The 71,815-nt window shown below is 33.8% G+C and overlaps 5 protein-coding genes and 1 pseudogene across 9 annotated transcripts; 4 read left to right on the forward strand and 2 right to left on the reverse strand.

Moving 5' to 3' along the window:
* The first annotated feature begins 1,978 nt into the window (after window positions 1-1,978).
* On the forward strand, window positions 1,979-2,908 carry LOC142632951 (putative CCR4-associated factor 1 homolog 11). The gene has a single exon (XM_075807263.1). The coding sequence runs from the start codon at window positions 1,979-1,981 to the stop codon at window positions 2,906-2,908; it is 930 nt and encodes a 309-aa protein (XP_075663378.1).
* A 598-nt stretch (window positions 2,909-3,506) lies between these two features.
* Window positions 3,507-10,765, reverse strand: LOC142631152 (uncharacterized). 3 transcript variants are annotated; one of them, XR_012843533.1, is made up of 6 exons: window positions 8,719-10,765; window positions 6,715-7,710; window positions 6,069-6,294; window positions 4,969-5,027; window positions 4,288-4,430; window positions 3,507-3,941 (listed from the first exon to the last, which is right to left on the reverse strand). XR_012843533.1 is itself a non-coding variant. In XM_075805243.1 (5 exons), exons 1-5 carry the CDS (start codon window positions 10,450-10,452, stop codon window positions 3,660-3,662), a joined length of 3,381 nt encoding a protein of 1,126 aa, XP_075661358.1. In that variant the 5' UTR covers window positions 10,453-10,763; the 3' UTR covers window positions 3,507-3,659. The 3 variants fall into 3 exon arrangements, 2 of the variants coding, with proteins under 2 accessions (XP_075661358.1, XP_075661359.1); XM_075805243.1 differs by lacking the exon at window positions 4,969-5,027 and having other exon boundaries at window positions 8,719-10,763; XM_075805244.1 differs by lacking the exons at window positions 3,507-3,941; window positions 4,288-4,430; window positions 4,969-5,027 and adding an exon at window positions 5,036-5,422.
* Window positions 10,766-14,730: 3,965 nt separating this feature from the next.
* Window positions 14,731-20,621, forward strand: LOC142631623 (M phase phosphoprotein 10). 3 transcript variants are annotated; one of them, XM_075805833.1, is made up of 13 exons: window positions 14,731-15,513; window positions 15,722-15,783; window positions 16,223-16,427; window positions 16,545-16,652; window positions 16,761-16,898; window positions 17,151-17,219; window positions 17,316-17,357; window positions 17,556-17,624; window positions 17,823-17,894; window positions 18,000-18,053; window positions 18,238-18,379; window positions 19,951-20,013; window positions 20,108-20,621. In XM_075805833.1, the coding sequence occupies exons 1-13, from the start codon at window positions 14,833-14,835 to the stop codon at window positions 20,119-20,121; spliced, it is 1,719 nt and encodes a 572-aa protein (XP_075661948.1). In that variant the 5' UTR covers window positions 14,731-14,832; the 3' UTR covers window positions 20,122-20,621. The 3 variants fall into 3 exon arrangements, with proteins under 3 accessions (XP_075661948.1, XP_075661947.1, XP_075661949.1); XM_075805832.1 differs by having other exon boundaries at window positions 14,737-15,513; window positions 16,542-16,652; XM_075805834.1 differs by having other exon boundaries at window positions 14,737-15,493; window positions 15,720-15,783; window positions 16,542-16,652.
* LOC142631357 (putative transcription factor At1g61730) lies at window positions 18,469-19,623 on the forward strand (annotated as a pseudogene).
* Window positions 20,622-21,862: 1,241 nt separating the features above from the next.
* Window positions 21,863-25,848, reverse strand: LOC142630762 (uncharacterized). Its single transcript, XM_075804804.1, has 5 exons — window positions 25,518-25,848; window positions 24,309-24,413; window positions 23,158-23,413; window positions 22,860-22,937; window positions 21,863-22,376 (listed from the first exon to the last, which is right to left on the reverse strand). The coding sequence occupies exons 1-5, from the start codon at window positions 25,554-25,556 to the stop codon at window positions 22,252-22,254; spliced, it is 603 nt and encodes a 200-aa protein (XP_075660919.1). The 5' UTR covers window positions 25,557-25,848; the 3' UTR covers window positions 21,863-22,251.
* A 15,636-nt stretch (window positions 25,849-41,484) lies between these two features.
* Window positions 41,485-42,079, forward strand: LOC142632952 (heat shock 70 kDa protein-like). Its single transcript, XM_075807264.1, has 3 exons — window positions 41,485-41,667; window positions 41,730-41,852; window positions 41,954-42,079. The coding sequence occupies exons 1-3, from the start codon at window positions 41,485-41,487 to the stop codon at window positions 42,077-42,079; spliced, it is 432 nt and encodes a 143-aa protein (XP_075663379.1).
* The last annotated feature ends 29,736 nt before the right edge of the window (window positions 42,080-71,815 follow it).

The raw sequence follows: 71,815 nt of genomic DNA on the forward strand, positions 1-71,815 counted from the left end.
GATTGGTTATATACACATATTAAAAAACATATTTCTATTTAGGAAGACTACTAAATATTGTAATGTTGCAAATTGGGCTTGGATTATGCAAAGTTTTAATGTACTATATTGCCAATGATGTTGATGACTTGGCATGCCTAAATGCACATTAGAAAAAAAAAGAGACCATCAAAGCCTACACAAACCAAGAGGCGTAAAAAAATAAAAAATAAAACAAACAAACTTACCAAGATTTCGCACAAACCATGAAGTTAATTTAAAAGATGCAAGAGTGAGATATTTTGTCAAACCCATAATGTGCATATTCTAAGAGATGGGTTAAGAAACACAAAGCATGGCGCTAAGAGAAATCATCGTTTCTATGATGAAGAAAAAAAAGTAATTACAAAATCATTTAATTAAGCAATCCAGATTTTCAAATTTCTAATTGTCCAGATTGTTATTCAACATTTCCTTTGGAATTTGGATCAATATGTAGAGCATTAAGTGAACTATATATACATGTAAAAATTTTAAGAGACAGAATTATATGCATGTAGAACAAATCACATGCGTAACGAAGAAGAGGGGTAGTATTGTTTTTTAACGTTAAAAAAAGAAACCTTACACATCCTGGTCCTGCCAGACTCTTTGACTCTCTAATCATGAACCCATCCAGAGAGCAGCCAACCAAAGCCATGGAAATTGTTTTCATACACTTAGTCCCTTTGTGAATTGCCCGGCCTTGGATTTCGCATAATTTTGGATAGGGTTCGGTTAATGTGTGCCTCAAGGGCACACATCAAATTATCTATTTTTAGAAATATTTTCTTGAAAATTAAAAAATTTGTCAATATTTTTTCAATTTTCAAAATTTTTTTTTCTAAAAATAATAATTATTGCGTGCCCATACATTGGCAAAATCCTTTTGGATATAGCGGACTATCTCAGTGGTGACATACTGCCAATGATGATTGAGTGTCGTTGTTTCTGGAAGTTATTTAAGTCAACATAGTTGGCTTCTTTTATCTCATATTTTTTTTTAGCCATTGAAGCTCTCTAAAGCTTGAACAGTGGCAAAGAAAAACAAAGGGTTTATCAGGAGAGAGATAGTGATCGGGTGGGAAGTAAAAATCTTAAGCAAAAAATTGAACTTGATTAAAAAATAACAATGATGTGTAAAATTAGATAATTTAGTTATAAAAAATTAATAATGATGTTGCAAATTCTGGAGAGGTCAATAAAAAGTCAAAGACTTCAAAGAGAGTAGAGGCAGTAGGAGAATGTTATTATATTTGGCTAGAAGTCTAATTTGCATTAAGAGTTTTTTTTTTCATTAATTCATTACGTATAATGTTTATATTTGTTGAAATTTTTGTTATAGAATTTTAGTTGAAGTAGAATTTTCAAGCTCTTGAAACATATATCTAATAAAGTTTTACTTAAACTAAACTATTGTAATACTTGATAAGATAACTACACGTTGAAGAGAAATAATAAATATTTATAAGATATAAAACTTAAAATAAAAAGAAAAAGAATATAGTGATGACGTGAAAAATTGTGGGAGTTTCAGAGGCTTCGGTTATATATATATTGATTACTCATTGAATAAGGTATAAAGTGCTACATGGTTAATGACCTAATAGTTTAGGTGTGATAAGTATGCAAGGTAAAAATTTTCCAATTTATTTTCCTTTAATAAATATAAAAGGAGTTTAATTTATAAGTTAATCCTATCTTAATATTAATTGGCTACCTTTACCAAAACCAATTCGGACTAGGAAACTCGTCCCCATATATAAAAACGGTATATATATAGATAAAGAGTTTAATTTATAAGTTAATCCTATCTTAATATTGATTGGCTGCCTTTACCAAAACCAATTCGGACTAGGAAACTCATCCCCACATATAAATACGGTACCACAGTCCATAAATTGTTTTCATCCTTTTGCGTTTTGTTCTCTCGTTCTGTTCTTTGCTACGGTATTTGATCATGGTTGTTTCTGCTCGTGACGCTCCTCCTCCGTCTCCGGCGGCAGTGGTTGTACGTGAAGTATGGCAACACAACCTGGAGGAAGAGTTCGACCTCATCAAGATTGCACTAATGACTCACACAATCGTATCCATGGACACTGAGTTCCCTGGTGTTATCTACAAACCTGTTAACGTGGAAAAGCGCGACCTCGGAAGATTACCACCCTTTTGGAACTATCAACTCATGCGACACAACGTTAACGCCACCAACATTATCCAACTGGGTCTCGGACTTTGCGACCACAAAGGTTGTTTGCCGGATTTCGGTACAGATTCTCAGTACGTGTGGCAGTTTAACTTCAAGGATTTTGACGTCCACAGTGATCTGCAAAACCCTGAATCCATTGAGTTACTTGAGCGACAAGGAATTGATTTTGAGAAGAATTTGGAAGAGGGTATTGACTCTGCTGACTTTGCTGCACTGATGGTTGAGTCGGGGTTGGTCATGAATGGCTCTGATTTCACTTGGGTTACTTTCCATGGTGGTTATGACTTTGCCCATCTGATCAAGATCGTGACTGGCCAAGAACTTCCTTGCAATCTCGTGGAGTTTATGGATTTGGTGCAACTCAACTTTGGGCGCACAGTTTTTGATGTGAAGCATATGATTAGGTTTTGTGATGGGCTTTATGGGGGTTTAGAGAGAGTGGCTAACACACTTGGGGTGCACCGTGTGGCTGGGAGGAGTCACCAGGCTGGGTCTGATACCTTGTTGACTCTGCAAACTTTCATGAAGTTCATGGAGGTGTATTTCAAAGAGAAGAAGGATAGTGCAATTAGACATAATGGGCATTTGTTGAGAAAGGTTTCGTTTGTCCTTCATGGCTTGGAGTTGATTGACTTTGATCCAACCAATGAAGGATTGAAGCTAAATCCGCTTGGTGAGTAGGCAAGCAATTACATTGTATTTGGATTCCCACAAAAGAAAAAGAAAATTATAGTGCATTTCATTTGTTATTGACTCTCTTTTATTTGTAAGGTTAACATTTATTTATTTTTTGGTTTATACCAACTAGTCTCTTATCCTCAAATAGGAGATTTGAGATTCGAATCTTGCCTACATAAAATAAAAAATCAATTCATTATGTGTGAACACAATAGATTGAAACTCTATTAGGGTTCTATCACATATAACTAGTTAAAACTCAAAACATTGCATCAAGAAAACAAGACATGCACCAAGAACCCTCCTTACAATATATGACCAACGTAAATTCCTTTCTTTTTTATTTTTTACTTTTCAAGTTTTTCTCTTTATATCGTAATTGATACATTGGAAAAGTTTTACAAAAAGAAAGAAATAAATAAAATAAACCATGGTCTTCTCCTTCTTGTGGGTTCACGCTCAACCCAAACTTTCAAATCTTGAGTAGAACGTTGATCTACAATGGGCCATTCAAGCCCACTTGAAGAAAGGGGAAAAAAATTTGGGAGAGGGACAACCAGCTTATAGATATTGCAGGTTACACCTTATAGAAAGGGAAAGAAAAAAAAAATCACATTGGCTACAAGCCTACAACAATATAATGGCTTGGCCAATTCTCATTATTGAAAATATTATAGGTACAAAGTACAACAAATGAAATTCAATATTTTCAGATCAAGAACAAACAAAAATGATACAAATGCATGTATAGGTACTATAGAGAAGTGCTTGGCAAGGAACCCATTAATATAACATTGTCCCCGTCTTTCGGCTCTGTCTTTTCCAGCTTTGCCCTTGTAAACAGCCCAGAGAGCAGTCCTACAGACAGCCCAGAACCAGATCTCCTCCCCAAAGTTCTATTAACCCCACCACCAGCCCCATTATTTACCCTCTCTTCTGGCCTAAGCTGTGCCCCACAAGGGCAGTTTATGATCTTTCTGAAGCAAGCTTTATGGAATAAGGCTTCACAAGATCTACACTTTTCAACCTCACCTTCCTGTTAATTATTTGCAGGTCAGGTTGACGTATGTTATTTAATATTCAACAAAATGACTCCCAAGTTTTGTCATGCAAAAAAGAATTGGGAAAACTCATGCACACAAACAAATACACTCATACATAAATACATAGAGACACCAATGGTGACCAGTGACCACTAACTATATTAACTGGTGCAACATAACCCAGAGCATGAGTTGGTATATAACAGAGTTACCTAGGATTATAAGAAAAATGATATAGTAAATATTTCCTTGTCAGCACATAACTAATCAAACCATATGGAGAAAGCATAATTAATTTCTGGCAAGGAACCATGGCCATTGTACAGAACAGAAGCCCACCTGAAAAGGGAAAATGAGAGCAGAAGGGTCATTACAAGCTTGTCGAGCACTGCAGGGGACTCCCACATCACAGCATATGAGGCATTGCTCTGTAATATGCTCCAGTATTTTCCTAGATACGGTTTCCACCATCACAGGTAGTGCTGCCAGTGTTGATATACATTAGAAATGTACAGTGTATTTAGAAAATAAAATATGCTGGGTCAGACATTTGCAGGTAGATTATAAGATGCATGACATTTACTATAATAACAGGAAGATGTAAACTCACATATTCACTCTGTGAACAACTATATATTCAACATAAATGCATAAAACTAAAATAAGGAGATGGAGTCTTGGCATAAAATCCTAAGAAGGCTTTTCCTTTCTATATTTTCCATGTACTAGGTTTGCGGCCCTTTAATGCCTTTTCTTTTAATGGAATTTATTACTTGTCAAAACAAAAGATTAAATCCTAAAATGGCAATGACCTCTGGGCCCAATGGCACCATCATCACCCATAAATATGGGATGATGGGTGAAAACACGAATTCTTATCCAGTTGGATGCATTTTAATTATTACAGAAACAAAAAGATTGAATCCCAACTGCATATTCAAAACATACTAGCAGAGGCTTGAACGTAATATTAATATTGTCTGAAATGCGAAGATCGTCAGCATATAAAACATTTCAGACCTTGAATTCCAAAGATGTAGCAGCTTTGATCCACAGGAGAAGATTTAAATGAAAAGGCTCTGTGACAACAAGCAGTTATCATCTTCCAAAGATACGAATCATCTGCTCTTACTAAAGGCAAATTGGTGCTGAGATGCTGACCTCTATGGTAAAAGGTAAACCAAATCACTAGAAAAGACAGTTGATAACACCTCCAATGCCCCATGGGCATGGAATTATTTAATTTTGTATCCATATCATTGAAAGAGGAAAAAGAACACCTTTTTTATTAAGTTATGCAACTACCGAGTGGGTTTGAACTTTGAACCCATAAGCACACCCTCCAGCTTGCACTTAAAAGAGGGGGAAGTGGCATTTAAAGACAAAAACTCTTCTTCTTTTTTATTAGTAAGTTACACATGCACGCAGTGGGTTTTGAACCTACAACCTCACCCCCTGCCTATGGGAGAAGGAACTGCCATTTGAACTAGAGCACATTAGCTTAAAGACAACAACTATATGATGATAAAAAGAATCAAAACTAATATTAAATAAATAAATAAAAGATAAGAAGGAATCAAAACTGTTGCAAATCCTAAAATCAGTTTATATTAATATAACTTATGGAAAGATTGCAAATTCCATACACAAACATTTCATGGAGATGGAATTCTTCAGTTAACATTTCCATACCATTTATAGGCAAAAAGAATCTACAATAATGGGGCTCCTGAAGAAAAGGAACATCATCCTATGATGATGAACTGAATCAAAAACTGTGGCAGAACATCAAATCAATGAGTTTATATCAATATAACATATGGACATATTGCACATATCATAAAAAAAATGCACTTGTATATTTATATCATACAAAAATGCAATCAAAATAGCAAATGTCAATATGATGTACAAGTGAATGCTAATCCTGTCTGCTGTTTGTATGCATATAAGTATCACTGTATGCGCGTGTGTCTTTGGATATATACAAGAATATCTCATATTAATACTACTGTATAAATTCGCAAATTGGATTGTGTAGCAATACGAGCAATCTGAATAAGCAATAATCTAGTTGTTTTTTGGAGTAATAAGCAATAATCTACTTATTTGAAGCTAACCTGCAAAAGCCCCTTTGGAAAGATCAATGAGGTCTCTAAGTGCAAAAAAATCATTGCTTTCAAGAAGATATCTTCGAGACCCAAGTCCTTTGTTGATGGTCCTACGAAATGGGCAGTGAACATATGGAAGCATGGTCCCTATTTTTTTCCTGATACCCATGACATGAAGCAGGGCTGGGACCTTTGAAAATAGGAAAGGATTAACTGCACTAACACAAAGCATGGGCTGCAAGACAATTCATTATAAACAACTATCAAGACCTCCGATAAAGTTAAGTTGAACTAAGTATTTTAACTTGAATTTTAAAATTTGTGAAGTGAAAACTGAATAAAAGAAAGAAAAAAAAAAAGCAAGTGCTGTACACCTGTGTACTTTCCCGCTTTCTTATTTAAAATATCAAAACACACAAAAATTTATACATATATAATCCATGCGCCAGTCCAAACAAACAATAAAATGCATAACAAGTCCTAGTCGAGCAAAATTGGACCATGATGCATAATTCAAGCCAAAGTCAAAAGCTGAAACGCTTTATTATGTATACTACTCAATAAATCTCAAATCATTTATTCCCATTAAGAAGCTATACTACAATACATAACAACGTAGTGAACCATTAAAAGTGAGGGTGAGTATCCAAAGTACCTGGTCATGTATAGAATCCAGATATGATTTAGCCATCTGAGAGACTACATATTGAGTAAAATCCCATTGATGCAAAACTCTTGCTGGCAAGACTGCAGTTTCATTTGTATGGCATGAAGAACAATATAATTGACCAGTGTATTCACAAAGTCGAGGCTTACCCCAACCAAATGTCTGTACAAAGTCTTGCATCATAGTCTTTCCATCATCAAAATGTTTGTGGCATCCAGCACAAGTATAATGCTGTGCTTCTAGCATCTGTTTCATAGATTTGTAAGGGTGAAGTTCAACAACAAGTGATATAGTCTTCCCTAAATTGGAGACATTTTCTGTATCTGCCACTCTAGCAAAAGAGGTTGGCTGAGGCACCGGTGTCTTTGACATAGGAGAACTAGGAAATGAATCTTGAGGGGATAAAAACCAAATCAATGGAGTTGGGGTACTGGAAAAGAATTTGGAATGGAGAATTGAACGTAAACACTCTTGAATCAAGACACTTCTCTCTGCAATAACATCAGGAGATACATTTCCAAATATCTTTCTGGATTCCTTTTCTACAGAGAACCAAGGGGTAGGTAGAATCCAGCCTTGGTCAGCAAATGTAGTTTTCAACCGACGATATAGAGTGTAAAAATCACGATATCGTCGTTCAACCTCCCATTGATCCTTGCCGCCCCACACTCTCATTTTATACACAGTGTATTCCTTCACTCCAACCAGTCTTTCACTAAAGGAGACATTCCCCTTCTTCTGTCTCGCACCAACTACTTCAACCCCATCAATTCTAAGCGGGTGTTGAATGAGAGGAAAAGCTTCATCTGTACCAGAAGTAGAAGCAGTTGACCCACCATCTCTTACAGGTAGAGACAGCTGTGACTGAAACATTCTATTATCCTGAGAGAACCTAGTCCCGGGAGTCTCACAAGATTCAAGCAAAATTTCTTCCATGTCATGAACAACCTCATCGTAGAATTCATTTATATCAAGATTCTCCGTCTGCAAAATTGGAATGAAAAATCAGAATACAACCAACTTAACTTAACCTGTAACTTTGAAGAACCTACACAAAGAATTCCTACTGGAAAAATTCAGACTGCCATAGCACAAAACCATGGAAGACAGGGGAGGGGAATGGTTACCCCTTCCCCTTCTTTCGATTTTTAAAAAAATTAAGAAGGGGAAAGGTGAATAAATATTCCTCCCTTTTGTTTGGATGTTATAAAAATTATGGAGGGGAGAGGGAGGGAAGTCATATAAATTGACAATTACGGCATTTTGCTAATTTAAAGAAATAGATATAAATTGACATGATAAGGACAATATTGACAATTTTATCTTATTCTAATATAAGCTAAACCCCTCCCCCAACAGATTCCTCCAAATTCCCCCTCCAATTTAAGTAAGATACCCCTCCAAATCCAATCAAAAACCCTTCCCCCTCCCACTTTGAACAAAAAAAGCAACAACAACAAAACAAAACATCCAATCATGGTTCATTAAGATAGATATTAGCTACATTGTGTAGATACAAGAATTGTGTTGTGGGTTAGTAAACCCTCCATCTCCTCATCTCTCTCCTCCCCCTCCATCATCACCCAAAATGATTATTTTCTAGCACATGTAGATAATATTTACAAATTTTCAAGCACACAATATAGGATTTACAAATTTTCCATCATCACCCAAAATGATTATCTTCTAACATGTAAATATTATTTTAAGACTGATATCAAAGTATTTGTCAGAGTACGAAGTATAAAATGACATGCCAATGAGCTGTAGCTAAAATGGAATTTCATCCCACAAGAATAAGCAGATTTTGAGGTTTTGGGTTCATATCTCATTGGGTGCATGTGTAAGCTACCAATCAAAAAATCAAGAATAAAATGACATGAGAATCTAGAGAAATTTAAAGTACAACATTACAGCCTAGCTATTCACTAGTGCTGGAAACTGCCAAAAAAGATGAACACTCGGTAAACATTGAAACTAATAATAACACACCTGAAGTGATACAGGATGGTCTTCAGAGAGAACTGCTGAAACAGAAGAATTGTTTGAAACTATCCTCATCTTATTTTCAAAAACTGATGAAGATGACATTGTTTTATGGTCATCAAATAATTTGAGATTTGTGGTTTCTGGAGATACAGTTGAAGGGGTGGAAGATTGATTAACTGTAACATCAAAGAGGTCAAATTTTATTTTTGATTTCCCCACGTCTTGATTTGATAAATCTCTACTTTCGGCAGTGCCAATAACTTCTTCGGTATTTACACGCTGATGCTCCTTTTCCATGCCACCATCCACAGTGTTGAAATCCATTTGCAGAGGTAGTCCTTCAGCAAGTTGTTCCAGCTCTATTTGAAAGAGATTGCTAACAGAACTTTCTGGTTTTTCAGAATCTTGAACTTGATTGTTGGTAATGGTAGTGTCTCTCACATGTTGCTGCTCTGATTCACTGAAATTCGAAAACCCAATTGGAATTATGGAAGCACTTTCAGCATGTTCTGCCAATTCATCACCACCTAGAACTTGATAACTGGCTTCAGGAATGCCTCTCACAACTTCCATTCGCTTTGGTTCAGCCAAACTTGAATTACCAGTTGGGGTCACCGAACAACCAACAATATCATCACCCAATTCATAATCCCCTTCAATTGGTTTTCCCACCAAAGACATTTCTGTCACAACTTGTCCTTGGTCAATCTGACCAGCAGAAGGAATCCCATGTGTAATCTCAGAATTTGAATTCAAAAGGTTTCCCTCAGTTTCACTACCCTTTTCTTTCTGTTCCTGGAACGGATCCAATGTCAGAGAAGCCAGCATACCACTTCCCCCCGTTTCTTGCTCAAAATCATCCCAATCATCCGAACCAAACGCCACAGACGAGTTAATAAGCAATGGATTTTCATTCTCCACTTTTTTTTCCCGGCCATAACTCACATTTCTGTGAGCATGAAATTGATCCCTACACTCACCATCCGAACCATAATTATACATCGAATCATCACCTTCCGAATGCTCATACCTTGACGAGTCCCCATCCTCTTCTCCTTCCCCTCTCTCCCTCTCCTTTCCACCACCCTCGAAATCAAACTCCACATTCATCCCATCAAATAAACCACCACCCTCTTCGCCAACAGCCCTATTCGAAGAACCTTCCCCAACTCCACCCTCTCCCACTTCCACTTCCACATCCTGACCCCTCATTACTCCAAACTCCTCATCCTCTCTCGACCCTATAGACCCTTCTTCCTTACCCGAATCACCATCAAGTCCAAGTCCAACAAGTCCCTCATTATCATACATTTCCAACCTACTAACCCCATCATCCCCAATCATTTCTCGTCGAAAATCAACGTTTCTATTTTGATTCGTATCGAATTTCCCTCCCAAACTAAAACCCTCCAATCCACCACCACTACCAACACCATCATCGCCGGAAAACCCTAAATTTCTAGTGAACAATTCAGAGTCTGTAAAGTCATAAAAATTGGTGATCGTGCTACTGGAAATGCTCGGCGTGCCCATGGCCGAGTTCGCGCTGCAGTAGCGGTCGAACTCGGACTCGCCGCCGCACGACGAGTACTGCGACGACGGCGACGCCGAAGCGGGCGAGATAGCAAGAGCTAACTCACCCGCATCGTCACCGCTACCGCCGTCCGATTTGGGACGATCGGACGGCGGCGGTTGCGGCGGCGGTGGAGGAGGAGAGGGTCCCTCCCCATTGATCATCGGGAAACACTCAGCGAATCATGAGAGAAAAATCAGAAAAACCAAACCTGAGGATTTTTTCGATGGACGGCTGTGATTGAGTTTAAGAATCGAGGGAATCCGATGGATCGCGCTGCGGTTTAAGGTTTTGGGTTTTTGGGGATTAGATTTAAGGAAATGAAGTTATGGGATTGGAAATTGAAGCAGAAATGGGTTTGAGTGAGAGAGAGAGAGAGAGAGAGACAGAGAGATAGAGTTTGGTTTTCGGAGCTGACCAGATAGATAGAGACAATTTTGGATTTTCGGAGGTTGCGGTGACAACTGAGAATTATCAGGCTTTTTTTTTTTTTTTTTTAATTTGAGTATTATATGATATTTTTGGATTTTGATGTGCACTGTGTTTGATTATTATTACATGCATGAGATAAGTTTACAAGTTATTGACCATTTAGTTGAGTTTTGAGTCCATGTTAAAGCTCAATTGACCGTTAGGTATAAAGGATATATAACAAGCATGAAGTTTACTATGATTCCAATCAAAATATGTCCACAATAAATTATGAGTAACTACACTTTGATATTGATGGGCAAAAAAGTAGGTTTTTAAGAGGAAGTTTGGAGAATAACATCTCGAGTCTTTGAGGCTCGAGTTCAGTGAAGAAATTGAGCCTCAAAGCCTCAAGATCGATTGCTGACATGGAGATATATTTGCCACATAGAACTTGAATCTTAAAAACTCGAGCTTCCTAGAAGAAGAAGATGAATATGAAGAACACGATGAAAGGAACCCAAAGAAAAAACATCATCAAATAACCCAGAGAAGAAAAAACATCATCAAACAACGAATTCATCAACAACCCCAAAAAAGGAAAACATCATCAAATAACAAACCCAGAGAAGAAAAACATCATGAAACAACAAAAATTCATCAAACCAAAGACCCAAAGACCTAAAGAAGAAAAACCTTCCCTTGGAGCTTCGCCACCGCTACCTCTGTCGCCCCTGGGTTAGGGAGATCTGGGTTCGTGTAGGTATTTCTAATTTAGGTTTTCTGATTTGTTGTTCGTGTATTTGTTTCTGATTTGTTGTTCCTTCGTGTTTCTTCTGATTTGTTGGTTATTCCTTCGTGTTTTCGTTTTGGTGTTCTTTGTGTTTCTGTTCTAGTGTTCTAATGTGTTTTGAAACCTCTCAATAGAACTCGAGTCTTTAAAACTCGAGTTTTACATAGGAAATCGAGTTTTAAATCCTCAATTTCCAAGTAGATTTTTTTCCACGTCAAATTACCATCACATACAAATCAAGTTTTAGAAACTCGAATTCCACCTTTGAACTTGAGTTTTAGAGTTTCGAGATGTTAGTTTGCTACATAGCTTGTAAACATAACAACTAACTAAAATATTTCAATAATAATGTTAAATGAAAAAAAAATCAGATTTTTAATTTTGAACCAATAATAATAACTTATTATCAGTTATAATTTGCTATAAAAGTGTTGTGAAAATGTTGTAGATGTATCACTTCTCTTGTTTAAATTGTGTAACATCAAACATTGTTAGGTTACACTTGGTGTAGTTTGGATATAGTTATGTTTTTTCTCTCACCGTATGCATAAATATATATATTATGGGTCAACTTCAAGTTGCTCCTATTGTAACTTTATTAGTTTTATATATAATAGAGTTTCAATTTATGGTGTTTGCTTCTGATAATTATTTTTTATCATTAGACTAGGACGCCAATTAGAATATTCCCCTAAACTCAAATATTTGTTTGCTTATTTTAAAGTACTTTATACTAGATGGTTTGTTTTATAGATATGGACAAAGTTTAGCTACAAACTTAATTGTAACATGAGGCAATATCTTCACTTAATATATTTTTATTATATATGAATTTTGACAAATTCATTACTGGATTACATTATTTTTCTTATATCTTTTATGTTTGCAAACTTTTCAGAAGATTAAAGATCATAGCTATGTCATCAATCAATTGTTTAAATTGTAAGTTTTTATAATCTAAAATTGTGCATAAAAAAAAGTTTATGGATCATGTACTAAATACATCTGATTGACACAAAATTTGACATCTGTATATATTAAGAGGATTCAGAAAGTTAGTCATTGCTTTTTTTACTGTAAAAAATACCCCTAAATTAATTAATCAACAACTTAAAAATGGGTTTAAAACAGTAAATTGACAAAAGAAAGTTAGTTATTGCTTTTTTTTTTTATAGTAAAAAATACCCCTACCTAAAACATAAAAATGGGGTTAAAATAGTAAATTAACAAAATAATAAATTCCTATTTCTACATTGAAATGCCTTCCTACTTCTAATAAATTTCTACTTCTACTCAATAGCTTAAAAAACTCTCCACGTATTTATCTTCTTCACATTTTTCTGAATAGAATTTCTAATAAAAAAGAAACGTGTACAATAAAACTTCCCCACTTTTTGTCTCAAAAAAAGAACTTCCCACTACTTATGTTTGAAAGAAAATAACTACCCTCCAATACAATAAGGAAAAACTATCCCACGTTAAAAAAAAAAAAAAAAAAGTGTCAGACTAAACTATCCCACATTTCTTTTTAAAACTATTATATTATCATTTTTTTTTTGGATTTATTACATTATCAATTTTTTTTTATAACTATTACATCATCAATTGGATTTGGATAAACATGCAAAAGCTTCTAATTAAAATGAGTTCTATTCTCTTTGAAAAAAAATCCTATCTATTTTTTCAAATTGTGATGAAAGAAAAATTATAATAATACTAAATCCAAAAAAAAAAAAGAACCTCATTGCACGTGCGAAGCGCGTGTGATGATGCTAGTATATATTAAGAGCATAAAAAATATGCAATCCAACGTCTAGATTTTCGCGCGTGTGATGAGGCTAGTATATATTAAGAGTATAAAAAATATGCAATCCAACGTCTAGATTTTCAAAATAAGTAGTCATATATATATATTAATAAAAATTGTAGTCTTAGGTTACAACCAAGTTTATAGTTAAACTTTGTCTTTGTAGTATTATTTATTTTTATAATAATAAGTGATATCTATGCTACTAACTTTGTCCTTGTAGTATTATTTATTTTTATAATAATAAGTGATCTCTCTCTCTCTCTCTCAAAATGTTTCCACTTCTCATGGGATACATATCATTCCTCTTGATTACTTGAAATTATTTCTCCTTAGTTACTATCATTAAAAAAAACTCCTACCAAAATACATTACTTTCTCTAAAACATATAATATACTATTTTGAATGAGTGAAACTTGTGTCCAGTGCATCTATGCATTGGATACAATTCGGACATGTATTTGAATCATATTATCTCCAATGCACAAATGCATTGGACATAACTTAATCCATTTTGAATACACTATTTTTTTAGCTAACTATTTATTTAATTCAAAGATGACCCTTATCCATATCCTTTAAAACTAGACGCTTCCACCTCTTCTTAAGTTAGTTGCGAAAATCAAACATAAATAAATGTCTCTTTTTCTCCCCTCTTGATTAATCTAAAAAAATAATAATCTATTTTTCTCTCTTAGAAGGAGTAGTCATTTTCTACAAATTAATTTTGTTAGTGTTTTTTTTAAAAAAATTGTTTTATTGCTCATATATATATATATATTATTGTAGTATATTATTTCAATTTTTTTTGTTATGGAAATTATAAGAATTTTTTTTTGGAAATAATAAATATTGTATTATAACTATTTTAAGATTATTGGAGCAATTGCATTTGTTGTATATATGGCTTTATTAGGGGAAAAGTAAGCAATTAAAGATCAAATGAAATCAAAGTCAAACAATTAAAAAAGGTTCAAGGGATGACACCGTTATTTCTTACCATGGAAATAAGAGAGATAAAGTATGATGAAATTCCCTTAAAAAACAAAACCATAAGTTAATGCCTAATATTAGTAGAAAAAAAGTGTAAACCCCAAATTGCGATGAATGAAAAATTACGATACCAACAAAAAAAAAAAAAAAATTCAGTATACTATTTTAGTATAAGTAAACCTCCATTCCTAAAATTTCAAAAATTTTAGTGTACTATTTTATTCGGTGATTATGATTAATTCAATTGGAAAAGTATATTTTAAAAGAGTTTCATAATTTCCAAAAAATTTAAAAGAGTTGTAGTATTTTTATTTTTATTTTTATAATAATAGTGATACAATATAACATTGAATTTTAATAATAAAAAAAAATTGGTCTTACACAAAAAAAAAAAAAAAAGTTTTACTACTTATTAAGCTAATTTTATTTTGACAAGTGCTCATCTAAAACCCTAACCCTCTAAAACCCAACTTCTCTTCTTCTTCTTCTTTCTCTTCTTCTTCTTCACATAGACAGAGAAGAAACCTAGCTCATCATCAATGCTGATGGTGACCTCAACCAAAGAACCCGGACTCGAAGCTCTGAAACGCCTGAAATCTTCAGAGGCACCAGTATGGCTAGCACCGAACCCATCTCTCTCTCAAACGGCTCGCGCCGCGTCAGAGCACCTCTTCGCTTCTCTGAAGCCCTTCACTCCGAAATCCCCATTCGAAAAGCTCTTGACCCAAGGGTTCGACGCCGAGCAGATATGGCAGCAAATCGACCTCCAATCCCACCCCCTCATGTCGACTCTGCGCCGCGAGGTGAAGCGGTTCGAGAAGAACCCGGATGAGATATCGAAGCTGAAGAAGGCTCAGACAGTTGAGCACAAGGGTTCTGAGGGTGTAAAGGGTGTTGTAGAGGACGAAAGTGATGGTCTTGACGAGGGATTAAATGGGTTTGATGAGGAATTGGATGAGGATGAAGAAGAAGAGGATGAGGAGGAAGAGAGAGAGAGTGAGGGTGAAGAGGAGGGAGAGGAAGGTAGAGAAGGTGGGATTGAAGATGGGTTTTTGAAGATAAAGGAATTGGAGGGGTTTTTGGAGGATGGTGAGGCTATGGAATATGGATTAAAGAAGAAAGGTGATGGGTTAGGTAAGAAAAATAAGAAGGGTAAGGGAAGTAAAGGTGAAGAAGAAGAAGAAGATGATGATGATGATGATGATGAAGAGGATGATGAGGTGAGTGTTTTTATTTTTTGCGCTTACATTTTGAATAATTTTGTAGGTTTCTTCTGGTTTTGAGAATTTTGGATTGATTGGGTTTAATTATAGAATTGTGGTTTTAGCTGGTTTGGAAGAATTTGATGGGTTTGAATTTGGTTTAGAAAGTGCATATTTGATGATGTTTGTTGGCGGTTTCTAACTCATTGGCATTTTGTTCTTTTAGCTTGGAGCTTTTGGGCTTGGTGATGATGAAGACGATGATCAAAATGCAGACAAGATGGCAAGGTGCTATAATGTTGTTCCTTTTCATTTCATTGTCGTCTGCTCTAATGAACTGCTCCTATTTGTTATATTCATATTGTCATTGGTATTCTTTAGAAAAAAAAAAAATAGAATTGCTAATAGGCTTTAGGTCAAATGACAATTCCTCCTTTGATAATAATTGGATGGATGGTGAGGTTGTGTTTCAAGACCCATTGATTGCACGAGTAACTTACCAATCAATAACTAAAAATTTCATTTTCGCTATATGGTAATATAGTTTGAATGCACAAATTCTTTGGAATAGTTCTACTTTTAAGATGATGGATGCATGAACTAATCTTCGCTTTTGAGCTATATATCTTGTATCAATGTTGTGCATGGGGGTGTATATTTATAACTCTGATGGATTTGTTTGACGTTTCCTTTTTCTGGGCTTAACCTGTGCATATGTGTATTTCAGTTATGAAGACTTTTTTGGTTCTAATAAGAAAAAGGCTTCAAAACGAAAATCAGAGGTGAATGATCGGTCAGAAGATTTAGACATGGGTGACGAACAAGAAGATTCAGACATGGGTGATGGACAAGAAGATTCAGACATGGGTGATGGACAAGAAGATTCAGACATGGGTGATGAGCAAGAAGATGATGGGGCTTTTGAAAATAAGGTTTTTTTTTTTTCCAAAATATATGTGCACTTTGTTTAGTAGTAGTAAAATTTCATTCATTGCTAGCAGGAATTTTAGTTGAAACACATCTGATCTTGATTTTCTTATTTATAGAAGCAAGAGACTCTTTCTACCCATGAAAAAGAACTTCAGAAGCTTCGATCTCAAATAGAGCTGATGGAAAAGGAAGACCTGAAGCAACAAGATTGGACCATGCAGGGAGAGGTCTAAAATTGTAGTGTTAAATCAAATTTGCTTGGATCATAATTGAAGCAGATGTTGATTTGATTCAAGTGAATGTATCTAAATGTGGATTAAATATCTTGGCAACAGGTAACTGCTGAAAAAAGGCCTGTGAACAGTGCATTAGAAGTTGATCTGGAATTTGATCACAATGTGAGACCTGCCCCTGTGATCACTGAGGAGGTTACAGTAGCACTCGAAGAAATCATAAAGGAACGGATCCTTAAGGTAGACTCCATTTGTTTAGCAGATATTAGTTGGAATGCTATCAGGTCATTGATTATTGGACTTCACTATGATGTCATAGAATTATTCTTTTATTTGTGCACTAGTTAGGAATGGTTATACGCTTACCAAGAAAAAAGAAGAAGAAAAGTATTGCCTTTTGTTTTATTTGACATTACACATGCTGCATTAGTCACTGTGACTTTGATGTCTCTCTATTACTAATCAGCAACAATATTGCTATGATGTTTGTAGGGACAGTATGATGATGTGCAAAAGGCTCCTAGGTTGCCGTCTGTGGCTCCGAGAGAAATCAAAGAGTTGGTAAACATTTTATACTGAAATACTGAAATAAATTCATTCTAAGTGTTACACTGATAGAAATTTACTTATTCAGCACTTTCCTTGTTAAATATGCAGGATGAGAATAAAAGCAAGAAGGGCCTTGCTGAAGTTTATGAGGTTTGTATTTCTGACACGATCCATTATGGGATTTACTCTTCATGTCCTGCTCTCCCCTTATTTTTTCCGGAATTTATGGTTTTGTACACTGGATCTGTATTTTTTGGGGAACCTTTAGTAATGAAGTTTATAATACAGTTTATTCTTCCTTTGTTACTTAAATAAGCAATATTTAATGACATTTTCAATTATTTGCAGGAAGAATATGTTCAGCAGACAAATCTGAATTCTGCCCCTTTGTCATTCAAGGATGAACAGAAGAAAGAGGTGCAAGTTTTCGTTGTTACTTAAATATTCATTGCATTCCTGATTATTTCATCTTTGTAATCTTCATATCTTTAATGTCCTTATGGTGCTGTATTGGACTTCAGAACTTCCCATTTGACAGTCTGTTGTTTGCTCCTTCCACCTAGACTTTTGAAGATATTATATATGCTCAACCTTTTTGTCATTATCTTTGATCAGGCTAGCATGTTGTTCAAGAAACTTTGCTTAAAGCTGGATGCTCTTTCTCATTTCCACTTTGCTCCAAAACCTGTATGCTTTTCAATCTCAATCATCTTGGTGAACATCTAATTTTAGGCAATACGTGGTGAACATTTTGTGTCCTTGTCTTTATTGGTTGTGTGTTGATTTGGACAGGTTATAGAGGACATGTCTATACAGGCAAATGTCCCAGCTCTAGCAATGGAAGAGGTAAAGAGTTTGTATATATTCATTTCAAAATTTTACCTATAAAAAATATATATATATATATATATATATTCATTTCAAAATTTTATCTTCTCCATATTTAGCAAATTATGTGGTCTGCCTTCCATGGACAAATTTCCCTTTTTTTAATGAATTGATTATAAATGAAAATGTCTTCCATGTGCAGATTGCACCTGTGGCTGTCTCAGATGCAGCTATGCTGGCTCCTGAGGAAGTTTTTACTGGCAAAGGTGACATTAAGGAAGAAACTGAGCTTACACAGGCAGAAAGGAAGAGGAGGAGAGCTAATAAGAAGAGGAAATTCAAAGGTAAGCTTGGGTACATAGGTTCTTTCATTGCGTTGAAGTCTATAAAGGCTGAGATTGCTCTGTAGAATAAGCTAATTGAAGGGATATTGATGACGAGGAGTGACATAATTGAACAAAGTCAGCACTTTACCTCTCAGTGGTCTTTGTACGCCTCAAGCATCAAGCTGGCCTGGTCCCTAATCAACTTGGTCAGAGTCACAAACATTTCCAACTCCACCATCTTCCACCTCTCCTCCAATTGCACCCTCTTCTCTTTATCAATCAATTCAAGTCCTCTCTTTATCAAACTCTCCTCCAACCTCACATTCTTATTAAACCTTAACATCCCATTCAAGCATCTCCCCGAAACCCCAGCAGCAGAAGTATCAGCATCAGCAGAGCCCCAAATTTTCTTTGACAATTCGTATGTCTTTCTATCGTGGGGTTTTGAAAAGGTTGGGTCTTTACCAAACCCATGGAACCCGAACTGAGTCCGGTAAAAGCCAAGATTCTCTGCCACCAAGAAGCATCCAAACAATGAAGTGGAAACGACGCCGTCGAAGCAGGTCAAGAAGAAAGACCTGGAACCGAAATCCCAAGGCGGCTGTGGTGGTGGTAGGGAAGAGAAGAAGCCTTTCCAGAGGCTGTGGAGTGACGATAATGGAATAGAATTACTGGAAGGGATGGTGAATTACAGAGCTATAAACGACGCTAATCCCGCCGAAGATGTCACCGCGTTTGTTAAGAAAAGTTTCCACGTGGAAGTTACGAAGGCCCAACTGGTGGATAAGATGCAAAGGTTAAGGAAGAAATACTTCAATATGGCTGGGTGAGGAAAGAAAGGTAAAGACCCAACCTTTTCGAAACCCCACGATAGAAAGACATACGAATTGTCGAAGAAAATTTGGGGCTCTGCTGATGCTGATGCTTCTGCTGTTGGGGTTTTGGGGAGATGTTTGAATGGGATGTTAAGGTTTAATAAGAATGTGAGGTTGGAGGAGAGTTTGATAAAGAGAGGACTTGAATTGATTGATAAAGAGAAGAGGGTGCAATTGGAGGAGAGGTGGAAGATGGTGGAGTTGGAAATGTTTGTGACTCTGACCAAGTTGATTAGGGACCAGGCCAGCTTGATGCTTGAGGCGTACAAAGACCATTGAGAGGTAAAGTGCTGGCTTTGTTCAATTATGTCACTCCTTGTCATCAATATCCCTTCAATTAGCTTGTTCTACAGAGGAATCTCAGCCTTTATACCAAAGATTTTATTCCTTGATTTTGGTGGTTTAAAGAGTACTAAAATTTGGAATATTAGAATTAGAAGTGCAATTTGAGCTAGAGCTCATTGACAATAATTTACTTAGAAATGGGCATATAAATTATGAAACATAAAGGCAAAGACTTGATAAGATTAACAGAACAGTTTGGCTGGTGAAAATGGCCAGTATAAAGGCTAGTGAGAGAGTCCAAGACAGCTTTTAAAAAAAAAAAAATTATACTTGGGGAGGGTGAGTTTGTGACTCATGAGGTGAAGACCTACTTAATGCATTTAAAACTTAAAAAGAGTAAATTATTGATTTTGAGATACATGGTTGCAGCTGAGGCAGCTAAACAGACTGCAAAGAAGCCACAAGACAGCACATCCCTAAACCGTGATCATGGTAATGTTTGTTTTTTCTTTGATTGGATTACACCTATCATTAGGGGAATTAATCGAATATTGTTCCTCATGGTAAGACTTTCTTAAAATGGCAGGCAAAGAAGAATGATGAGATTTTGCATATGATTAAGATATGCAATGGTCTCCTTACAAGCCTTCCTCTGTAAATTATGGTTTCAACTCAAGGACAAGTAAAGAGGAGTGAGAGGCAGAGAAAAGAGGAGAGGTGGTGCCTTTACCCCAAAGATCTCATTTGTTCAGCCTTATGCTTCTGACTTCTGGTGAGTGTGTAAAGAAATCCATACGGAAGAGGATGAAAAGGATTGAAGCATCATATCCATCAATGGAATGTCAGTTCATTGTTATTTATTAGAATTCTGATATGATAGAAATTTTTTGTTATGTAATTAGTCTCTAGTGATTTTGTTATCCTGGGTTTCACAGATCCTATTGAACAGTATACTAGTTTGTACTGGTCACATTCTTTTGCTCAGCTTATTGTTTTGCATAAGGGATTCCATTTTGCTCAAGGGATTCCATTTGTTTTTAGCATCAGTTGGGCACGACTGGATGAATAGAGATTGCTTTGATGCTTACTACTTACCCTTATAATTAGTTTCAAATTTGTCAAATCCAACAAAAAGCTGTTTCAATTTGAGAATTAGCTGTTCATAATGTTTCTTAGTAACATGCAAGTCATGGCAATTTAAGAGTTGGGACTGCAAGTATATATGCCCCTCCTAAAGAACCCAGGGAATAGTAACTGTAATTTTTATATTGAAAAATGGAACCGATGGATGATAAATCAAGTTGGGTTTGAATCCATCAAATCTGACTGTTCTCTCTAAAAAAACAGTTAAAAGAGTCTTAAGTTGTTCAAGGGGAACCTGAGAAAAATGTTTACCTATGACCAATTGACTAGATTTTCAAAGTTTCTGGATCAGATAGAAAATAATCAAATATTTGATGGACCATTAGATTAGAAATTTATCACAATATTCCCAAATTGAAGAAATAGAGCATTTCCTCCAAAATCAGCACAAGAAACCGTTTGAAAGCTCCACCAATAGAATGTGTTGTCAATGTGCGTCCTTTAAAGCTGAGCGATAAACCATGAATAGTGGCTTCATACTAGTACATCTTCGCATGGAAAATTGGAGTTTCAGTTTCGGTCATCAATGTTTCATTAGCCATCTCTGTTTTTTAACTGCGTATGAATCTCTGTGTTTTAGTTAATATGGACTAGAATTGTCCTCTCCGTATGAATGTTACAAGCGCAGCATATACAATATACCAATCTCATAATCAGCTAATGAAATAAGAGAAGAGTATTATATATACATAATCAGCTTCCAAGAGAATAACATACACAAGAATTAACCATGTCCTTCGTGTCTTCATTTTAAAGTTATGAAGAGGAAGTGCCTATGATCCTTCATGCAGGTTCTCAGGTATTAGTTTCTCAGCAGATATGGATTACCATAATCGCGTCAAAGAGGAACTTTACAACTGACCACCCTCCTCTGTTTTCTCATTAGGAAAATCGAAAAAAGGGTTATAAGCTCAACATCAACTCTGCCCGACAAATCCCACCATTTCAGGCGCTTTCATGCATTGATGGGAGCTATTAGTAGTGGTTCTTCTCTTAAATATGCGTAGGCGGCCCTCGCAGGTCACTTAAAGGCTGAAGGCCCCAGCAAACCACTTCATTGAAGATTTCCTTTCAGATATTGCTAATTTATACTAAGAAAATCTAGACAAAAATGAAAAAAAGTAATTAAAAAGACACGAGAAGAAGGGCTTATTAATGCCACCCAAGAGGCATTTAAACCTTGTTAGTCTTTGTCTAACCCAAACACCTTTTTGGTCTCCACAAGTTACATTTCTTGCAAGCACTAAGATATATAAATGAATAGCTAATAAGAAAACGGAGAAACTAAAATGTTGATTTGCCTATTATTTGGGTATATGACATAAAGAACATCATCACCAACAAAAATGGCATATGATCTCAAAGATCAACCTAAGGGAAATTCTATTCAGCCAAAAATATACTCTCACGTAACCAAGCTTTTGAGTGATATTCTCAGTCTCACAATTGAAGGGAAGCACTGAAAAAGAAAATTAGATACAAGAGAACAACATTAGATCTCTTTTGGGGGCTAGCCCATATGTCTTACTTTTGATCCCTCCACCTTCCATGGAAAATTCTAGATTGGCCCATCCAAATTATTTTGTTTTATTTATTCAAATTTCCCTCGAGCCTCTCTATTGCTGCACCAACACCACCACTTGCTTCTGAAACAGGATTAGCAGCCACATTTCCTTCATTGGCTTTCTCTATAAGCTTCAGCTGAAGCCAACCTGTCACAAAACACTTTCTTTTTACTCGCAAGTTCTACACTTTCTGTTGAACTCATGCTATCAATTTTTCATCATTGTAATTTAGAGCTTCAAGTTATTCTGTCCAACTTAAAAAATGTAATTTTAACACTTGCACTCACATGACTGGGCATGTTGCTAAAGTGGGGTTAGGTGACTAAGATCCCTTTTAAGAGATAACAATTATTGTTATTAAAATGACTCCAATATACTTTAACTGTTATGCTTATTTTTATTTAGCTACCAGCATTTCACTAAATAACTTTAAGGTTGTCTTGGTCATTGTGAATGAAGACTGGGGTACTCTACCAGCTTGAGTTCAAAAATTATGTGAAAGACAGTGTAGTGATTGTACTGATTTGATATCCATCAGATAACCAAACAGCCACAACATTTTCATTTACTGTTATATTAGTAGTTTTAATTGAAGGATCAGTAATTACATATAAGGATCGAATATATTACCAAGAGGGAAACATATTGCTGCTCCCAAAACTGAACCCAGCGCAACATTCCTTGCACGCCATTGGAGTGATCCTGGCACTAATATATGAAATAGAAGGAGAAGTTAATTACAAAGTAGACAACAATTCATCAACCTCTTTAAGATATTTAAGGAATTAAACTTCAAAATAACAAAATAATAGACAGCAAAACTTGGAAAATATTTGAGGAACTATAAAGTGACTGTATAAATATTCTAAACCAAAATGACAGGATCAGTTGGTGAGAACATCAGATGCAAGAGTTTCTGAATTCTTACTAATTAGACCAAATGTCGAAGCAGTGGCTGAACCAGCAGCAACAACATTGAAAACATCATGCACACCTCGTTTCTCTGCAAGCAGATTCTGTAAACTGTAAAATGCGGCAGTGAACATTCCAAGGCGTACTCCACCAATTATGGAGCCACGAGCGACTCGTACAAATCTTTTTTCCATTGCATCTCTCATTAGTCGATGCTGCTCACGTTTATCTGCTGTGCTCCCTAGCTTCAACATTACCTCTGCATCCTTGCTCTGCCAAAACGATGCAAAGTCCTCACAAGTGTCATCAAATATGATTGAAATATGTCTTAGAAAAAATGAAAACCATTTGGATGAAAAGTAAAGTTCATTGTCTCAAAACATACAATATCCGAAAAGTACTAGCAAATTATAGGGAAGTTTAAACTGTTAAACCCAGAAACCAGTACCATTTTCCATGAATTTGTGTATTTCTTTTCTTTCTCTTGTCTTTTGGTTGGATTTCTCCTTCTTTCTTCTTCCTTTTTATTTTTATTTTTATTTGTGGGGGATGGGGGGGTGTTGAAGAGAGGTGGAATTAAAGGAAGTTATTCATAAGTGAATGACTTCAACAAAAGATGATGCAGAGTAGAAAATGCATACAGAGTACTAATTGCAAAATAAACACCCCCCCCCCCCCCCCCAAAATGCTATAAATAAACCACATATATACTATTTATTAAGAAGATTAGGTCCAGCCTCTTGCATTTTTAAGGTTATACATAAATGAAAGCCATTACTTTCCACCTTGCCTACAACTGATCCACCATAATACCAACCATGTTTTTCCAATTCCAATTATGAGAGTATAATCCACAGGCATAACATGCACCATTGGCCAGTATGGTTGTAGCAGAGGGTACAAAGATGCCACACACATCTGTACCAATTTATAGATTACAATAAGGTACAAATTGTTAATCTCTCATAATTTTTAGCAGTTTACATAGTTATCTCGATAAGGAAATATCAAAATCTGTCTACTTTTCCTACCAACTCTTGTCTTCATACTTGGTAAATTAATCATGTCTGAGCAGGATAGAGAAAGACTTTTAGACGGTTCAGTTGATCAAACATGCTCAGTTATTACAAAAATGCACTCTTAGCAGTTTTTTTAGTACAAACTTACAACAGAAGCAGATGCCTCCCTACTGCCTCCATATAACAAGCCTGCAAACACTCCAATGACAGTTGCTGTGCCCCAATTGACAGTTCCAGCCATCCTTGGAGTATACTGATCAGGGAGAAGATGAGATTAGCCTTTCAATATTTGAAATATTCAATGATTCCATAAATAGCGTTGTTTATGTATCATGGAGGCATACATGTAAAATCAAAGAACACAGAAAGATAGAGAATCCCCACATAGTTTTTACTCCCCTAGCTATGACTGATGTAGAACAATCAATTCTAACCAAACAAATTAACAATTTTTTTTTTTTGATAAATAATAAAAGATATATATCAGAAAAAGGAATCACCCAAGTATACAGGAAACAGATTTTGGGGTGAAACAATCAGTTACAAAAGTTGCATAAATCTAATAAATCAACAATAGAAAATAAAGAAAGATTCCTCAAGGCAGTTAGCCAGTCCAATAAAGTTTGGAAAAAGAATAACTTGAGATCAGGCATAGAGTGCTTGGTATCTTCAAACCAAACAAATTAACAAGTAAACCAGTATGCTAGCGAATTTACATTTAAAGAGACTTTGAAAACCTCTATGATTGGAATGGTATGAAACTCACAACAAATTCAGTTGAAAAATGACCTCAACAACAAATATCAAACGATCAAAATCTCCTGACCACCTTAGGCTATATGAAAAGGACAGCATCTTAATTCAAGTCTTGTTCAATAACAAAAATGTGATCTTTAGAGAATTTAAATTTGTTTTCTGCCTTCAACTAATTCCTGGGCATTTTGTTAAAGCACAATTTTCCTCCATTCAATTCTAGTCCAAAATTACATGCACACACCAGCTGATGGAGGATAGTGATTGACCCAGATCACAAATCGATACAGAAAACTTTCCAAAACTATAAAGTTACAAAATTTATGAGATATCCGAAACAAAAGTAACCAAAGTTGAGCTAAAGAGATTAGCACAAATTATCAAACTTGATCTACAAATTGAACACCAAGAAGAAAACAACAACAACAGCACCGAAAAGAAGCGAGTTTGCAAACAAAACAACAGAGAGCTGAGGTATTTAAGTTCAAAACTTGGGTGAGAAATCAAGATTTTCACAGATAGCAGGGTTTAATCGAGGGTTTAAGCACTGACTATTCAGAATTTCAAGTTTAGCAGAAAAAAATGAGAGAAATGAGATTCTTACATTTGAGACAGTTTCTTCAGAATTTTCAGGAGCTTCCATGATCAAAAAGATGCTTTCCACACAAATTCTACAAGTGGGGTTCTTATTTAAGGACCCAACGAAACTGTTTGGTAGCCGAGAAATAATAGGAAAATAAAATAGACCCAAGAATGGAAAAATGGAAATGATCAAAGTTTTGAGTTTTCCCTCATTTTCTTTGTAACCAAACAGGAAGCTATTGATGGACGATGACTGTGAGAGAGGGTGGTACACGGTGTTCAATACTGTACCGCCATTGCGGTTCTCTCAGTGAGGTGGCACGGTGGAACTTGGAGGCTGAAATGACTGAATTGCTCTTCCCTTCTACTTGAATGACTCTTATGTCCTCTACTGGGAGGAGTTTTATTTTTATTTTTATTATATATATACACTAGCTTCTGAGAACGCGCTTACGCATGTACTCAAAGGCTCTTCTATTTTTTGGATAAAGGTTAATCTAGAATATTTATTATAATTTGGAATTATTATATTTTCCAATCACAAAAAAAAAACATAGGGGTGTGATGAGTATTATGTGCAGTAAAATAATTTTTCATCACACCTCTAGGTTTTTTTTTTTTTTTTGTGATTGAAAAATGTAATAATCTCAAATTATAATAAATGCTCTAGATTAACTTTTACTCAAAAAATAGAAGAGCCTTTGAGCACGCGCGTGAGCGCGTGCTCAGAGGCTAGTATATTACTATTTAAATGACTTTCCTTGTTTGCACTTATACATTTAGATGTCTAAAGTAACCACAACTTCACATCTTTAAAAGGTTTAAATAACATGATTAAACATATAAAATTACTAATCACAAAAAAAAACCTAGGGGTGTGATGAGTATTATGTGCGGTAAAATAATTTTTCATTACACCCCTAGGTTTTTTTTTTTTTGTGATTGAAAAATGTAATAATCTCAAATTATAATAAATGCTCTAGATTAACCCTTACTCAAAAAATAGAAGAGCCTCTGAGCACGCGCGTGAGCGCGTGCTTAGAGGCTAGTATATTACTATTTAAATGACTTTCCTTGTTTGCACTTATACATTTAGATGTCTAAAGTAACCACAACTTCACATCTTTAACAGGTTTAAATAACATGATTAAACATATAAAATTACTAATTTAAAAACTCCTAAATTTTAAATAAAATAAAATAAATAAAAAACAGTTTTTCCATCTAAGTTTCTCTCTCCTCTGGTTTTTAGAACCCCACTTTGGACAGTTTTTCCTCAGAGAAACTTGAGTACATCACTCTAATTTCTCTCTCCTCAGAGGCTAGTTAACTCTAATTTGAGTACATAACAACATTACTTAAATTACTCTTTTACCCATCCATCAATATCACACATGGTTTTCTTTGGACAAAAATTTGGCTTTACTTGTCATCAAGTACCTAAATCAAATACAAATCTGAGGAAATTCTGTAAAGATATAGGTTAATCAAATGTTGCTTGCTGAGAGCTGGAAAAATAATTTGACACATACAATCTTAAGCTATTGGAGGGACAGCTCAATCCCTTTAAGAGATCAGGCTTTTCCCTCATTCCAAATGCTCCGCATCAAAAACATTACGACTCTAGCCCATCAACACTACTCTTTCCTTTCCCAACAACCCTTTTTAACATTCCAAAAAGTCCAATATGGTTTTGAACGTGCAGAACAAAGCAAACTTCCACTATTTCTATAGAAAAATAATAACAAATCGTTGATTTAGAAAAATAGAAAAAATGAAAAACCTACCCATGCTTGGGTAAAGTTTCTATATGTCACACACAGCTAATAAAGCTTCAAACACGCAACGTCAAAAATATCAAACTGCAGTGTCCCCTCCTCCATATAAATAAGTGTTAAATTATGAACAACTTACACCCATGTCGATCTCAAATGTCCCCTGCTCCATATCAACATTGTTTTGCATTGGTTTAGATCTTCAAACAGATAACGTCACAAATATTAATCCTCACCAGCCAAATAAATTGCATTGGTTTAGATTGTAGATAAAATATAGAAGGGAGAATAAAAAGTGAGAAAAGAAAGTTGGTATGATGAAGATTGAAGAGACTCAAAGGATTGCTATCCAAAAAATAAAACGATTCAGTAGCTAACATTGCTCAGTTCTACTTTTTTGCGGTGAAGTCATGAAATAACTTCGATCAAAAGTCACCGCTAACATTTTGTCATTTCTTTTAATTTTTTCTAAAGAAGCATAGTCCTCTGTAATAATCACACAGCACACAAAAAGAAAAAAAAAATCAAAATTAAAAAGCTTGAGCAAAGATTAAAATCCCCACAATTTCAATCCCGCTTACACATAACAGAACAGAACAGAACACATAAGAAAAAGCCATATTTTCAAAACCCAAAAACGTAAAAAAGAAAAAAGAAGAAGAAATAACCAGAGTAATTGATAATTCGGTGAGACAAAGCACTACCTTAGCAACCATGCGTTGGAATGACAAACAGAGCTCTGGTTATTTTTCCACATTTCTCGTTAGCCAAACAGGAAACAAAGGAAATGTAATTTTAAGCGAGTGAAAGAGAGTACTGTTTCAAAGTGAGAGAAAGAAAATAAAATAAAAATTACCGGCCACATGGGATGAGAATTTTTTCCAGCGAGATTGCAAATATAAGTCTCATATCCAAGAGCAACAATTCATGAGTATCAACGTAATAATCTCAGAATAAGAGCCATACAAAAAGGGATTAGATTTTGGAAGTTATGTTTAGTTAAAATTTGAATTTGAGGATAAGAATCATATCAAAAGTGATTAGGATTGTGGGAGTTATGTTTAATTTAAAATTTGAAATTAAATTTCTATTTGATGGGGAGTTAAATTGCAAATATAAGCCTCATTGCAAGAAGTGCGTGTGATGAGGCTAGTATATATAAGATTTTTATTTTGAAATATATATATATATATATATATATCTATACTATTATTTAAGGAGCTTCCCTTATTTGGATTCAAAGAAAGTCACTTAAATAGTAATATACTAGCCTCTGAGCACGCGCTCACGCGCGTGCTCAGAGGCTCTTCTATTTTTTAGGTAAGGGTTAATTTAGAGCATTTATTATGATTTGAGATTATTACATTTTTCAATCACAAAAAAAAAAAACCTAGGGGTGTGATGAAAAATTATTTTACCGCACATAATACTCATCACACCCCTAGTTTTTTTTTTGTGATTGGAAAATATAATAATCTCAAATTATAATAAATGCTCTAGATTAACCCTTACCCAAAAAATAGAAGAGCCTCCGAGCACGCGTGGCACGCATGTGAGCGCGTGCTCAGAGGCTAGTATATATGAGGTGAGTTCAAATTACCCTGATGTATTATACATTTTTTAAATTGTTGGATTTAAATAAATCTAACGGTTAAAAAAAGACCATCATTATTACAAATATTTTTATTAAAATCTTATTAATTATTCTTATTTATTACGTTCTAAATATATTTCTAAAATAAAAAATGTTTGACATCTGGCTCTTTCTCTCTCTCTCTCCTCCACAATTGTTACATCTCTACAGGTAGAAAAAAAAAAAAAAGTTGCCATTTTCTACTCTTGCGACCTTGCTAATTCAAAGACGTCACAAATAGAAATAGAGTTACCAAGTGCCAACACGAAGGCTTTCACCTCAGCAATGACCTCAGCCTATGTCCACATAGCGTGCAACCATCAATCGTCGAACAGCCATTGCCAAGGAATAATGAGTCCTACATTATTTCTTACACTTGCCGTACACACAGTCCTACGTTATTGAAATCATGTTTTTAATCACTATGTTAAAAGATGAGTAAAATTTCAAAAGACTGGTAAAATTTTCTCTATATATTCTCATTTGGGACTAAACATATTCCTTCACTTCAGCCTAGCTATAACACACCTCTCTTTCTATTCCCTTGGATTTCCATGACAATCATCGGACAATAGGACAATCGCATTCAATCGAAGAAATTTTAATGCTGGGCGTAGAAAAAAATGGAGAACAAGACAAATAATGCTTTATTTGGATTGTGGAAACACTTACGGAAATTATGAACTGCAGCGTGCAAGTACAGCCACAAAACACATACCTACTCTATCTACCTTGCTCATTGTTCGCCTTTTTTTTTTCTGGCAACCTATAGAAGTGGAACAATGGTGGAGGAGAGAGAGAGAGAGAAAAGTAGAGAGAGAGAGAGAGAGTCAGATGTCAAACATTTTTGGGTTTAAAGATATGTTTAGAATGTAATAAATAAAGGTAATTAATGAGATTTTAATAAGAATATTTGTAATAATGATGGTATTTTTTTAACTGCTGGATTTACTTAAATTCAACAGTTTAAAAAAGATGTAACTCTTAAAGAGTTACACTAGATGTAACTTGAACCCATCTCTCTCTCTCTCTCTCTCTCTATATATATATATGCTTATTTTTGCATGTTTTCAATTTGTCCTATATTTAGGCTTTCATTTGGTTCTTTATATTTTTAAGCTTTTTGCCATTTTTGGTTTTTGTGGTCATCTAATTTATGGACTTATGAAAAACTCCTTTGTAACTAGCAAACTCTTATGTAATCGACGATGGTTAAGGACCTATATAGTAATGTTGTTCTAGTAATATTTATTTAATATTGTGAAAATACGTGTGAGTGAGAAAGTATTGTAGAAATATGTGTCGTGTTGTTTAAACAACGAAAAATGTTATTTAAATAGCATTAACAAACAAGCCTTAAGTTTTTAAGAATATATATTTTTCTTAAGTGAGATGACGACATAGACCAATATGACAGCAAATATAAAAACGTGACAACCAAATTATGCCATACTAAGGAAGACTATCATTGTGGGTGATGAGAGAGATCGTTTCTATTCAGAATTGAGAATCAAATTAGAAAAGTTTGTGGGTGATGGCAGTGGCACACAAAAAAAATCACATTTTTCATTGATGTTGGCCCTTTTCCTTGATGGTGCACTGTCGCGCAAGTTTTTGTTGAATAGGTGGATTATTATGCCAATGTGAAATTAAGGAGGGTGATCACTCATTTAGAATCTTAGATCTCAAATAATTGCATCACTTTGACATTGGGGTTTTTGTGTGGAAAAAAAAAATTATTTATTTATAATTATTAAAAATAGCTCTTTTGTAATGTTATTTTGGAGAATAGCCTCTTATTTAGGCATTAAAATTTCAAATTTCACTATGAAATCATGTTTCCAAAACACAATTTCAATGTAAAATGTGTGTATATTGAAATTGTGTTTTCAAAATATAATTTGAGTGCAAAATGTGTTGTAGCTAAAATTAGTTTTGGAAACATGATTACAATGCAAAAATTGAAATTTTAATGCTTAAAATCATGTTTTCAATACAAAATTCTCAAAGAAGTGATTTTCCCAAATTTTTTTACCACAAAGTTATTTTCAATAATTATAATTAAATATTATTATTTCCTTAAAAACCCCTTAATTGTTACTTGTTTTTTTTCTTCTCTTTTCATAGATAGTACATGAAAGGACATAAATTTGATAATATGATTTTGATGGCTCACGTTGTTCAATGTTTCTTAGGAAACAAGAAAAAGTAATTCATTTATCATTTTTTTTTGGAAGTTTGGTGCATCTGGTCCACTTTGGTCCAATTCATAGAATTTGGTTCAACTTGGTCTATTTGGTCTAGTTCGGTCCATTTGGTCAACTTGGTCCATTTGTTCCCAATTTTGACGCAAACTGCTAGTAAAAGACATGTTAAAACTATTACTAAAATTAAATTAATACAAATGATAACTCAACAAATTTAAAATAAAATAGTCATTTAACATAAACACATGATGTGGGACTCGTGCTTGATAATTTGGCAAACATATTATTTTTCATCTCCAAAGTTTATATGAAATTCGTATGACATGCATGTTAGATTCTTCATTAATTGTTAAAAATAAGTTTGACACTTCGAATAAAAATTAACTAGAAATAAATAGAAAGTTACAAAGTATAATTTTTTCAACAAACTTCTTAAAAAGTAAGGATGAAAAACTAAATTAATGTAAATTTTAGGTACCATGAAGTAAGAACGTTTCACAAATGGTCAGGCCCATGAGGAATACAGTAGAAAAGATCAATTATATATGGTGGTTTGGGATATTGCAAGATCCTAGGAGCTGATGTAGCACTTCTCTGTGTGTATTTGAGTTTAGTCATTCAGTAGTTGTTACCGTGTCCTTAGCCTTAGGAATTCTAACTTCTCAGCTCATGAATAGAAACTAAGTTTAGGATAAGTTTATGTTGTTGTTAAAGGTGCCTATAAATTGAGTTATAAGGCTCTTGTCAATTATGTTCACGTGCTTGATAAGTTTATGTTGTCCAGGAGAATCCTCTGGATCTCATGATTAGGTAATCTTCCCTTACCATTGCTAACAATGATCTTCCTTTTATATCCACTGATCTTATATCCTCCGCGGAAACATTCAGGAAACCATTGATGTCAAAAAAAAAAAAAATCTTGATATCAATTGTACCTTGAATGTTTCGACACAGGAGAAGATCATTGGACATAAGAGGAAGATCAGTATTATCAATAATTAGGGGCGACTAGCCAATGAAGAGATTGAGAGGATTGTCCAGGACTCTAATGGCCTGTTTGGGAGTTCAGAGAAGGAGGAGAGTAGAGGGGAGTAGAGGAGAGGGGAGTAGTGGGGAGGAGAGTAGAGGAGAATGATTACCCTCTACCTTGTTTGGATGTTTTTATAATTAGTAAGGGGGAAGGGAGTAATTAACCCTTCCCCTTGTTTTTAACATTGTAATTTTATAAATATAATAAGGGTAAATTAGGTAATTTACTTTATCAATAATTTTATGTGCTCTACTCTCCCTCAAAATCTCTCCAATTTGGGGGAATTAAAAATGAGGGGGTTGGAAGTAGTTGAAACCCCTCCAAACCCCTCCCCCTCCTTCCTTAAAAAACTCCCAAACAAGGTAATTGAATTACTCCCATTCCCTCTACTCTACTCCCCCTCCTTTTTTAAACATCCAAACAGGCCATAAGAGATACAAGACTGAAGATGATGATCACATGAAGAAGGTTAAGGCTATGGTAGCCTTTTTAAATTGTGACTTAATTGTTTGTTAATGCTTGTAATGCAGATACCTGATACCAAAAAGATTGGGGAGGAGTACTCAGTTGATTATGGCTATTACTGGTGGAAGAATTGGAAGAGATGCTCTTATTAATAAATTTAAAGAGGTTTATATCTGTTTTTGTTGGTTACTTCTTGTTGGTAAATTGTATTTTTTGTAGAAGTTGTCACAGAAAACTAAGGATTTTACTTTTACTGATTTCCTTTTACTCAATGTTAATGCAGATCAAGTGGAGAGATAATAACATTGTTTTGACTGTTGGTTATGTACCAGGATTGATAGTTCATTCTATCTCGCTTCAACAATCAGTAATAAGGTTGACAACTTTGGCAGTGAAACAAGAATGCTGGATTTATTTGATAGGAATTATGTTAAAATAATTGATGTATCTCAAAATTGTATAGGCAGATCATTACTCAGCCTTGTATCAGACTTTCTTTTTGAGAGAATGAAATTAATCTTTCTTTGGTATTAGAGGTAATGGATGGCTTCCTTTGTGGGTGATGAGAGAGGCTGCTTTCTATTCAGAAGCAGGAACAAAACTAGAAATATCTGTGTGGGAGTACAACATACTTATCAGATGCTATAGCTCTAATACTAGTAAGGGATAGAGATAAGTCTAGTAGTATTTATTTATGTGCAACTCTTTGTTTTCTTGTGTGTCCTAAATGAATGAATTAATGAATAACATTTGCTACCATGCTCACCTTTGTTTTTAGATCTCTATTGCTCTTATATGCATATTGCTTGGAAATTTTTTCTTCACATAATGCAATAGAGTAGAGATTGGAGGCGGTATGTCTTTGAGCAATTCATTTTCAATGTTTATGTAAACTCAAACTTCAGTTATTAATGGCTTGTTTGGATGGAGGGGGGAAGGAGAGGGAGTGGAGGGGAGAAGAGTAAAGTTGGCTAAAAATAAGTTAATTTTGTGCTAAATTTACTCTACTCTACTCCCACTCCTTCCCCCTTAATCCAAATGGACCATAAGTCCAGAAGCATTCGATCTCCTTCACTTGCCAAGAGATTTAAGTTTGGTCTTTAACTGTTCAGTTTGCAGCATCTCTTTATAAAAAAATGTTGGGAACATCTAGGGTGCCAAACAAGTGATTTTGTCTTAAATAATACTGTTAACTCCAGGTAAAACTCCAGGTCTTAAATAACTCTATAAGCAAGCCGAATTAAGGATTAAAACTCCAGGTTTATTCATTTTATTTTATTTCGAAAAAGAGTTGAACTCAAGCTTATAACTAAATAAGATTAAATATTCAAGATTGGTTCATTTTCTTGTGGAGTGATTTACGAGTTACTTGATCTACTTACTTTTTTTCCTACATATAAAAAAAACCATGGCTAAAGTCTTTTATCCTTTCATAATTCGATGAATTTTTACTACGAATAAACTGTTTATATTATCAATAAATCACAAATAATAGTTTGATTTCATATGAACCTATTTGCAAATTTATACAATCCAATTTCAAGGTACTAGTTGAGTTTTGTAAAGTTGTAATTTACAACTATTTTGTGTTGGCTTTAATTCCGTGCCAATTTTGATTGTAATCTTATTCAATCTTTTGTAACCTGTATTTTATGTGGGATTTATTTGTCAGGGTTATGTGTGTGAGAGAGAGTGTGAAGACTTAAGGCATCTATTGAAGATAAAAGGAGTTTTCGCGGGTAGCTTGCGACTAACCATCCCGTGAAGTGATGCATGTGCCCAGCATATGATTGGAATGTGAAGAGTCATGATAGATGGTGACAGCTGGTTTTCGTAAGTGTCTCGCGGGTAAGACCTTCCAGCAAGATGCCCGTGAAATAGTCTGTTTTGCTATTTTGTCCTATCTGCTCCACTACATCCTCATACACACTATATATACCATCATTACCCACATATTGAGTAGAGAGCTTTTCAGAGAGAAAACCCTAGCCTCAATTCTCTACACCATCTATTATGGTTTTCCTCCACTCTTACCTCTCCATTTCCAAATCCTTGAGAGGTTAATAGCCGAAACACTTACCACACCCATACTGAGTGTTCAGTGAGGTTTTGGTACTATTGGGAAGCATTGGAAGAAGCTAAGCTTTGGTGGATGCAATCGGGCGCATTGCAAGATCCAAAAAGCTAGACAAGATACGGTTCAGAGAAGCCTTGTTGGAGTAGGAGCTTGGAGGGTTTAGGTGCACTGGGTAGATTAGGCTTGGAGAGTCTCTTGCTATTCGTGTATCCCAACTTATTGTCTAGTAGATCGATTTACTATTGGGAGGACAGCGGAGAGGTTTTTCACCAAGTTCTTTGGTTTCCTCTTCGATAACACATCGGAGTGTTATCTTGTGTTTACATCTTTCTTTCCTACTCTTTTAGCTTTCATTTTATTGTTGTAATTTGTTGAATATGGCTTAGAACATTTGTATTTTTTGTACGCTCGCATATACTCTATTCCGCACTTAGTTTAAGTTAGAGTAAAATCAACCAAACCGTATTTTTTAATTTGGGGTCTAAACAGTTTTTGTGTTGTTAACACAAATCTGAGCTTTTAAGTTTAATTAAGTAAATGGGTTCAAGTTACTTTAACCAATAAATTTGTCTGAATAATGGATGAGTGATTAAATCCCACCTACATAAATTTATATAAATCAATTGATATCTTAACATGATGATAATAAATAATTAGAATAAATTGGATTCATATATTTCAAATTCTAATTAATTTTCTTCTTGAAAATAAAATTCTAATTAATTTAGAATAGTTTTTTTTTTTGGAATACCTGCCAAAAGAGTCAATCTCGTAATGGAGGTTGTACCAGTTTGACTGATAGAGCGATATATTTCGGTACTGGTTAATACCAGTGTACCATTTCTAGTTTACCGTTATTTTTTATATTTATATATATATGTGTGTGTGTGTGTGTGTGTGTGTGTGTGTGTGATAATAAATATAAAAGTTTACCATAAAACATTTCCTCAATTTAGAACAAATTATTCATGGTTTTAAACTTTAGCATTAATTAAAAGAAACAAAAAACAGAATATAAAAAATAGAAAAATTAATTGTTCATTGCATACTAAAAAAAAATACTAATAAGTTAAAGCAAATAAGTTATCATTTTACCTTAATAAAAATTCAAAAATTACAAAACTAAACAAAAAAAACTTTTTTTTTGGTACCAGCCGGTATGCCCAGTACCAACCAAAATTGGCCGGTATGACCGGTATTTAAACCGGTACGAAACGTTGACATTTCGATATTGTTATATGTATCGGTACGGTACATACCGCCTAGTATCAGTATTGTATTGACTACCTTAATACCTGCACTCCAATTAACCTCACGCCTTTTTAATGAATACATGCACATATTCTGAGCATTACTCCAATTTTCTTTCTTTCTTACCTTATAAGCATAATTACTTGTTTGTTGCGTAAGCTTAATAAAGAAAAATTGGTATGCAATTTTAAAAATAATCCATGTAAGGTTATGAGTTTTAGCTAATTTAGGCAGGTGATCTTACAATATCTTGGCAAATATGGAGAATTAAAAGGAACAATAAAATTATTAGTTGTTGGCTTTGAATTTTTTAGCATATTATGTTTTAATGAATAACATTTTACAACTTAGATGCTGCATATGAAGCATATATGAAAACATACCTTCATGCCTATATAAATTTAAGTGCATCACCTATTTTAAACATTGCACTAGTGAGTTCAAGAAAAGGAGTTAAGCTAGAAAGTGAAAATCATGGAATACCCTTCTTTTTTGAAAATTTTCTTTTTCATGATGAATGCTCAACTCATTAGAGACATTTTTGGTTATAAGGAGTTTTGTATCAAAGCTGATGAAAAGCCTAAAAGAAGGTCGTTGTTTATGTTAGAATACCAAGAGAGCTTTTTCTAACTCGGATCTCTCCTGATCAACAGGTAACCAATCATGTTTTCAATTAATGTTTATTCTTATTAAAAATAATTTTGAATTCTTCTAGTAAAAATGTTAGTTCTTTTACTTTAATTTGGTTTAATGTTGTTTCTTTCAACTACTGAATATTGTCATTTGTTGAATGTGGCAGGAAGTACCATGTACTTTGAGTGCAAGCAACATGAAATAAGCTATGAATTACAGGAGTAATCCGAGTTGGTTGATGCAAATATTATCTTATTAATAAGATTTTGAAACTTTTTCTTGTAGTCACTTGCTTCTCTATTTTAATAATTACTTGTTTTATTATTATAGTGAAATATAAGTAAGTAGCATATTTCATTTGGTTTAAACTTTAAATTGTGAACGCATGATGGAAATTGACAAAAGATATGATCTATAATCAAGGTTAATTTCTTCTTTTAATAATAAATAAATAAATAAGGGCCCCTTTATTTTAGAACACCCCAAGAAAACCCATGCCCATATATTATGAAATAATTTCTCGGTTCACCTAATATGTTGAGTATGAACCAAGTTTCATATAACATAAGGTTCCCTCAAAATGAATATATAGCTAAGCCAATCTTATTTTTTAGATTTGTAGTTGTTTCCAGCCAATATGAGCAAAATGTCACTCTTCTTAAAAAATTTCTTTCCATTTTGTCAATAGGACCTAAATTGCTCGAAGATTGATAAATAGACTCAATTTAATTTCAAGATTCAACATGAAAAACTAAACTCAATTTAATTTCAAAGCACGTTAATTTTCAAACTGAGATTGAGCATTCTATGTCTTAATTTGGCTCCAGTCATATATATAGGGTTTAAATTTGGACTTAAGTACCATAAAAAAAAGGACTTAAGTGCCAAGGATTGGTCGTGTGGCATTTACACTTTTACAGATTTTATGACAGAGACCCAGTTTAGTTCTCAACAATCAACCATGGGTGTACGATATTCTCAAGAGACCAAATTCTCAAATATATAACTAATACAGTAATTTTATTGTCACAAACAATTTTATAATATTTTTTTTACAAATTGTTAATGTGGCAAATTTTTAACAGTTATTAATAAATGAAAATGTGATGTTACTGGTGAGTCCAAAAAATAACTAGTAAAAATTTACTACATCAACAATTTGTAAAAAGATATTGTAAAATAGTTTGTAGCATTACTTTATCAATTCTAGCTTGATGTGAGGATTTTCTAAAACTGAGTTTCTAATTTCTTTGTGACCAAATGATGGAAGTGAAAATTATTGATGAAACGTATATGCGCTCTAAAGAATTGTATTGTATTCCAGCTGAAGATTAAATAACAAGGTAGAATGCATTCAGCACTTTGAGATGGCAAGCAAGACTATGAATACTCTATTTTTTTTTTGGGGAGAAAAAAAAGTCTAATTTGAAAAAAAAAGCATCACATCCAAGGCACTAAAAAGTCTCCAAGAACCTGTATCAAAACTCAATAGAATTTTTGATCCCAGGACTTGAGCCTCTTCCTTCCTATAAGAAAAATATAAGATTGCATTAAATTATGTGTTTGATTGTGTGTTCTTATGAGCATAAATGCATAATAGATTATATGTAGGCTTAAGAATGTTTAATAAAGAATGCCAATTTTGTAAATAAGATGAAGGGTATATATTGGTGAATTCTCAAAGTCGAATAGGGAATAGCTTTATCATCTTTAACCTTAAAATGTTACGTTCTCTACTTTAATTTTTGTTTGAGATGAAAGCAAAACTTGCATGTTGAAGCCTTCTGGGAAAAGAGAAAAGCTGATAATGTTCAATGCAAAACCTGCAGCCTTCTGCCAGTATAGTAGTGGAACTGTAAGACTTTCTTTAAAAAAGATTCCAAAACGAATCTCCTTTATTCCAGAAAATTGAAGGAAAGAAGGGGGGAAAAGAAATGAAGAGCCCACAGATGTCTGTCCACATTAAATTATCATAGAAATTTATTTTGTTTGAAGATCAATTGAAAGAGGCAATTAGTCGCTCATGTAGATCGTATTGAAAATTCTACATCAAACAATCTCATTTGCTTGGAACTTGAGTTTACTAAGTTCCAAAAAGGGCTACATAATTAACTTTGAGCATAGACTTTTCAGTAATTTTTTATTATAGAAAAACTGAATATTTGGCATCAAAAAAGCCCTAAAACTAGGTTCACGATTGAACTGTCACCAAATTTTAATAAAGAGAGAGTGATCCATTCATAAATTAACTTCCTGTATACCATTCATTTGACAAGACAAAAAGATGTGTATGTGCGCCTTACTTACATACTTAGCCATGGAACCCTCAACGGCCAAATCATTATAAATCTAACTGTGCCTGTGGACAATTGATGTAAGAAGCCATTTGCTTGCAATTCAAGGTTGCTAAACTCGATTTTTTTACTTGGAACTCAAGAATCGAGTGTAGCAAATTAGAGTTCCAAAGAGGACTTCATAACAAAATAACTTCAAGCAGAAGCTTTTAAATAATATTTTTTGCAAAAACTGAATATTTGGCACAAAAAAAAAAAAATTCTAAAGAAAAAAAAAAAATTACAAGTGATCCATTTGCAATGTTGCAAGAATTCAAATGTGGTGGTGGCCTTATCCAACCATGTCAGAGTCTCATGATATTTAAGCGACAAGCTGGCCATACTTTGCAACGTTTCTTACATGCAAATCCATCTCTGCTTTTCACTCGTAATTATTGTTTCAATGACATCGATCTACTATTGCAGTCCTAGAGAAGCAGGGAATTTTGCACTTTATGATAGAGCAAACAAGTGACCTTATATCGTGTATTTTTTTAAATTTTCTGGAGAATGCAGTGCCAAAATGCAAAATGCAAACTATAGCCCGCTGATGAACTAAATTTATTTTCTTAAGTTGTAGTCTTGAATGATCAGCTCGCAAAGAAGAAGCTAGGTTACATTATCATTGGTGAATGACTGACATGTATCGTTCAAAATGGCAAAAAATTAAGTATACTACATTTCACCTCAAGATTGGCCGATCCGATCACATTTATTTAACAATGGTTTCATTGATATGCTACATATCTGTATAATATCTAAAATTTGAATCATAATATTAATTTTTCCTACACTTCTGTTGAGCTATATTAATGGTTGTGTCATTATTTTCTTTTCATCATTTTTAATTTATATATATATATATATAATTATATAATTGCAATTTATCAATCATAATAGGATCATCACTTTTTATTACCAAGACTTAATATATTATTAAACCTAAATGTAACTTTTAATAGAAAATACAAGTAATACAAACATTTTGGGTGGAGGCACTGTTTATTTATTTTTAGTTTATACTCACTTAAAAAAATAAATCTTATTTTTTACCATTGTGTAAATATCCATATGTTAATGTAGTATTTAAGGCCAGATCGAAGGTTCCGGTTCTAGTTTTATTCCTACTTAAAGAGCTATATGTCTTTTTCATCAATTTAAAGAGAAAGAGATACTTATAATAAAATAAAATAAAATAAAAAAAGAAAGAAAAAGAGATAATAAACACTCACTTTGGTTCAATTTGGTCCATTTCGGTCCAATTAAGTCCACTTTGGTGCAGTTCAGTGCACTTTGGTCCTTTTTGGTCCCTCTAGACCACTTCTGTTCAATTCAGTCCATTTGATCCAGTTCAGTCTATTTCGTTTCAATTCTGCTACTTCGGTCCATTTCGATCCACGTCGGACCATTCAGTCCATTTTGGCCATTCGGTCTCTTTGGTCCATTTCGGTCTACTTCGGTTCCTTAAGCTCACTTAGGTCCATTCGGTCCTTTTCGTCCATTAGGTCCACATTAGTTCATTCGGTCTGATTAGATGCTTTTGGCCCATTTCGGTCCATTAGGTATACTTTGGAGTATCTCGTCCACTTCGGTCCAATTCAGACCATTTGGTTCAACTAAATCCATTTGGTCTAGTTTGGTTTATTTGGTCCAATTCAGTCCATTGTTCTCAAACAAACACTTAGCTGTTCTAGCATGCCTGAGTTATGTTGAGTCTAAAAGATTTGGTTGAATAGAGTTGATAAGAATTTTGTGTTGTTTGATCCTTATAAATAATAAAAAAATAAGGTGCATAACGGATCCAATTTCATCTAGTAAACGTCATGTTAAGACTGTTACTAAAATTTCAGAAATTAAATTAATAAAAATGATCAAAATTAAAATAAAATAGCCATTTAACGTAATCACATGATGTGGGACTCGCGTGCTCGATAATTTGGCTAATATATTATTTTTATTTCTAAAGGTTATATGAAATTTGTATAACATACATGCTAGATTTTTTATTAATCATTAAAAATAAGTTTGACACTTTGAATACAAATTTAACTAGAAATAAATAGAAAGTTACAAAGTGTAATTTTTTCAATAAACTTCTTAAAAATTAAGGATGAAAAACTAAATTAATGTAAATTTGCTCTAAAAAAAATTATGTAAATTTTAGGTACCATGAAGTAAGAACGTTTCACAAATGGTCAGGCCCGTGAGGAATACAGTAGAAAAGATCAATTATATATGGTGGTTTGGGGTATTGCAAGATCCTAGGAGCTGATGTAGCACTTCTCTATGTGTATTTGAGTTGAGTTCAGTAGTTGTTACCGAGTCCTTAACCTAAGGAATTCTAACTTCTCAGCTCATGAATAGAAACTAAGTTTAGGATAAGTTTATGTTGTTGTTAAAGGTGCCTATAAATTGAGTTACAAGGCTCTTGTCAATTATGTTCACATGCTCGATAAGTTTATGTTGTCCCGGAGAATTCTCTGGATCTCATGATTAGGTAATCTTCCCTTACCATTGCTAACAGTGATCTTCCTTTTATGTCCACTGATCTTATCTCCTCCGCGGAAACATTCAGGAAACCATTGATGTCAAAAACAAATCTTGACATCAATTGTATCTTGAATGTTTCAACACAGGAGAAGATCATTGGACTTAAGAGGAAGATCGGTATTATCAATAGTAAGGGGCGACTAGCCAATGAAGAGATTGAGAGGATTGTCCAGGACGCTAAGAGATACAAGACTGAAGATGATGATCACATGAAGAAGGTAAAGGCTATGGTAGCCTTTTTAAATTGTGACTTAATTGTTTGTTAATGCTTGTAATGCAGATACCTGATACCAAAAAGATTGGGGAGGAGTACTCAGTTGATATTACTATTACTGGTGGAAGAATTGGAAGAGATGCTCTTATTTATAAAAATTTAAAGAGGTTTATATATCTGTTTTCGTTGGTTACTTTTTGTTGGTAAATTGTCATTTTCTTGTAGAAGTTGTCAGAAAAATATGGTTTTTACTTTTACTGATTTTTTTTTTTTACTCAATGTTAATGCAGGTCAAGTGGAGAGATAATAGCATTGTTTTGATTGTTGGTTATGTACCAGGATTGAAAGTTCATGCTATCTCACTTCATCAATCAGTAATAAGGGTGACAACTTTGGCAGTGAAACAAGAATTCTGATTTTATCTGATAGGGATTAGGGGCTTTATTGTGGAAAATTTTTTAATTATGTTAAAATAATGAATGTATCTCAAAATTGCATAGGCAGATCATTCTCAGCCTCGTATATTAGACTTTCTTTTTGAGAGAAAATGAAATTAATTTTTCTTTGGAATTAGAGGTAATGGATGGCTTCCTTTGTGGGTGATGAGAGAGAGGCTGCTTCCTTTGTCTTCTTGTGTGTCCTATATAAATGAATTAATATAAATAACATTTGCTAACATGCTTACCTTTTTTTTAGATCTCTATTGCTCTTATTATTATATTGCCTGATATGACATTATGGACTACTAATATTTTTTACTAACAAAGCTGTCAGTTTTTACATACATATTGCCTGGAAATTTTTTTCTTCACCTAATGTTATAGAGTACAGATTGGAGGTGATATGTCTTTGAGCAATTCATTTTCAATGTTTATGCAAACTCAAAAATTCAGTCATTAAGTCCAGAAGCATTCTATTTCCATCGCTTGCCTAGAGATTTAAGTTTGATATTAAACTGTTCAATTTGCAACATCTCTTTATCTTAAAAAAAAAAAAAGTGTTGGGAACATATGAGGTGCCAAATGAGTAATCTGGTCTTAAATAATATTGTACACAAGTGGAACTGAATATTAAAAATCCATGTTTATTCATTTTATTTTATTTCGAATATAAGTTGAATTCAAGCCTATTACCAAACAAAATTATATATTTAAGTTTTGTTCATTTTCTTGTGGAGTAAGCTTGAGCTTATTCATGAGTTACTTGATATACTTATTTTTTTTCCCTATTTATAATAAAACCATGAATATATTTTTTTATCCTTTTATAATTCGATGAATTTTTATTACAAATAAACTATTTATACTGTCAATAAACCACAAATAATGCATATGAATCTATTTACTAATTAATTCAATCCGATTTCAAGGCACTAGGTGAGCTACACAATTTTTTTTTTTTTGTGTGTGTGTGTGTGTGTGTGGATACATGCACTCCAATGAACCTCATGCCTTTTGAATGAATACATGCACAAGTATTTAACAACATTCCAATTTTCTTCCTTACCTTATAAGCATAATTACTTGACTCTTGCGTAAGCTTAAGAAGGAAAAATTGGCATGCAATTGAAAAAATAATCCATGCAAGGTTATGAGTTTTAGCTAATTTAGGAAGGTGATCTTGGAATATTTTTTCAAATGTGGATAATTAATAGGAACAATAAAGTTGTTAGTTGTTGGGCTTGAATTTTTGAGCATATCATGTCTTAATGAATAACAATTTACAACTTAGATGCTGGATGGGAAGCATATGAAAACATACCTTCAGGCCTATATAAATTTAAGTGCAGCACCTATTTTGATCACTGCACTATTGAGTTCTAGAGAAAGAGTTAAACTAGAAAGTGAAAATAATGGAGTACCCTTCTTTTTTGAAATTTTTTTTCTTCGTGATGAATGCTCAACTTATTAGAAACATTTTTGGTTATAAGGAGTTCTGTATCAAAGCCGATCAAAATCCTAAGAGAAGGTCGCTGTTTATGTTAGAGTATCAAGAGAGCTATTTCTAACTTGGATCTCTCCTAAGCAACAGGTAACCAATCAAGTTTTAGATGTTAATTTTTATTATGAATAATTTGAATTTTTCTAGTAAAATGTTAGCTCTTTTTCTTTAAATTCGGTTTAATTTTTTCTTTCTTTCATGTACTGAATTTTGTGCCTTTCTTGAATGTGGCAGGACGTAGCATGAACTATGAGCAAAAGCAACATGTGGAAAGCTCTTAATTAAAGGAGTAATCCAAGCTGCTTAGATTCAAATTAAATAATTCAATTAAATAAAATAATGACAATGTCTCATGTTCAATAAAATTGCTTTGAATTAAAAAAAAAAAAAGACTTTTTGTATTGTACTCTGTCTGCATGTTTCATCATCTTGTTTGAATTGTGAGGCATGATGGAATTTTTTTTTTTTGAAAGAGCATGATGGCTATTGATAAAAGATAAGATCTAATTAATCAAGGTCCATTTATTTTAGACCAAAAAAAAAAATTCAATGTCCATATATTAAGAATTAATTTCTCATATAATAGATTGGATATGAATCAATATCAGAAATGAGAAGGTTCCATCAAAATGAATAGTGATTAGTGAAGCCAATCTTATTTTTTAAATTTGTAACCATTTGGAGCCAAAATGAGTAAAATGAATAAATGATACTCTATTTAAAAAATTATAGTTTCCATCTTGTCAATGGGATTTAAATTGCTCAAAGACTCCTCCAAGATTCATTGAGAAAATCTAAACTGATAATTTGTGGTTTTTATCTCTTTCTTTCATTTCTAGCCTTGGTTTGAGATTTCTCTAAATCATTGTCTATAATCGGCTTTCTTTGTGACCAAATAATGAAAGTGAAAAATGATAATAGGTTTAGCCGTTTAGGCACCCTAAATTTTTTTTTCTTGCTATAATTACCATACCATATTATTTTATTCTAGCTGAAGATCAAAAAGACAAGGCAGAATGCATATTGAGCAATTTGAGGTGGGTAAAACTTTACTCCCAAACCAGTTTCTGGGAACCTGTTACCGTATTACGTGGCAATTAAAAAGACAATCTATGTGTAGTTTTAGTTACATGATCTTTTTAATGAGTCATGTAACTTATCTAAACTAGTTGTTGAGTTTCACAAAGGCTAAACCGAGCTCATTTCTCAAGTTCTTGAGTATTCAAGTTGAGTAGTTTGAGTGGTCTGTGACTTGATTTGGCTCCTTCATCAAGGTCTAAATAAATTTGGACTTAGCCACTAAGGGCTCCATGGAAACATATAATATTCCATTAAATAAGCCGTGTTTGATTGTGTGTTCATATGAGCATAAATTCATTATAAAATGTATATTGCTAAGAATGGTTAATAAAGAATGCCAATTTTGCAAATAAGGTGAAGGGTATATTGGATAATTCCCAAAGTCGAATAGGGAATAGCTTCATCATCTTTAACCTTATCGCTCCCATTGGAAAATGCTACATTCTTTAATCTTCCTAACTTTAATTTTAGTTTGAGATGAATGCAAAACTTGCAAGTTGCAGCCTTCTGGGAAAACAGAAAAGCTGATAATGTTAACCTGCAGACTTCTGCCTAGCTATATAGTTGTGTGAGTGAAAAAATTTCTTTAAAAAAATTCCAAAACGAATCTCTTTTATTTTAGGAAACATGTATATGGACGCATGGGTATGGGTATGGGTATGGGTATGGGTAAGGGTACGACTAAGACACAGTGATACAAACAGTTTACAAGAAATTATATACGGCAGATATGATATTGGTATGACATGGGTATAACATGAATGCAACACCCCAAATAAAGTGTCACGGCAGAAAATTGAAGGAAAGAAGGTAAAAAGAAATGAAGAGCCCGCAAATGTTTGTCCAGGTTAAATTATCATAGCGATTTATTTTGTTTGAAGGTCAAATGAAAGAGGCAATCAAAAAAAAAGAAAAGAAAAAAGTGAAAAAGTGTAGCAAGGTAGACTCTGTAAAAAAAGTGTAGCAAGGTAGACTGCAATTTAATTTGAAGCATTATCATCTAGTACTAGGTTCACGATTCAACTGTCACCAAATTTTAATAAAGAGAGAGTGATCCATTCATAAATTAACTTCCTGTATACCATTCATCTGATAAGACAAAAAGATGTGTATGTGCCTTATAAATCTGGCTTCAGATGATTCACGGGAGAAGCTGTGTTTGAAATTCGAGTTTGCTAAACTCCAGGGGCGTAATCACGAATTCGTACTTGAGGGGGCCAAGTTACAAAAGGCAATCTATTTTACCATACACATATACAAAAATTTGCATACTATTATTTTAAGCACCATCTACTCTTCATTAGCCATAATATTGAAAATTTTCTTATTTTTTAATGAATTATTCAGCTCCCAATTTCAAATTAAAAAAATGATGATATGGAAAGAGATATAATATATTATCATATAGCAATACAACAAATTGAACAACTTAATAAACAAAGCATATTCATAAAACTAAATGACCGTTATTATATATAGGCATAAATCTGTAAATGCCCATATGATGTTGAAGAAACAAACAAACCTGAAATACTAAGACACAAGAAGAAGTTGGAATTGAAAGCAAATATGGATTTTTTTTTTTAATAAATGAAAGGAGTTTATTTGATTTCTACCATTGTTAATGTGTTTAGAGCAATCAACAATGAGAGGAAAGAAACATGGGGCAGTGTGGGCTTGTATTAGGAAAAAAAGTAGCAGTGATAACTTCTATTTTCTTTGAGAATCCCGTAGGTGGCTTCTTGAGATTGAGAATGATGAAAAAAAAAAGATGTAAATTTTTGTTTGAAAATGAGTGGTAAAAGATGATATTTTGAGAGTGTGGATTATTGTCTATTGGATATTTGGATTGACAACAAATCATTTGGACAATTGGGAGAGCTAACTAGTATTTTATTTGAGGACTTGGGTTATCTATTGGACTAAGTAGAGATCCTAGAAAGAATTGGAGGGCCGGTCATTATTTTCTAGGGGGCCAAAGCCTCTTACTTATTTTTTTGCTATCAAACTCATAGCCTAACAGTAGAAGAAATCAAAATTTTGGGGGGGGGGGGGGGGGTTATGGCCCCCTCAAGGGACAAGGTAGCTCCGCCCCTGCTAAACTCGATTTTCTTTTGGAACTCAAGAATTGAGTTTGGCAAACTCTAGTTCCAAAGGGGCTTCATAACAAAATAACTTCAAGCAGGGGCTTTTAAATGATATATATATATATATATTAGTGCAAAAACTGAATATTTGGCAAAAAGATGCTCAAAGATCCCGTATCAAAACTCAAAAGAAAAAAAATAGTATAAAAATTAATAATTATTAGTGATCCATTTACAATGTTGCAAGAATTCAAATGTGGTGGCTTCAACCAACCATGTCAAAGAGTCTCGTGATATTTAAGTAACAAGCTGGCCATACTTCGCAATGTTTCTTACAGAGTAATGCTAGAGATATGTAAAATGATACAATTTGTGCCACAACTAGCTCATGTAGTGAGTCGTGAGTGGTAGAGGTGTGATGGTTAGTCCATGTGGGGACACACCTTTACCACTCATAGCTCACCTCGAGGGCGAGTTATGGTACAAGTTATGCCATTTTATGTATCCTTAGCATTACTCTTTCTTACATGCAAATCCATCTCTTCTTTTCACTCGTAATGTTTCAATGACATCTAGAGGTGTCCAACAAAAATCGTGACCCGACCCACCTTCCAACCCGGTCGATTCGGCCTGAAAACTGGCCGACCTGACGTCGGTGACGGTCGGCAGTGGGTCTCCGCCTCTAGAACCTGAAATGGCAAGTCGGTTGGCGGGTTTTCTCCCCAAAACTTGAAGAAACCTGATTGAACCGAGATATGGAGCATTTCTCGGAAAAGTTTTTTAGATCCGGCGCGAGATCTCAGCCATTTTCAGCGAGATTTTAGCTAGATCCATGGAATCTCCATCGAATTTGGCGAGATCTCACTAAATTTGGTGAGATTTTGCTAAATTTGGCGAAAATATCACCTAAATTTCATCGTTAACTCGCCGGATTTTGGTCGATATTCAGATCTCCAACTTCGATTGAACCGATTGCCATCCGTTGAAGGTTGGATTCGCCCGATCCGATCCACCACTCTGGTCAGTGGCGGGTTGAAATTTTGACCATCCGATCTGGTTGGGTCAGTTCTGGGTTGGGCACAAACCCGACCCGAACCGACCCGTGAACAGGCCTAATGACATCTACTATTGCAGTCCTAGAGAAGCAGGGAATTTTGCACTTTATGATAGAGCAACCAAGTGACATTATTTCGTGTATTTTTTTTTAATTTGGTGGGGACTGCAAATCCAAAATGCAAAAAGCAAACTATAGCCCGCTGATGAACTAAATTTATTTTCTTAATTGTTAGTCTTGAATAACCAGCTTGCAAAGAGGAAGTTAGGTTACATTACCATTGGTGTATGGCTTACATGTTTCATGCAAAATGGCAAAAAATTTAAGTAAACTACATTTCACCTCAAGATTGGCCGATCCGATCACATTTATTTAATAATTGTTTCATTGATACATTTTATATATATATATATATATATATATATATATATATATATATATATATATATATATATATATATATATATAATGGTTGAAGTGTAGTATTTACTATTGTTACACTTTTGTTGAGCTATATTAGTGGTCATGTCATTATTTTCTTTTCATCCTATATATATAATTGTAACTTACCAATCATAAAAGGATCATCACTTTTTATTACCAAGACTTTACATATTTTTAAACCTAAATGTGACTTATAATAGAAAATACAAGTAACACAAACATTTTTGGCGGAGACACTATTTATTTATTTTTAGTTTATACTCACTTGAAAAAAAAAATCTTATTTTTCACCACTATGTTTATATCCATATGCTAATGTAGTATGTAAGGTCAGGTTGATGGGGTCAATTCCATTCCTACTCAGAGAACCATATGTTATTTTCATCAATTTAAAGAGATAGAGATTAAAAACACCCACTTCAGTCCATTTTTGTCCAATTAGGTCCACTTCGGTCCAATTCAGTCCACTTTGGTCTCTTTGGTCCATTTCAGTCCCTTCAGTCCAATTTGGTTCAATCTAGTTTATTTGGTCCAATTCGGTCCAATTCGGTCCATTCAGCCAAATTTAGGTCCATTTTGGTCCATTCAGTCCACTTTGGTCATTTGGTCTTCTTGGTCTATGTTGATCCACTTCGGTCCCTTAGGTCTGCTTTAGTCCATTTAGTCCAATTCAGTCCTTTTGTTCCGTTACGTCCACTTTGGTACATCCGGTCCAATTCAGACCATTTGGTTCAACTCGGTCCATTTGGTCCAATTCGGTCTATTTGATCAACTTGATTCTTTGTTCCCAAATAGACACTTAGCTGTTTTGAGCATGCTTGAGTTAAGCTAAGTCTAAAATGATTTGGTTGAATTAAGTAAATGATATGGATTTTGTGTTGTTTGATCCTTAATAATAATAATAATAATAATAATAATAACTAGTCGCTAACCTGTGCGATGTACGGAATAGTTAAATAAATATTTAATTAATCAACCTCACATTAAAAGAAAAATCTAGTTAAATAAATATTTAGTTAATCAACCTCACATTAAAAGAAAAAGTGAAAAGAATCAAGGAAAGGCTGATTTGCCCACCAAGAAAAGGAAAGAAGAAAAAAAAGACATTGAAAAAGAAAGAAAGAAGAAACTATTTTTTTTTTATTTAGAAAATAATGTTGAAAACTAAAGCAACATTAAGACAATGGAAAATCTATTTGCAAAGGATTGCAACCTTTGTATGTTTCCTTGGCTCAAGGTCAAAATCCAAATTCAATTTTGAAACAATGAAAACATACTTCATATTAATTGTAAATCAGTCTCACTACATAAATTCACTTTTCGCTCTAATGTATTTTGTAGATCAAATACCGTCAAAAGAATTCCAATAAACACTATTGCCACATCTATATTTGTTGTAGGCATTTAATTTACACAGAAGCCAATAGCAACTGCAACGACTGGTCATGGAGGACTCATACTCAGGCTTGCAGGAATTAGTGGGACCAAGTCATGCTCTGATCAGGTTTTTGGAGACATATTTTAAGGCTTTTTAGAAGGGCCGATAGATACAAATTTGAGAGAAGCAACAGTCCCTGATTGGCACCAGATTACCTGCAAAAAACAGTGAAACCATTCAAACGAAACCCAAATAACTCAACATATCAAAGTATTTAGCCTTTAGAGAGAGAGAGAGAGAGTAACAATTAGATACCAAGGACCCAAGGTCACACACAAACCCAATAGGCAAACAAAAATTAAATATACCAATATGAACATGTATGTGCAGCTTACATAGGTCAATTGCACATACATATAAAGATGTGTTCAATACATCTATTCTATAAGAAAAATTTAGACAGAACCTAGCATTATAAGGTGATATCCAAAGTATAGCATTAAAGTGCTATTACATAGCTTTGCCATTTATGCTACATATATTCAATAAAAATAATTTTGTGTAGTGAAGTCATAGGCTGCAACATCATTTTTAGCCTTTTAAAATGATTGCTTAAATAAAAGCACAACATTTAAAAAGAAAACCAAAATTCCAAAGAACTTTTGCCCGTTTGGATCCGGATTATTAGAGTTGCGTTTTTTTTTTTTGTTTCTGCTGCGGGGGACAAAATGCGCAGTGCACGCATTGTGGGCGTACTATGCACGCACTGTTCATGTACTTTTTCAACAATTTTTTTTTATTAAAAATGGGTCTTGCAGTACTATTCACACATTTAAAAATTATTTTGCTACAGTATTTTCAGTTTTCAGCAATAAATTCTATCCAAACGGACCCCTTATCAATTAAAATAATTGCTCTTAACCAAAATTCTAAACTCTTATAGTTCTCTGTTAACAAAATTATAAATCACAGTTCTAGTTGGGAGTTGTAGTACAAATTCGCACCAACAATACCTGCTGTAATTCAAAGATAACCCAAAAAATCAACTTATAGCAACTAATAGCTTGAAATACTAAACTTAATAGCATAATAACATATAAAGAGAGCAATAAAAAATTCCAGACTTTTTCAACCAACCCAAACATATTCTAATTTTTACCAATCCAAAATAGCAAACTTTCACAAAACAGATGTAAATTTTTTACCAAGCCTTTAATCTACACTGATTCTAATTTCATTGAGACATTTAGTCAAACACTTAGGGCTGGCCTATTTTCACAAAGGATACCATTCTTATATCACTCCTTCAACCATTATACCAATAAAAAACACGAGAGAGAGAGAGAGAGAGAGAGAGAGAGAGAGAGAGAGAGAGAGAGAGAGAGAGAGAGAGAGAGAGAGAGAGAGAGAGAGAGAGAGAGAGAGAGAGAGAGAATATCATGTTCACAACAGTGAATTTGAACATTAACAAAGCAAAACTCATAGTTCACCAACGTATCTAAAAAAACCCTTCATAACTGATTGTTCTTCCATTTACTTTTGCTTCACTATTTTTTTCCTCTACATCCAAATAGATTCTCAATTAAAATTTTGAGAATATAAACCAACATGTCAAACCCATAAAAGTTCATGAATTGGTGGGTAAACAATCTTTTCTCAATAATAAGTTGCAACTCCATTAAGCCTTTACAACAAAACTTTAAACAAAGGAATAACGCAACATGTGGCTTTTTGAAAGGCCACACATTTATTAATAGCTTTTACTTATCAATACAAAGGCAAGGAAAGAAACAATTTTATGGAATAAAAACACAAGTCCTCAAGCAAAGCCTAAAGCCTCTTGGCTGGTAATTTCTAACAAAATGGAACAACCTCAACATGCATAAAAAATTCAACACCTAAAATAATAGAGCAACCATTAGTCAACTCAACAAATCAACATTTGTTATAATTGTAATTGCAAGCTGACTTCATAGATGTAGAGATTACCAAACAAAAAAAATAAAACAATTTATGTAGTACAATTTATGCAATACTAATGTATAATAAATTATGAAAAGGCAACAAATAACAAAATTAAAACTTCCAATGTTCAAAACCTTACATGACATAGAAGTATTAACTTGATTTCTTTTCACTTTGCTGCAAAATATGAAATAGCAAATACCAAACCACTTAACTATTTATACCAAAAAAAATCACAAACTTGGTCATCCATAGAGATTTTACTCAATTCAACAAATAGTTTTACAGATCTGAACACACAGTACTCAGCATTAGTCAATTGCTAATTAATCAAATCGAACCCTAGGTTTGATAAAGAAAAAAAAAAAATCAAATTTATGCAATTTTAATAGAAAATCTCAAAAAATAAGAAGAAGAAGAAGAAAATGAACCCTAATTTTCTGAAACAAAGTTCTAATTCAACCATCTGATGTTATCTGTATATTTTTTAATGAAAAAAATCAGACAATTTCAAATCCGATGTGAAATCATATAGATTACCTGAAAATATGCCGAAATCGGCGAAGAGCTAGCAAAGCAAGCTGAGATAAAGCTTTAAACTGAGCAAATGAGTGAATGGGGATGGCTTGTAAGGGAGAGGTTTGAGGAATAAAGAGAGAAAGGGGAAACGGAAGGACCCAAGACAGAGTGGAGAGAGAGAGAGAGTTCAAAGGTTAGGGTTTTGGGTTTTAATAATGCGTATAGGGAATTTTTTTTTTTTTTTTTTTTTTTTTCCAGAAGGGGATGCGTATATAGTAATATAGGATAGAGAGAGTTTTGAGTAGCATAAAAGACTGGATTAAAAAAAAAAAATTTAAAGAATTGAAATAAATAAATAAATAAATGTTGACATGGAAAATTGTGGGAGTTTCAAAGCTTCGTTTATATATATATATATATATATATATATAGATTAGATTAGATTAGATAATAATAATAATAATAATGATGATGATGATGATGATGGTGCATAACATATCCAATTTTATCAGTAAATTTTGAAGCTAAGTGCTAGTAAATGTCATGCTAATAAACTATTACTCAAATTTCAAAAATTATATTAATACAAATGATAACTCAACAAAATTAAAACAAAATAGTCATTTAACAAAAACACGTGATGTGGGATTCATGTGCTGGATAATTTGGCTAATATATTACTTTTTTCTCTAAAGTTTATATGAAATTCGTATAACATGCATTCTAGATTCTTTATTAATTGTTAAAAATAAGTTTAACGCTTCGAATAAAAATTAACTAGAAACAAATTTTTAGTTAAAAAGCTTCTTAGAAATTAAGTATGAAAAGCTAAATTAATGTAAATTTTAGGTACTATATATGAAGTAAGAACGATCCACAAATGGTCAGGCACACGACAAATACAATAGAAAAGATCAACCATATATGGTGGTTTTCAATTGTTAAAAATAAGTTTGACACTTCAGATAAAAAAAAATTAGAAAAAAATAGAAAGTTAGAATGTGTAATGTTTTGAATAAACTTCATAAAAATTAAGGATGACAAACTAAATTAATGTAAATTTTAGGAACTATGAAGTAAGTACGTTTCACAAATGGTTAGGCCCAAGCAGAATATAATAGAAAAGATCAACCATATATGGTGGTTTGGGATATTGCAAGATCCTAGGAGCTGATGTAGCACTTCTCTATAGTTGAGTTCAATAGTTGTTACTGAGTCCTAGCCTTAGGAAATTCTAATGTCTTAGCTCATGAATAAAAACTAAGTTTAGGATAAGTATATGTTGCTATTAAAGGTGTCTATAAATTGAGTTACAAGGCTCTTGACAATCATATTTAGCCTTGTATTTCTATGCATTCTTGACCATCCTCTCAATCTCTTAATTGGGCAGTGATCTTCCATTTCATACCACAGGTCTTCTCTTCAGTGGAAACATTAAGTATTCCATTACATCAATGGCAGCCTTAATGTTTCTACTGAGGAGGAGACCACTGGTGTATATGAATGAATTACTCACCCTTGTATTAGACTCTCTTTATCTTTGTTTGGTATTAGAGGTAATGGATGGCTTCCTTTTGTCCATGAAAGATTTTTACTATTACTAGTGACTTGGGGTAGAGTATAAAAATGGGTGTTGGAGTTGATTATAAACTCATGTATTGCAAATTATGCCATGCCATACTTATCAGATGCTATAGCTCTAATATTAGCAAGGGATAGAAACAAGTCTAGTGGTATTTATTTTTGTGTTTATTAATGTGCAACTCTTTGTTTTCTTGTGTTTTCTATTTAATGTTTATCTAAATTGATAAAAGAATTTCCCCACTGTTTATCCTGTTACATTTACTCTTCCAGTTCCTAGAATGTAGATGCTTTCTCCTCTTCCCCAGTTTTTGAAAATAGCAAAACATTGAAGTAATGATGGCTGATATGAGTAGCAATAGCTTGGTAACTTTTTATTACTTTTTGTGGTGTTTGTTGATGGCATCAGAATAATTTTGTAGTTGAGTATGGTTTATTTGGGAAAGTTGAAGGGATCCCAAAAGTTTGATAAAATTGTGTAGTCAGTAGACATTGGACTTTGGTAGTGGACTAGATTTCTTGCAAAGAGAACAAGATCGAATAACATCAGTGCATAATCTACAATATCAAGATTACACACACTAATTAAAATTTTTTATTTATTTATTTTTTATGGACTCACACCTAATTATCTCAAAGAGTTGTGTTGTACTGAGATCTATCCAACTTACTTGGAAGGGATAAACATTAAACACTTGTAAAGATTAACTTTTTAATTTTAACTAGTCACAAACCCATGTGATGCGTGGGAATATATTATTCCTTTGAAATTGTGGTACAATGTATAATATGTTTCCTCTAAAAAAATAAAATAAAAATTTTAAAATTATTTTTCATTTATCCATGTTTACATTTTTATCATTTTAATATTTTAGGTGTGTTTGATTGATTTTTTTTTTGAGGTAGTCCATATTTTTCTAAATTATATAATGGTACGATGTCTTTTCCTTTTCTTTCTTTTTTTTTCTTACAACTAAATTCTTTAAGTATTTGACTCAAAAAAAAAAATTTCTTTGAGTTTCAAATTTCTCATTTCTTAAATAAGATATCATGATAATCAAAACTCATCACAACATTACACCTGATATTACTCAAATAGTTGAGAAACACATTCAAATACATAGCGAGATTGTTTTTTAATATAAATTCTAATTTTCACTTTCAAAATAACTAAGTATTATGTCAAACAAAAATCAAACAAAAGCTATGAGAGGGAGAGAGACGGCTTGTGATGGAGAACTCAAAAACACATATAAAATTGTATATAAACCCAAAATAGTGTTATAAAAAAAAATGATTCATCAACCTAAAGTTAAGTTGCAAGAACAAATAAATAATTGAGAAAGAGAATAATCACCTTTTTTGGAAGAGACCTGAATTGGATAAATTTATAGAAAATAAGATGAGAAGAAGAATAGTCAAAATAAAAGATATAGTCACACCAAACTATTCAAGTCATGTTATGTAATTGAATAACATTATATTCTTATATTCTATCTTTATAATGCAATATGATAGCATTTGACAATAAAAAAAAGGAAAAAATTACTTGAAAACACAAAACCAAAAAATTTGGAGCTTGAAATTCAATTCAATCCTATTTATTTTTTTTAGTGGTATGCATCAAATTAAAGTAGAGTTTTAAAGAACACACAAATTCATCAACCTAAAGTAAAGATATAAAACATTAAAAAAATCCACACAAAAAAGAAAAAAAAATATGAGAGAGAGAGAGAGAGAGAGAGAGAGGGAGAATAATAGTAGAGTTCTAAAGAACATGGAAATTCATCAATATAAAGTAAAGATACAAAAAATATTTAAAAAATAACTACCAAAATAAAAGAAAAACACGAGAAAGAGAGAGCATAATAACCTTTTTGTGTGATAAATTATGTATGGAGTGAAAGAGATTAGCTAATTTATAGTAAGAAGATGGGGATAAGAATAGTTAAGATAAAAGGAAGATGAAGGGATAAAGGAAAAGTGATATTAATGTTAATAGTAGCGGAGAGATGAAAAGATAAAAGGGAAGGGGAAAAGTTTGAGAAAATGTAACCGTAAACTACAAAATTAATAAATAAATAAAAAGAGTCAAAATATAAAAAGAGAAATGATTGAAAATAAGTAGGTGATATGACCACTAACATGGCTCAATAGAAAGCGTAGCAACAATAAATGCTACGCTTCAGCTTTTACACACACACACACATATATATATATTTTACATTTTGGATTTGGATGATAAGCCTTAAGATTCTATATTAAACCCTTGATATAGTTTAGCGAAAATTAAAGAATTCCATGATTTGATGATGCTGATAGTTTTTGGATTTTTTTAGGTACCATCAACTACTCCTGAATGAATGCCTCCTCACCCATCCCAGAGAGGGGGAAAATTTTTTGTGGAGGCGGCTCTTGCAACAAAACATTAGATTTCACTTACAGTTGGAAGTAGAAGGATTTAATTATAACCAATTAGAATTTATCGCTACGCCATTGCAACAAAGCCTAAGTAATACTAGTTTAATTACAAAGCTCTTAACCAGTTAAGGTCTAATTATGTAAATGAGTTTATCAAAAAAGTATTACTTTAAAAAAAAAAGTATGTAAATGGGTTCAAGTTATTTTAATTGATAATTTTGTTTCAATAATCTATGGGTGATTAAATCCCACCTACATAAAATATAAATCAATTGATATTTTAACATGATGGTAATAAATTTTATCGATATATTTCAAATTCTAATTAATCTGGATTTTTTTTTCTTTGGATACATGCACTCCAATGAACCTCACGCCTTTTTAATGAATACATGCACGAGTATTGAACATCACTCCAATTTTCTTCCTTACCTTATAAGCATAATTACTTGTCTCTTGCGTAAGCTTAAGAAGGAAAAATTGGTGTGCAATTGAAAAACAATCCATTCAAAGTTGTGAGTTTTAGCTAATTTAGGAAGTTGATATTACAATATCTTTGCAAATATGGAGAATTAGTAGGAACAAAGAACAATATAGTTATAGTTGTTGGGCTGGAATTTTTGAGCATATCATGTCTTAATGAATAAAATTTTACAACTTAGATGTTGCGAAGCATATGAAAACATACCTTCAGGCCTATATAAATTTAAATGCAGCACCTATTTCAAACATTGCACCTAGTGAGTTCTACTAAAGGAGTTAAACAAGAAAGTGAAAATCATGGAATACCCTTCTTTTTTGAAAATTTTCATCTTCATGATGAATGCTCAACTTATTAGAAACATTTTTGGTTATAAGGAGTTTTGTATCAAAGCTGATCAAAATCCTAAAAGAAGGTCTTTGTTTATGTTAGAGTATCAAGAGAGCTTTTTCTAACTTGGATCTCTCCTAAGCAACAGGTAACCAATCATGTTTTTATTGTTAGTTGTTATTAAAAATAATTTTGAATTCTTCTAGTAAAAATGTTAGTTCTTTTGCTTTAGATTTGGTTTAATGTTGTTTCTTTCATCTACTGAATATTGTGTTTTTATGAATGTGGCAGGAAGTTCCATGTAATTTGTGTGGAAGCAAAATGAAATAAGCTATGCATTGCAGGAGTAATTCAAATTAGCTATTTATGATATAATATCTTGGGACTTTCTTGTACTCTCTTTCTTACAAATTTTGGGAATAATTATTCTATTAACTTTACACGGTTTTGGGTTCTAGTAATTTTTATATTATTTTTTAATTTCATGTGATTTATATTGTGATGGTGTGATTGCAATTTACGAAAGATAAGATCAACAATCGAGGTCCATTTTATCTTTTTAACAAGTCCCTTTATTTTATCCCCCCAGGAAAAAAATAAAAATAAAAATCTATCTCCATATATCAAGAACTAATTTCTCACGTAATATGTTGCATATGAACCAAGTTTCACAAAACATAAGGCTCCCTTTAACTGAATAGCTAGGCCAATCTTATTTTTGAGATTTGTATCTGTTTCAAGCCAATAAGAGGAAAACCGTAGCTTCTTGAAAATTTCTTTACATATTGCCCATGGGATTGAAATTGCTCAAAGATTGACAATTAGAGACTCCTTCAAGGTTCAATATGAAAAACTAAACTGAATTTGAGCATTCTATATGATATTATGATATATGACTTCATTTGGCTCCACTAACATGTAGGATTTAAAATTTGGACTAAAGTGCCAAGGATTAATTATGTTTCTTTTGAACCTAAGCTTTCTGAAATAAAAGTTAAGAGGTTTCAATTCTAGTTTGGTGTGAGATTTTTCTAAACCATTTTTTAAAACCAGGTTTCTTTGTGACCAAATAATGGTGGTGAAAATTAATAATAGGTATAGGGGCTCTAAAGAATTGTATTGTATTCTAGCTGAAAATCAAAATGACAAGGTAAAATGCATATTCAGTACTTTGAGATCGCAAGCAAGAATATGAATAATCAGGTTTTTTATTTAGTTTTTGTTTTTTGGTAGAAAAAAGTTTAATTTGAAAAATAAAGAATCTCATCCAAGGCACTAAAAAGTCTCAAAGAACCCGTATCAAAACTCAATAGAATTTTTAAATCCAGGACTCGAGCCTTTTCCTTCCTATGAGAAAAGGCTAAGATAATAATAATATTTATCAGAGTGTGTTTAAGCCAAATGCTCTAAGATTGAGTCAAGTTAAGATAGGCTTAAAGGCGCATTCAAGATCATTCGCAAAGGCTAAACCCAATCTCATTTCACAATTTGTTGATTTTTCAAATTGAAAAGTTTGAGTGGTCTGTGACTTGATTCGGCTCGGCTCCATAGAAAAATATAAAAATCCATTAAACTGGATTTGTTTGATTGTGTGTTCTTATGAGCATACATGCATAATAGAATATATATGTAGGCTTAAGAATGCTTGATAAAGAATGCCAGTTTTGCAAATAAGATGAATGGTATATTGAATAATTTTCAAAGAAGAATAGGGAATAGCTTCATCATCTTTAACCTTATCGCTCCCATTGGAAAATGCTACATTCTTTAATCTTCTTAACTTTAATTTTAGTTTGAGATGAATGCAAAACTTATAGTTGCAGCCTTCTAGGAAAAGAGAAAAGCTAATAATGTTCAATGCAAAACCTGCAGCCTTCTGCCTATATAGTTGTGCAAGTGTAAAATTTTCTTTAAAAAAAGATTCCATAACGAATCTCCTTTATTCCAGAAAATTGAAGGAAAAAAGGGGAAAAGAAACGAAGAGCCTGCAAAAGAAAGACCATGAATGGATGAAAAGGAGGAACATCGGTGTGGTGTTGGCTAAAGACCCTCTAATTATCAAGTTGGAAACAGGTGAAGAGATTCACTTGCTAAGATCAATAAGAGAGTTAAAAATGTCTAGTAGTTGTGGCCTTGTGGGTATCAGATTTTGTACCTTTTCCTTCCATATCGTGTTGGTCTTATTGCCCTCATATTTATTCTTGCAATGAACATTTGACGTTTGTCATAAGTATTTGACTTTTATTGTCTTCAACGGTCATTCGTCTGCAAGGATCCGTATGTTATTCCTTAGTTGTCACTCGCATTCAATGGCATTTATGACTTTGTCTATCTACCTTGTGGACGATTGTTACAAATTTACATTCATCAATTATCATCTAATAAGGGTGACAACTTTGGCAGTGAAACATGAATGCTGATTTTATCTTATAGAGATTAGGGGCTTTATTGTGGAAATTTTATTACTACGTTAAAATAATGAATGTATCTCAAAATTGCACAGGCAGATCATTACTCAGCCTTGTATTAGACTTTCATTTTGAGAGAATGAAATTAATCTTTCTTTGGTATTAGAGGTAATGGATGGCTTCCTTTGTAAGTGATGAGAGAGGCTGCTTTCAGGGACGGAACTACAGGGGGGGCCAAGGCCTCCCTGTTTTTTTTTAATTTTTTAATATTAATAAAATCATAAGTTTTATAGATTTATATGTAAATATACTTATCGGACCCCCTAAGATTTGAAGGAGAGAAAAAATACTAATGATTAAGTTAATGTTCAGCTTAGATTCTCCATGATACAATGGTGTACATGGCTTCAAAGAAGATTTAATATTTGCTTTGCTGTCGTGATTTAAAAATGTTTAAAATTTTAGTTGTTGTGTTTGTATTGATTGTAATCCACTCTGTGTGTTAAACTTTGGATCGGAATGAGAGAAAACTGAAATTGTTTTCAATGAATTGATAGACATTACAACTCTACTTAAATATATACAAAACAGAGTAGATAGGAGAAGGAAAAACTAACTAGTCAACTTGCACAAACTGAAATTAACAATCTAGCAAAGTATTGAAACAACCAATCACAAGATGAGATGTGGCTACGCTAACTAGTTAAATATAGAGACCTAACAACCTAAATTTTTACATAATATAAGAACTTGGACAAACTTGCAGAAGCCTTCATTTTTTACACTTTGTACCAATACATTGTAGTTAACAATGCAATAAATATTTTTCCTTTTCTCAACAAAAAAAAGAAAGAGTTAATCCTCTCTTGAAATAGCCCAATCAACATCTAGTGATATAAAAAAATTGGCTTCAATTTTATAAACTGAAACTGGAAGATGATCTCTTGACGGATTTTTTGATTTTATACACTGATATTTAGTAGGTAATCATAGATGAATTATGAAAATTAAAAGAGCACTGGGTTCACTTTTAATAGATTAGTGTATTGTAATGTATTAAAAAGTTGATTTTCATGATTTCTTTTTTCATACATTGGCCCCCCCTCACTCTGTATCCTAGGTCCGTCCATGGCTGCTTTCTATTCGGAAGTGGGAACAAAACTAGAAATGCCTGTGGGATAGAGATAATTCTAGTGGTATTTATTTAATAATGGTTTCATTGATACGTAACATGTCCATATAATATCTAAAAGTTGAAGTGTAATATTTATTATTGATATACTTCTATTAAACTATATTAGAGCATTCTCATCAAGCATGTCAAAAAATATAGCATTTAGAATCTCAAAACACTACTTTATTTATTTTAACACTCTACTTTATAATATACCCAACATCAAAGGTTTTATTTTTTTTGCCACTTCATTAAAATATTATTTATTTTAATCAAGTGAGAGAGAGAAAGTGGTGGAGAGAGACACAAGCTCACAGCACAAGAGAGAGAGTGTGAGAGAGAGACAAAGAAAAAAAAAAAAAAAAAAAAACTCTAGCATCTTGCTACATTAGGGTGTCAAAGATGACACTCTACAGTAGCAAAGATGTCAAAAATTTTAAAAATAGCATGCTTGATGTGGATGATACTTTAAGGGGATGAGAGCTAAATTAGCATTTTTCACATATTTGATGTGAATGCTCTTAGTAGTTATATCATTATTTTCTTTTCATCAATTTTAATAATATATAATTGTAACTTACCAATCATAATAGGATCATCATTTTTTATTACCAATTCAGTCTACTTTGGTCATTTCGGTCCCTTCAAACCACTTCGGTCCAATTCACCTCTTGTTAAAAAAATTTCTTTCCATTTTGTCAATAGGACTTAAATTGCTCAAAGATTGACAATTAGAGGCTCCTTCAAGATTCAACATGAAAATAAAAATGACTAGGAAGAATGCATATTCAGCACTTTGAGATGGCAAGCAAGACTATGAATACTAAGGTTTTTTTTGGGGGGGGGGGGGGGGGAGAAAAAAAAAGTCTAATTTAAAAAATAAAGAATAACATCCAAGGAACTAAAAATCTCAAAGAACCCGTATCAAAACTCAATAGAATTTTTGAACCCAGGATTTAAATATCTTCCTTCTTATAAGAAAATATAGTCATTTAAATATCCCTTGAAAATGAGAAAAGGCTGTAATAATAATAATATTGATCAGAGTGTGTTTAAGCAAAATGCTCTAAGATTGAGTCAAGTTAAGATAGGCTGAAAGGCTCATTCGATATCATTCACAATGGCTAAACCCAATCTCGTTTTACAATTTCTTGATTTTTCAAATTGAATAGTTTGAGTGGTCTGTGACTTGATTCTGCTCGGCTCCATAGAAAAATATAAGAATCCATTAAATTAGATGTGTTTGATTGTGTGTTCTTATGAGTTATGAGCATGATTGCATAATAGAATATATGTAGGCTTCAGAATGCTTAATAGAGAAAGCCAATTTTGCATATAAGAAGAAGGGTATATATATTGGATAATTCTCAAAGTCGAATAGGGATTGACTTTAACCTTATCGCTCCCATTGGAAAATGCTACATTCTTTAACTTCAATTTTAGTTTGAGATGAATGCAAAACTTGCAAGTTGCGGCCTTATGGGAAAAGAGAAAAGCTGATAATGTTCAACGCAAAACCTGCAGCCTTCTTCCTATATAGTTGTGTAAGTGTAAAAATTTTCTTTAAAAAAGATTCCATAACGAGTCTCCTTTATTCCAGAATATTAAAGGAAAAGCGGAAAAGAAATAAAGAGCCCGCAGATGTTTGTCCACATTAAATTATCATAGCAATTTATTTTGTTTGAAGATTAACTGAAAGAGGCAATAAAAAAAAAGTGTAGCAAGGTATACTGCAATTTTTAATTTGAAACATTATTGATGGAGCAAAAATTCATCAATTGGACAATGACAAGCTGCTCTGCTAGTCAATTTGCAAAGAAAGACTATGAATGGATAAAAAGGAGGAACACCGGTGTGGTGTTGGCTAAAGACCTCCAATTATCAAGTTGAAAAGAGGTGAAGAGATTCACTTGCTAAGATCAATAAGATTTAAAAATGGCTAGTAGTTGTGGGTATCAAATTGTGTACCTTTTCCCTTCTTATCGTGTTGGTTTTATAGCACTCATATTTATTCTGGTAATGAACATTTGATGTTTGTCATAAGTATTTGACTTTTACTGTCTTCGGCGGTTATTTGTCTGTAAGAGTAACCACATCAGTTCGTTCACATTTTTTTATCTATTTTACACGAAAAAACCCTACTTTTTCTATTTTATACCTCCACTTTTACAAAACACCCACATCACTTTTACAAACCCTACTTCTCCGTCGAGCCACACCCACACCCACACCCAAACCCATTCATTGCCCACCCAATCGGCGGCAAGATAATCAAAACCCACCGACCCACACCCACAATCAACCAAAAACTAGAAAAAAAAAAAAACCAACAGCCAACGAATCGGAGCGAGATCGAGGCCTCTGGCCTGAGCAAGATCAGTGCCTCGCAGCACCGCCACCTCCTCGCGATGGCCGCCGGCCTCAAGCTCAACCAAAAATGGATCAAAACCCATGAGATTCTAGGCAACGAACCCATCGGATAACTCCGTTTGTGTTGTAGGCGACGGACTCGTTTGGCAACTCGGCTTGCTCGACCTTGTTCTCATCGGCGGCGATGATGATCTGCAGAAGCTAGAGGAAGAAAAATTGATGAGATGAGAGAAAGAGAGAGCTATGCTATGCGTCTGAGAGAGAGGGAGGTGAGAGTCAGTAGAGAGGAGAGAGAAAAAACTATTAAGATATTATATACACCTGCTATAGTACCAGTGTAAATTTACACGGTACTATAGCAAAGTGTATTTTATAGATGAGTTTACACCCATTGATGTGGGGACTTTTTTGCTCAAAATGTGTAAAATTAGTGACTTTTTTTCATTTTGCACATTTATACACACATTTATCCATCCACTGATATGGATGCTCTAAGGATCCATAAATTATTCCTCAATTGTCAACTGCATTCAATGGCATTTATGACTTCGTCCATCTACTTTGTGGATGATTGTTACAAATTTACACTTATCAATTATCATCTAATAAGGGTGACAACTTTGGCAGTGAAACAAGAATGCTGATTTATCTTATAGAGATCTTAGGGGCTTTATTGTGGAAATTTTGTTACTATGTTAAAATAATGAATGTATCTCAAAATTGCACAGGCAGATCATTCCTCAGCCTTGTATTAGACTTTCTTTTGAGAGAAAATGAAATTAATCTGTCTTTGGTATTAGAGGTAATGGATGGCTTCCTTTGTGGGTGATGAGAGAGGCTACTTTCTATTCGGAAGTGGGAACAAATCTCGAAATGCCTGTGGGATAGAGATAATTCTAGTGGTATTTATTTTTGTGCAACTCTTTGTTTTCTTGTGTGTCCTATACGAATGAATTGATATAAACAACATTTGCTAACATGCTCACCTTTGTTTTTAGATCTCTATTGCTCTTATTGTTATATTGCCTGATCTAAGATTGTGGACTACTAATATTTTACTAACAAAGCTGTCAGTAATTATATACATATTGCCTGGAAATTTTTTCTTCATCTAATGCAATAGAGTAGAGATTGTTGGTGATATGTCTTTGAGCAATTCATTTTCAATGTTTATGCAAACAAAGACTTCAGTCGTTAAGTCCAGAAGCATTCGATTTTGATCACTTGCCTAGAAATTTAAGTTTGACCTTTAACTATGAGTCACTTGATCCACTTATTCTTTTCTTATATATAATAAAACCATGACTAAATTTTTGTTATCCTTTTATAATTCGTTGAATTTTATTATGAATAAAATATTTATATATTATCAATAAATCACAAATAATAATTTGATATCATATGAACCTATTTACTAATTTATACAATTCAATTTCAAGGTACTAGTTGAGCTACAAGGCTCTTAACAAATTAAAGTTTAATTAAGTATATAAATGGGTTCAAGTTACTTTAATCAATAAATTTGTCTGAATAATGGATAGGTGATTAAATCTCACCTACATAAAATATAAATCAATTGACATAAATTTGATCCATATATTTCAAATTCTAATTAATTTGGAATAGTTTTTATTTATTTTTGGATACATGCACTCCAATAAACCTCATGCCTTTTTAATGAATACATGCACACATCATCCTAGTTTTATTCCTCACCTTATAAGCATAATTACTTGTCTCTTACATAAGCTTAAGAAGGAAATATTGGTGTGCAATTGAAAAATAATCCATGCAAGGTCATGAGTTTTAGCTAATTTAGGAACGATAAAATTATAGTCATTGTGTTACGCGCCAAAATCATAAATAATAAAAGTCTATTCAATCTAAATAATCCATAAAAATATTAAATAAATGCAACTAGCATCCTAAAATCTCATCACAATTGTCAGAGCTTTAATCCCACCAAAGATAAAATATCCTCAAAATAATTGTCCAGTATAATATTCAATACCATAAAATAATAATAAAATCCTTACTTCCACAATATAATTTGTAACTGTTGTCTTTCAAGAATCTCTACTCCAATGATCCCTTTAATATATCTGTAAGGGGGAATAAAGGGGGGGGGGGGTGAGATAATTCATAAGTAAAATTCGACAAAGTTATAACTTGCAAAACTATAACGTCAAATATTTCATATAAAAATATCATTATATTGTGAGCCATCATAACATACCAACACCATCATATAAACAATTTCCTAAACTTTTCTCGTGGTCAACGTTTACGCGCCGTTGATAGAGTTGTTGAAAGTTCAAAAAGCGTGTAAAACACGTTTGAATGTTTAGACCCCCAAAAAACAAATTACCAATTCAAGCTTATAGACAAATAATGTACGTGTGGAAAATGTAAATAAGCTAATACAGAATTGATAACATAATCTAAACCAAATAAAATCACATCCACAGCAAAATTAAATGCCAAAGATTAAGGGAAGAGAGATGCAAATACAAGGACAACACAACGATGTGTTATTGAAGAGGAAACCAAAGCCCTCAGCGTAAAACCTCTCCGTCGCCTTCCAAGCTGTCAATAATCCACTAAAGAATGTAGTTGGGATACATGGACAACAGAAGACCCTCCAAGCCTAATCTACCCAGTGTACCTAAGCCCTCCAAGCTCCTACTCCAACGAGGTTGCGCCGAACTTATTTTTCTTTAGCTTACCGGATTCCGCTATAGCCCATAACATCGACCAATAATGAAATTGGTCCCTTCCTAACTGCTTCCCAAAGCACCAAACAACCTTCTCACAGATATGAGTATGATGAGAAAATGTTTTGGTAATGGACCTCTCAAGGATGTAACAATGGAGAGAAAGAGAGTAGAGGAATTTGAAGAGTCTCTATGTGAAGATTGTGGATGAGTCAATCTTGTTTTTCTTTAAGGTTTCTCTCTCAAAATTCTCTCTGGAAGCTCTCTACATTTCGTGGGTATAAGGGGTATTTATACTGGGGTGAGAAAGCAATGCAAATAGTCATATTTTCCCAAACAGGGTTGGCTGGTGACTTGGCCTCTCAACTTGATCGAGTTGCAAGTTCAAGCTGCGAGCAAACAGAATGGCCAGACTGGACTTTTTGTCTTGTAGTGTTCCAGTTGGCGCAACTGTTCAACTTCTTAGCACGCTTCGCTCGTGTGCATCATTTGGCAACTTGCAAGCCGCAAGCCACCCGCAAGATCTAGCCACGAGACTCTGCTTCATTGCACATTCTTGAGCATTTCTTCACACTCTCTCACACACTGCCCCTACATGAATCCCACTTAAATATAGGGTTTCTAAATGCTGAATTATAAGCAAATTGGCACGGAATAAAGCCAACACAATGGTTGATAAATTTCAACCTTATAGTTGCGTTGTCCCCTTTTAGGACTAGAACCCCCTTTTCATCCTTTCTCTTAAGGGTAGTTCCTTTGGAACCTAAAGGTACATTCCCATGCTAAGGAGCTCCCTTTTCGAATCTTTAATGGTATACTCCCTTGCTAAAGAGCTACCAATTGTGCACTATCCTTCTTTTTCTGTGACTGTCATTTGCTAAGGATTGGCTACAATGTGATTGTCCCTTGTTAAAGACTAAAAACAACACTGAGTTTTTGATCACGACTTGCCATAGGATTTAAAATAAATTTCAAGATGCTCACAACAAATAATCTAGTAATAATACTCAAAAATACAAAGATTTCTCCATACATATAAATTTAAATAAGTTTAGGTTGTCCCACAAATTTTTCATATAACAAATAGTCAATGCTTTCGTACAATGTGCACATCAAACATTTATAGTATATCAATACATTTATAAAATACCAATATATTTCTTTGATATGAGGATAGTTTGATAATCAAAACTGTTTTGGGAAACCCCCCCCCCCCCCCAAAATAGTAAACACCACTTACCTCTTAGTTGCAAAAATGAAATCAACCACCCTTGAGTCACAATAAATCAGTCAAATTAGAACCTAGCAATGCCAAACATAAGTCCATCACACTAAAATCTGTTTTCACACTTAAACAATATAATCTTGGGCAACACTAATATTTCCAAAATTTTCCACTTATTCACTTAACTATCCAGTTCACTTTCAGCTTTGATCAGATTTTTGGGCTTATTGTTGCATAATCAGATTTTTGGCTCTACCTAATCCCATTTTTCCATTAATATAATCATAGATATTCAAGAAACTTCAATATGGCTGAATGATGGAAATATGATCAATCTAACAGTAGAAGCCATATGTTATATCTTAATTTATCAACCCAATGGCCCATAATTCCCTTGATGCTGCAAAACATAAAGAAATTGTTGGACACGTATTTGACCAAATATTTGCACAATAACAGTGCATGGATGATAGATTGGTTAACTTAGTTAGATGGTGCAATAATATAGTAAACCATAAGCAGCTTTTTCTCATTAGCATGGTGACAAAATTGATTTCCTAAGTCCATGCCTAACAATAATATATATTTCATAAGCAGCTTTTTAAGTAATATATATTTTTTGCAGAAACTGAATATTGGCCAAAAAAAAAACCCCCAAAGATCCCGTATCAAAAGATTCAAAACTCAAAAGAAAAAAATAAAACAATAATTACAAGAGATCCATTTGCAATGTTGCAAGAATTCAAATGTGGTGGCTTTATCCAACCATGTCAAAGAGTCTCATGATATTTAAGCTACAAGCTGGTCATACATTGCAGCATTTCTTACAGAGTAAGGTTAGAGATGCATAAATTGGTACAATTTGTGCCACAACTCGCTCATGTGGTGAGTTGTGAGTGGTAGAAGTGTGATAGTGGGTTCATGTGGGGATACACTTTTACCACTCACAGCTCATCATATGGGTGAATTGTAGCATGAATTGTGCCATTTTATGTATCTTTAGCATTACTCTTCCTTACATGCAAATTCATCTCTGCTTTTCACTCGTAATGTTTCAATGACATCTACTATTGCAGTCCTAGAGAAGCAGGAAATTTTGCACTTTATGATAAAACAACCAGGTGGCATTATTTTGCTTTTTTTTCCCCTCTCTATCTCTCTCTTAAATTTGGTGCGGGTTGCAATGCCAAAAGGAAAACTATAGCCCACTGATGAACTAAATTATTTTCTTGAGTTTTTTTTTTTTTTTTTATAATATATTTTCTTAAGTTTTAGTCTTGAATGATCAACTTGCAAAGAGGAAGTTAGGTTACATTATGATTGGTGAATGGCTGACATGTATCATTCAAAATGGCAAAAAATTAAGTAAACTACATTTCACCTCATGATTGGCTGATCGGATCACATTTATTTACATATCTATATAATATCTAAAATTTGAAGCATAATATTTATTATTGCTATACTTCTATTGAACTATATTAGCGGCCATGTTATTATTTTCTTTTCATCATTTTTAATTATATATATATATATAATTGTAACTTACCAAATATTAGGTTCATCACCTTTTATTACCAAGACTTTACATATCTTAAACCTTAATGTAACTTATAATAGAAAATACAAGTAATACACGTTGGAAAAGCAGGTTTTGAATCTCATACAAAACCCATAGCGGAAACAACAAACAAGGATCTATTTCATTCATGATTGATAACGTGCACTATGTAAATTTCAGAATTTTAGAACAAGATAGCGTACCATGGCCCACAAATCGGTGATACCGACAATAGAAAGGCTTCCTCATATCTTCCTGAGTAGGCTCTCGGATAGGCTTGAATGGCCTAGGTACTCCATCAGCCATCCATTTTTCAATAACGGCATTCATTTCTTCATTGGTGCATGGTATAGGAGGGTACTCTTCCTCCCCTTCTCTTTTTCACTTTTCTCCAACTATTGGTTCATCGCTGGAGACTGTGAGAGCTTGAGGAACACCTTTCTTTTCTGGTTTAGTCTTTTCGGTAGTGGGAGGCTTGACTGATACGGCTGTCTTCCTAGCTTTCTAGAGCAGCTGGGCAAATTAAATAATATCAAGATTCTCCAAATGGGCACGGCACTCATGAGACATGTTGCCAATGTAAATCTCAACAAGCTCTTGTTCTTTGTACTGCCCATAGCAATCAAGAGCAGTATCCCTAAATCGTCGGATGAAATCAAGGAGTCCTTCGGAGGACTTTTTCTTGGTGTTGTGAAGTGTGAGAATGGTAACCTTTTCTTCTCCATGGAAATATTTTGAGCAGAAATTTTCAACCATATCGTCCCATGTAGCAATGGAACTCGATTGAAGAGTGGAATACCATGTGTAAGCGCGATCGGTAAGAGATTTTGAGAACTCTCTTAGGCAAGGATCACCATTTCCAGCAAAAGGACCCATGGAATCAAGAAATTTGTTGACAGGCTCAATTGCATTCCCTTTCCTCCCATCATAAAGAGAGAAGGTGGGAGTCTCATATTTCTCCGGATATGGCTTGTTTAGTAACTCAGTTGGGTAGGGTGGCCTACGAGCAAAGTGCCTTGGTTCTCTTGGTTGGCTAACCCTTTCCTTTTCCAGCAAAGAAGTGAGATCAAATAAGGTAACAAACTAAGAAAGAGAGGCATTTTGCTCACCAGACTGAGGATTCCCAGGGGCTGACCCCCTCTCCTGCTGGGTTCTAGGATCTGGTCCTTCATGTAATGGTTGGGGTGTTGGCCTCTGAGTTTCTCTTAAGATTCTCAAGGTTTCAGCAAACTCGAGTTGAGCTTGTTGCATTCCTTGTAAAGTCTCCATGAGGAAAGAGAATCGGTGGTCAGAAGCCTCTTGGTTAAATCCATGTTGGCCAGCCTGCTCTCCTTGTGTGGCTAGGCTGTTATGGCTTTGTGTAGCTGGGGGACTATTGTTTTAAGTCCCTTCTTGTCAGCTACTCCGCAACCTAGGAGGCATGGTTAACTTTTGGCTTTAGTAGGGTCCCTAGTGGAGTCGCCAAAATGTTGGGGGCGAAAAATTTTCCTTTCCGACAAATGAGATTTATATTGGGTCGGGACCCTAAACCAAAACTCGACGATGGGCTCGATGTACGGCCCAAAGGCTATTGGCAAAGATCCAAATAATTCACCGTGTTTTCATGCCTCGGGCCTAGATTGAGACTTGCAGGAACGGCCCTTAAACAATCCCTACAGCGAACACGTCAGTGTGGTTAAAAAGTCTACTGTAAGAAATGGCCCAGCAGTAAAGTGTTTCTACAGAAAATAACCCAGCGGTAAAGTGTATCTGCAGAAAATAACCCAGCTGTAAAATGTTTCTGGAGAAAAATAGTAACCCAGATGTAAAATAATTCTATTGAAAAAGTAACCCAGCCGTAAAGTACTTTTGTAAAAAAGAGTCACCCAGCCGTAAAAATATTTCTGTAGAAGATGACCCAGCCGTAAAAAGATTTCTGCAGAAAAATAACTCAGCAGTATAGTTTTTCACAAATCGAGAGAAATGTTCATATTTTAGGACTCATCATCCGTTATCTCTGAAGAAGAATCTTCTAATATGACAATATGAGGGAAAAATTCTATTGTAACAGTTACATCATAACCATCAATAATAAATGAGTAAGTAAATGTCATGGGTTTGATGATAACAAACAATGGAGAAGACTTAGTGTGAGATGAAGGGGGGGAGAGAGATCCCAGCTAGTGCAGTAAAGTCATTAGGGTGCCAAAGCATGCTCTTGAGCACAGTACATATAATGGGTAGAGAAAGACATGTGTGGGCAGTGGGCAAAAGTGTATAGTGGGCTACTGGAACTCACTGCTGGGGAGGAGCTGAATGTTTTAAACTTGAGGTATGAAAGGTGTTTTTAAGCTAGGAGTGGGGGAATTCAGTTTCCATGCTTAAGAAAGAGAACCTTATGACTTAGAATCTTGCTAGGATTTTGAGAAGTTGATATGGAAAGGTTTTTGTGAGGGTTTTTCTCTATGAGTGTGTTTCTTGGTATGTTCCTCCTCCTACCCCTTGAGGCATTAACAGAGGGTTCTATTTATGGTTGAGATTTAGGGGCAATTGGCAAATAACTCTTGCTAAATCTCCCCCAATCTTCAGAAAATCCTTAGGGATTCGTTTCTTAGAATGTTAGCTAAGAATGGTAAGCTTGACCATTTGAAGACTCTTGCTGTTTTTGATCCAATATCAGCTGTGATTCTGACCTAGCATCAATGCTGATTGGCCTTGGCTGTTTGGGTTTAGAGCATACATTAAGCTAATGACCTTGGTTGTACTGCTTACTAGATTCAAAGCCCCCAAAGGCAGGTTGCATCACCCCAAGCCAGGTGTCAACCTTGGAGCCTTTGCTGAAACTCTACCGGGATCCCCTTGGTGCCCTCCAAACCACATTTCCCTAAGTTTCCCCATTAGGGCTTCATGTGCTTGGTCCATGAATGAGAAAATACGTATTTTTTAGCATGAAAAACGAGCTGATTTGAGCTTGCTTCAGGGCATTAATGGTTGCCTTGGATGCTTGACCAAATACGTTGGAGAAGAAAGAGGGGGTGGTTGGCCGAAGTGCTTTTAGCTCACTGTTCAGTTTTTTCAGCCTTATGTCTAGTCTGTTTTAGCTTTATGTCACACAATAAATGATGATATTTCAGCTTTTGGAGGAAAGGTTTGACCCCTGATGGACATGTGCCATGTTCTGACTTGATGGGACAAGCTGAAACATCATAGCAGTGGGCTCCAACTGTTGACTTATGCTGGATTTTGGCTGAATAACTTACGTGAGCTTCAACTGCTGGGAAACTAATCTTGGGCTGGGTTGGTCCAGCTGGGCCTCACGTTTGGGCTGCTTTGGGCCTGATTGTTCCCTCCAAATGAAGAATTTTGCCATAGATGACACTCATGGGCTTTTATAAGCTTTGCAAAAGAGGTATTTTCTTGGAGGATAAATACTTATATTT

This window comes from Castanea sativa, chromosome 4 (assembly GCF_040712315.1).
Source record: "Castanea sativa cultivar Marrone di Chiusa Pesio chromosome 4, ASM4071231v1".
NCBI classification, from domain to species: Eukaryota; Viridiplantae; Streptophyta; class Magnoliopsida; order Fagales; family Fagaceae; genus Castanea; species Castanea sativa.

What these genes read in the sequence shown, in the direction of transcription:
- LOC142631152 (XM_075805243.1), bottom strand. Translation starts at nt 10,452, where the DNA reads ATGATCAATGGGGAGGGACCCTCTCCTCCTCCACCGCCGCCGCAACCG. An exon ending in TGGATTCTATACATGACCAG is followed by an intron (nt 6,295 to 6,714) that starts GTACTTTGGATA and finishes ATTGTCTTGCAG; the next exon opens with CCCATGCTTTGTGTTAGTGC. An exon ending in CTCTCATTTTCCCTTTTCAG is followed by an intron (nt 3,942 to 4,287) that starts GTGGGCTTCTGT and finishes AATAATTAACAG; the next exon opens with GAAGGTGAGGTTGAAAAGTG.
- LOC142632951 (XM_075807263.1), top strand. Translation starts at nt 1,979, where the DNA reads ATGGTTGTTTCTGCTCGTGACGCTCCTCCTCCGTCTCCGGCGGCAGTG.
- LOC142632952 (XM_075807264.1), top strand. Translation starts at nt 41,485, where the DNA reads ATGTCAAAAACAAATCTTGACATCAATTGTATCTTGAATGTTTCAACA. An exon ending in ATGATGATCACATGAAGAAG is followed by an intron (nt 41,668 to 41,729) that starts GTAAAGGCTATG and finishes CTTGTAATGCAG; the next exon opens with ATACCTGATACCAAAAAGAT. An exon ending in TTATATATCTGTTTTCGTTG is followed by an intron (nt 41,853 to 41,953) that starts GTTACTTTTTGT and finishes ATGTTAATGCAG; the next exon opens with GTCAAGTGGAGAGATAATAG.
- LOC142631623 (XM_075805832.1), top strand. Translation starts at nt 14,833, where the DNA reads ATGCTGATGGTGACCTCAACCAAAGAACCCGGACTCGAAGCTCTGAAA. An exon ending in ATGATGAAGAGGATGATGAG is followed by an intron (nt 15,514 to 15,721) that starts GTGAGTGTTTTT and finishes TTGTTCTTTTAG; the next exon opens with CTTGGAGCTTTTGGGCTTGG. An exon ending in AGGATGAACAGAAGAAAGAG is followed by an intron (nt 17,625 to 17,822) that starts GTGCAAGTTTTC and finishes ATCTTTGATCAG; the next exon opens with GCTAGCATGTTGTTCAAGAA.
- LOC142630762 (XM_075804804.1), bottom strand. Translation starts at nt 25,556, where the DNA reads ATGGAAGCTCCTGAAAATTCTGAAGAAACTGTCTCAAAT. An exon ending in CTGAAGAAACTGTCTCAAAT is followed by an intron (nt 24,414 to 25,517) that starts GTAAGAATCTCA and finishes CTCCCTGATCAG; the next exon opens with TATACTCCAAGGATGGCTGG. An exon ending in TTCGACATTTGGTCTAATTA is followed by an intron (nt 22,938 to 23,157) that starts GTAAGAATTCAG and finishes TTCATATATTAG; the next exon opens with TGCCAGGATCACTCCAATGG.